The sequence below is a fragment of the Nicotiana attenuata genome, chromosome 7, assembly GCF_001879085.1.
Source record: "Nicotiana attenuata strain UT chromosome 7, NIATTr2, whole genome shotgun sequence".
Lineage (NCBI taxonomy): Eukaryota > Viridiplantae > Streptophyta > Magnoliopsida > Solanales > Solanaceae > Nicotiana > Nicotiana attenuata.
In genome coordinates this window covers 34,979,593-35,051,681 of record NC_031995.1, presented here as the reverse complement: position 1 = coordinate 35,051,681, position 72,089 = coordinate 34,979,593, and the positions used below count along the sequence as shown (strand labels likewise).

At 39.0% G+C, this 72,089-nt stretch overlaps 3 protein-coding genes and 1 long non-coding RNA gene across 4 annotated transcripts; 1 reads left to right on the top strand and 3 right to left on the bottom strand.

Moving 5' to 3' along the window:
- LOC109228926 (UDP-glycosyltransferase 73C5-like) lies at positions 4,921-7,225 on the bottom strand. Its single transcript, XM_019394189.1, has one exon. The coding sequence runs from the start codon at positions 6,554-6,556 to the stop codon at positions 5,093-5,095; it is 1,464 nt and encodes a 487-aa protein (XP_019249734.1). The 5' UTR covers positions 6,557-7,225; the 3' UTR covers positions 4,921-5,092.
- On the top strand, positions 22,656-24,206 carry LOC109229955 (protein SLOW GREEN 1, chloroplastic-like). Its single transcript, XM_019395497.1, has 2 exons — positions 22,656-22,659; positions 23,413-24,206. The coding sequence occupies exons 1-2, from the start codon at positions 22,656-22,658 to the stop codon at positions 24,204-24,206; spliced, it is 798 nt and encodes a 265-aa protein (XP_019251042.1).
- LOC109230443 lies at positions 33,531-34,087 on the bottom strand. Its single transcript, XR_002068639.1, has 2 exons — positions 33,974-34,087; positions 33,531-33,854 (listed from the first exon to the last, which is right to left on the bottom strand). It is a non-coding gene; the product is annotated as an uncharacterized LOC109230443 (long non-coding RNA).
- Positions 34,249-67,312, bottom strand: LOC109229954 (protein SODIUM POTASSIUM ROOT DEFECTIVE 1-like). The gene is made up of 3 exons (XM_019395496.1): positions 67,119-67,312; positions 34,916-35,072; positions 34,249-34,347 (listed from the first exon to the last, which is right to left on the bottom strand). The coding sequence occupies exons 1-3, from the start codon at positions 67,310-67,312 to the stop codon at positions 34,249-34,251; spliced, it is 450 nt and encodes a 149-aa protein (XP_019251041.1).

Genomic DNA, 72,089 nt, shown 5'->3' with positions numbered 1-72,089 from the left:
CACAGTGTTTGCTAATCCTAAACCTGTTCTGAACTTAGTATCCTTAGGATACCACTAGCATAAAATTAGTTCATCACTTTACAGACTTGTGTTGCAACCTAATTCATGTGCCCTGCTAAGAGGTCTTGTATCCCTCTGGATTCATGTGATAACATGTCTGTTTGCCTTAGCACTCTGCCTAAATGTTTCTGTGATTAGACAAGGTTGTCCTAAATATTAGCATGCACTTAGTGTAATTAGATCTTTTCTGACTTGACCTCTTTGAAACTGTGCACTTTGCCTTCCTTGCTTGTTTTCTTAATGCCATTATGCCTACATGTTCTGTGTTCTACAATTCTGTTATGGTAGTCTTCTTCTGAGAAATTCAAACTATTTTAAATCTATCCCTACCTCTTTTTATATGTTGTTACTTTAAAAAAACTTCCAATCTCGGTCCTTTAGGTTCAATCCTCAACCACCCCAGTGTAAGCACTACTCAGGGTCTATGTGAGACTCTTGTGAACTCTGACACACTGGGAACTGGTTCCTAATCTCCTTTGAATCATTTCTGAGTATGTGGTTCTGGTGTAAGCATTGCCCTGGGTCACTAAGGCCCTTGGGGACTTTGACACACTGAAAACCTAATTTTATATGTGCTATGGGTGAATTGCTCAATATCGGTTATGCTGTACCTGTGAAATAAGCCTCGAGATGGTAATGGTTTGAAGGCCTAGTTGCCCGGTGTATTGGGCCTATTAAAGGGCTTCCTATAGTTTATTTCATCACTCTTATGTAATTCATTTGCTAATCTGGTCTGTAATAAGTTTGTAATAAACAGATTTTGGGGTATTTAGTAAAATCGGGAGGGTTTCTTATTTTCTTTGTTAAACTGGGTACAAATCCTGCCTATAGGGCTTCATATACGCTGTTATTCTGCTCATTTTGTCCAAGTTGTTAAGTTTTACGTTGTTTAGAGATCCTGCCTATAAGATTTTCAGTGGTGATATTGATTCTACTAAAATCGTATGAGTTTTGCATTAGAAATCCTGCCTATAAGATTACAGCTTTTATTAGAAATCCTGCCTATAGGATACGTTAATTTGTCCAATAAAGTGTGTTAGCAATCATGCCTATAGGACCAATATTTGACTCGACTGTTTTCTGGCAATGTGTCTAAATTTCTGTCTGTATGCTATTTAACTAGAAATCATGCCTATAGGGTTAAAATCAGTTCAACATTAGATATCATTAAAATCAGTTCAACTTAGATATCCTGCTTATAGGGTAACAATCATCGCGCTCGTAGAAATCACGCATATAGGATTCTACTAATTGGCTCTGAATACAATCGCCGATGTCAATCACTTAAACAATATGACTATAGGACTAAAATAACAATTCTGGATTTGTGATTGTAATGCATTACTTTCTGAAATGCCCAGATACTGTACTAAATAAAAATCAGTAGGCAAATAATAGGTCTTAACACTCGCATTAATAAGACTGCTTCTGTGTATTACTGCTCGCCTGTTCCTTACATAGATATCCTGCCTATAGGACTTTGAGATTAATAAATCCTGTCAATCAATTGCGTGCTTTTGCTGTTTATGTGTGGAGGTCAATATGAGCCCGTATCTGCTTTTTATCTGAAAGTCCTAACTGTTTTTGCATGTCGCCTAGTATTTTACAATTTTGAACAACCTAGGCTCAGTCCAGAACCATCCCAAATAGAGGTCCTAATGCCTCCAGGACCATAGATAAGGGACGGGTAGTGCACGCATGGGAAACGAACTAGAATCAACTAGAGCGCTTTAAGTAACAACTTAAAGATAGTAATCGGGTAACAGGAGATGATAGTCCTGGCCCGGTGGATAATATGAGTAACACCTCCGTCCTCGAGGGAGTTACGAAGTATTATTTATGTTGCACGGGGTGATCCTTTAGGCTAAAAAATTTAGGACCCCCTGTCACGACCCAAACCGATGGGCCACGACAGGCACCCGGTACCTTACTCAATCGAGTACCAACATAACGTATCTTTCATATCATTCTATCATAGGTAAATGAACCACAGTAAAGCATGAGGGAATACAAACTTATATATATGAAGTACGGGCCTATAAGGCCGGCATGATTCTTTATATACTCGGAACATAGGTCGACAAGGCCATACAAGTATCCGTATACATGACATCTGTCCACAAGCCTCTAAGAGTACATACTTATCATAAAGGTCTGGACAGGGCCCCGCCATACCAAACAATACGTGTCTAAATCATACTGACGAAACAAGCAACTCCGGAGCAAATGGAGCGCACCAACATCTTCCGTTGAGCTGATAGCCTACTTGGAGGACTCTCGACCTGTCTATCAGGATCTGCGGGCATGAGATGCAGCGTCCCCAGGCAGAAGGGACGTCAGTACACATAATGTAGTGAGTATGTATGGCACATAAATAAGTACATAAAAGACATGGAAGAAATATAGAGTAAGTGACTCAACCTGTAAGTCTGGATAACTCTGTAAATCATGAAATACTTATAGTGTCATGCATATGCGTATGAATGTCATGTCGTGCATAGGTACATGTGTTCATAAAATCATCAAGCCTCTGAGGGCATCCCATCATATCATCTCTGCCACTGTGGGCAAAATCATCAACGTATACCAGCTGATCAGGTGGTGATGCGTATATAACGCCGTAACCTTTTCCCATATCCTATATACATATATATACATATATACGTGTATATAACGCCGTATGAGTCGTGGGTAAATGCACATGTATAAATGAATGCAATTCATAATGAAGTAAGACACTATGATCTCTTGGAATCTTATGAGACCCATGAACAGATGATAGAATAATAAGACATATAGGGAATTAAGAACATAGGCATCTCTAGTATTTCTATGAATATAGTCATTTATGGAATTTTTGCATTTGCTCGTTTCGTTCGTGTTTTGTAGATCATGCCAAAAAGAAAGAAGGGATAGCCTTAACATACCTGTATGATCTCTTCCTTATTACTCAACCAGGCTCAACACAACTTCTTGCATCTACAACAAGTGAAATGATATTGCCGTTAACATATAATGTCGTACCATCGTATTTGGCTAGTCGCATGACTTAAGGAAAATCGGGAAGTAACTCCCTTATTTTTAATACATCCCAAAGACCACTAAGGGTCATCAACAACCCAACAACAATAACTATAACCAACACCAGCAACAAGAACAATATAATCCAATATGAGTTTCTCCGATTATCTTAACAATCATATTGAGCGGCAAGCTCGTTTCTTTTACTCATAACAAGATATAAATTGAATCCAAATCTTATTCCATAAATTAGTTTACAACCTTTAGTTCATCATACTTATATGTACCATATTATTTCTAGTTTAAAACCTCCACAAATACCTTCCAAAACAGCCCCATACGTCTAGCACCTTAATTTTTATTGTCAATCACTTATTTTTCATCTTTTCTTCTTCAACCAACTTAATTAAAACCTAGGAAAGATTAACAACAGCATCCACAACATTATCAAATTATTTCTCACAATTTTCAGCCACCACAAACCATATTTTTAACCACAAAATAGTCCAACCAAAAAGATAACCGTATCCCATGTTCCTTCAAGTGCATCTTATGGTTTTTCACTCAAACAACACAACAAACACAAGATTAACCTTAGGAACAATCAAGAATATGTTATACATACCTTGGACAGAAGCTACAACTCGAACCCCCATCCCCACTTAGCTCACAATAGTCCTCAATCACACCACAACATCATAAAAGTATTCTCTTGTAGTCTTTAACACCTTTGATGAGGATTTGAGTTGATTCTCTTGAGTTTAGTTCTTGGAACCTTGGACAAGTTCTGTGAGAGTTTGAGAGTTTTTTGTAGTAATTGATATCTAGATATTGACGAAATATAATAGATAGAAACAACTTATAAGCCCACCGCCTCAATTCTCCAAGCAGGTGGGTAAGCAGCTTGAGCAGTACCAAATCATGGTGCACAAACACGTAAGAGGCCGGGGCGGAGTTAGAATTTTAATTACAGATTTGACAAGATTCAATATCTTTAACAAAAATTTTGTATGAAATATAATTTTGTTTACTTAATGTGTATAATAATTTATTCAAATCCTAGTTCCCTTTTTTAAAATCCAAAACGTTAATATTTAAGATGGTTCTTGCTTGTGCGCTTTCTTTATTTGTGGTCATTTTCTTGATATATATAAAATAATGGACACTTATAATTGCATGTTACAAAAGACAAATTGGCAAGACTTTGCAAATTTCTGCACGGAACATGTATAAAATTTGGATTACCATGCATATCTCAGAAGTTTTTGCCAAGTATAGCTCTTAATTTACAAAAATGTCGCCCTCAAAAAGTATTTCAGTTAATTATCACAGTTGTTTAATCAATATTTGATTATCATAGTCGAACAGTAGGACTTAAAGGTGTTTGATTCCTATTTATTTATATTTTATAAATTTCTCAAGACATACATAAGATTTGGATCAACACGATTGGGTGTGGCTGAGCCTATGTATTATACTCTACATACGCCCTTGAGTGACAGTGTAAAAGACATGTATTTATTAGTGCCATTATATTAACTGGTGAATATAATAATAAATCTGCAGGTATGAGTGAAAATCAATTATTTCCTCCATTTACTTTTACTTGTCTACTATTGACTTTGCACACCCCTTAAGAAATAGTAAATAAAGTGCATGATTTACCATGATAGCCATATCAATGCATATTAATTGGTGTATAGCCTTAATGGACTTAGAAAATTATTTGAAATGAGTAATTAATGCTAAGGGCAAAACAGAAAAAATAAATTATTTTTCTCTTGATATGCAAAAAGTGACAAGTAAAAATGAAAATCTATTTTTAGAATACTTGACAACTAAAAGTAAACGGAGGGAATATATGTGTAATTTTATCCACTATAACAATAATGTCACAAAAATATTCTTTTTTAACATTAAAGTAACTTAACTTCACTCACAACTTGATTTGAACTATATGGCATACATTGCACCTCTCCTAAGCCAACTTTTTGTAATCCTAGATGGATTTTCAAAATTTAGCTTGCTCAGTGACATCTTGAATCAATTGTGTCAAATTGAAGTAAGAGGAACCCCCTTCCTCCACAGCCTTCCTTGCCATTTCTCCTAGTTCTTTAGCTCTTTTTCTTCTCATTTCAGCTTCCTCTTCTTCACCAAATACTTCTTCAATTACCTTCTTAATATCATCTTTACTTACTTGTGCTCCCACTTTTTCTTCCTCACCAAACATCACAGGATTCTCAATCCCAGCCCTTACTCCTGTCTTTAATACATTCACTATTAGCCTCTCATTGCAAAATTGCTCAGCAAACAATGGCCAAGTGATCATCGGCACGCCAGCTGATATTCCTTCCAGACTCGAATTCCATCCACAATGCGTCAAAAATCCACCAACTGAAGCGTGAGACAATATTAGTACTTGTGGTGCCCAACCATGGATTAGAATTCCTTGTCCTTTAACTCTTTCCTCAAAATTTTCTTCAACTAACCATTTTTGGAACTCATCTGACATGTGTCTAACAACCCAAATAAAGGGTCGTTTCGACGATTCAAAACCAATCCCAAGCTCTATCATTTGTTGTGTTGGAAGCCGCGATAGGCTTCCGAGACAAACAAAGAGTACAGAGTTTTTTCCCCAAGAATCTAGCCATTTTAGGCATTGGTGTTCATCAATTGAAGCCTTGTTCCCTCTTTCAGCTTTGTCTTGTTTCTCTATATTGCATAACGAAACAGGGCCAATAGTCCAAATTTTCTTGTCATTGGCCTTTTCCAATCCCTTGACATATTCTTGTTCTAAATCCTCAAAACTATTCACTACTATCCCATAAGCTTCATCCTCTGCTTCCTTCATTTGATCCCCTAATTCTTTCCAATATGAATCTCTTGGCCAAACAATATTTGCAAGCTGAATTTTGCTTAGTTCAATTTTGTCATATAATCCAGGCACTTGAAAATACTCTTTATCAGACTCTATATTTTCCAACTCTTTCCAATCTCTCAAATTATGTAAACACAATAAAGAGAAACAACACATCCCATGAAAAACAATCCTAGGGATGTTAAATTTTTGCGCAACATTAGTAGTCCAAGGGAAACACATATCAGATATTAAACAATTTGGCAATGGATTCAATTCTTGCAACAAGTCTTCCACTTGGGGTTGAAGTTTTTTCGTGGCATCGAAAAAATTCAACCCCAAATCCATAGACGGAAGCATGTCGAAATTTTCACATCCTTCAGGTAGTCCTGACTCTAAGCTTGGAAAATAGAGCTGAATTATTTGAATCTTTAGTCCTGACTCTATAGCGCGATCAACAACTGTCTTGAATCTAGTGGCATTTAAGTGTGTAGTGAAGATTGTGATTATTACTCCGCGCTGTGCTAATAACCTCGCAATGTCAATCATAGGGATAGTGTGACCTTGTGCCATGAAAGGAAATAACACAAAATGTGGCTGAACTGTGAGAATACCCATTGTTTGATACCTTTGGTAGTAAAATATTAGTCAAAAGATCAGAGAATTTTTGGTATGTCTTAGGGGTTACTATATTGTTTCAACATTGCTTGTTTTATAGTACATGTTTTATTGTAAATTGATGACGTAAGAGCAGACATAAGCATATTCAACAGTATCTTAAGTGTGGTGTGTGGTTAAAGGGGCCACCGGATGCACAAAGCATCACGCATTTTATGTCGGGTCTGAGAAAGGGGTCATACTTCAAGAGGTGTGATGTAGACAGCCTACTAATGCAAGCATTATTGGCTTCTTCTATGTCTCGAACCAGTAATCTACAGGTCACAAACGAAGACAACTTTATTGTTGCTTCAAGGCTAGCTCCTTTAAAGCAGACATAAGCATATTCAGCATTATCTTAAGTGCGGTGTGTGGTTAAAGGGCAACTCCGGTGCACAAAGTATCCCGCATTTATGCCGGGTTTGAGGAAGGATCGTCCTCCAAGAGGTGTGATGTAGACAGCCTACCCTAATGCAAGCATTATAATTGGCTGCTTGTACGACTCGATCACGTAACCTACAGGTCACACACAAAGACATATTTACTGTTGCTCCAAGGCTCCGTTTAAAGCAGACATAAACTTAATGGACATTATCTTATGTGTAGTGTGTGGTTGGCAGTGTGAAACTGGATTTTTGAGGATGATGTTTACTCGTTAGTCATTTTTTTTAATGTTGTTAGGCATGGGATTTTCCAGCGTTTATAACGACAAAATGAAGCTTCTGATTCTTACAATGAACAAGCTTCTAGAGACATTGCTGCATTTTTTTTAAATAAAAAAAAATACTTGGAAATACACAAAATAAGATTAAATATACAAGATAGATAGTTCAGATGAATATGAATCGTTCATTTCTATGAGGCTGGTAAGAAACCAATGTTATAACAAACACGTATAGTAATTAAATACATTGAGGGCTTTGAAATTGTCTTTAATATATGCTTTGTAATTGAGAAGTTTGTGTCGTATTAACAAAGGCAATAACAAAAAGGCCTTCTAAATTGCCTATTCAAGAAGAATGTGGAAAGTATGTCAAGAAGTTTTAATTATATACAAAATTACTCAAAATGACATGAAATTAACATTATCGATACAAGGAATGAATATTCATTTGGCTAGGTCGATAATTAGCTTTTTAGATGTCATGATATACTATTTTATGTTGGTTGCTTTTGTTACAATCTTTATCTTTATTTGTCTTGCTTCTCAACCAATATGGGACTCTAATATCACCAGAAAAACTGGAGCATGAACAACATAAAACTGGTCAAAAGACTTGACCTCCTCTTTAATGTCTTCAATTTTCACAACTTTAAAACACACTTAAAAAAGAATATCATATATCATATAAAATGCGTATCTCTAAGTAATTTCTCAATAGGAGAGAGCTAGATTAGTATTTGGTATGGGTCCAATTAACCCAATAATTTTTGCTTAAACCCTGTATTGGTATTAGGAATTTTATTACATATATTATAAATATTTAATTGCAAACTTAGTAACTAAAATGAGCAACTAGTTCGATGGCAAATTCAGAACGCAGAAATTTTAAATCCTAGCTCTGCCTCTATTTCTTTTGGTATAGAGCTTGGTCACAGTCTAGCAGTGCAGTTCGTTATTAGAGCAAAGGCGGAGCCGTGATTTGAAGTTTACAGATTCGAAGTTCTAAAGTTATTGGATTCTAAATTAATAATTTATATAAATTCAGTAAAAAAAAAAATGACAAATACAAGATTTGACCAAATTGTAATTTTTATCAAATGATCCACGCACTGAGCTGTTTCGTTTTGTTGTCTATTAAATCTCCTTAACCCCTTGCTTCAGTTTTTAAAGTGAGTACTTTTTGAGTAGGACCTTGAAAAGACTATATTTTCTCAGAATGTGTATTTATTTAATAATAAATGCTAATAATGCAACCACTTCATTTGCATATTTCAGTGACAATATCTCCAGTTCCAGGCAACAGAATTAGAGATTTTACACTTGGGGATAAAAAGATAACAGCTGCCTAAAGAGAAGGGCTAAATGAGATTGTAAAATAACAAGGCTTATTATTGTTTAAAAATTATGGCTCTTAAGCTGACCCTAACCAAGTCAATCAAAGAGTACAGTGTTTTGTTCTCATGTGTCAAAGGCACTGATGTTACCAATTCACATGTTTGTCTCATTTTATTTTTAGTAACAATAGTGTGTGGACCAACTTGTGAGCACCTCAATTAATTTTACGACGTACATATATATTACCTTTCACTAGTATATGTACCGTGTAACTATGTCTATCAAGCTTGACAGATGGAAAGATATCACCTAATGTTTTTTGTCTCCTAAATTTAAACCTCAGACCTCTTGATTCTCAACTCATCACTTCATTGACTATTGGAGTATAAAATCCAAGGTGCCTAATGTCTTTTTGTTGCTTTGCAATTTTCAATTCCTAAACATTTTATTCACACACTATCTCATAAGATTCACTAAATTCAAAAACACTTTTTTCAAGTCTCAAAAATCACTAAAATTACAATAAATAGTAGATTGTAGTGAAGTTATGGATATGGTACGTGCAGGCAATTGGACAAATTTGAGTTGAAGTCAGAAAAAAAAAGAGTATTTTGAAGTTAAAATAATTTATGAAAAAAAAAAAAAAAAAGTTAATAGAAGTGTTTGGACGGGAGCTGCACTTGGAAAAAAGATTTAGTAAATGTAAAGAAATCTACACCTTTAACTAGTGTTTCAATATTTCACTTGAAGTCCACTATTTACAACCAAACTAATATTTGGAAATAATAAGTAGGCGTTTGGACGTAAATATTATATTTTTTTTTTAAAAAAAAATAATATTTGGAGTTAAGTTGAAAAGTGGTATTTGAAATTTGAAATTATGGTTGGACATGCATTTCACTTGAAAATGTTAGAGATTTTGTGCATGGGGAAACATAAATTTCTGAAAATTTTGAAGAAGTGGTAAAAACCACTTTTTGGTTTTAGAAAAACTAATTTTCGAAATATTTCTAAATACTTGCAAAATTTCATGGACAAATACGTTTTAAAAAAAAATCGAGAAAAGGAAAAAATATCTATGGACAAACGAGTCATTAAATTGGGCAAAATACAAAACACTGATCTGAAACTAATTGTATTCGCTAACCGAAAATTGTATAAACAATGTATATTTTATGTATATAATACACATATATTCAAAAAATATACATTTTGTTGGCTATTATTTCTGAAAACGGCTAAAAATATACATTTTTCTAATAAACTTCAGTATCTGAAATACTGAGTCATGGCAAAATTAAAGGGGATCGCCAAACTGATGATGTAAGGGCAAACATGAACTTGGATGTTAACAAGTAACACGTTAATATAGACATCTCAAAATAACACATGGGATGTTCCAGTATTTTGAGAATATGAAGCTTCTACTTCCTTTTTTCCACTTCTGTTTTGTTTCTTATTAAAGTGAAAAGATTTCTTCTAGTCTAAACGTCTAATTGCCAATCTATTTCTTTTATTAGTAATACATTTGTCATTTGAACATGTCCTACCAGTACAATGTATTTGAACATCCCCGGTAGAGTTCAAAGAAAAAAACACATAAAATTGCTTCAAGGAAATTTTATGAAGCCTTATTGCGACACAACTTTTGGAGCTCCAGGCTAAGCCTAATCCATGTAACAAAGACTCCTAGCAATTAACAGAATGGTACACTTAGGTCCCGTTTGGCAATGAGTTTTGCAAAAATAAATTTGAGATTTATTTTCAAAACTCATGTTTGGCCATAAATTTTGCCCATATTTTGGCCAAATCCCAAATCCCAAATCTCAAAATCAGCTATTGAGCTGATTTTGGGCCAAAATCCCAAAACTTGGGAAGTATATATACATGTTTTTACAAAATAAAGTTGGAAAATATGTTTGAAAACGTATGTCCAAACACATTTTCATCTTCAAACCAAACTTCACCCAAATCAGATTTTTCAAAATAAATTTGGGATCTACGGCCAAACGCTAGCTTAGACAATAACATCAAAGCAAAATGGAAACACTGATAAAAGTATATATGAGTAATCTTTTTAAAATAGTATATATAGGTCTATAGTGCTTGAGAAAAATTCTCCGCACACTATTACATGATGACGGTAGACAGCGGAATTTTAACAGATCAAGCTGAATCCTAAACTCAAGATACTACCCGTTTGACCATAGATTTTGCCAAAATAAACTTGGGTTTTATTTGGCAAATGCATGTTTGGCCATAGATTTTGCCTATATTTTGGCAAAATCCCAAATCCCAAAACCAGCTATTTAGCTGGTTTTGGGCCAAAATCTTTACAAACACTAATAATATACATGTTTTCCAAAATAAATTTGGGAAATATGTTTTGAAAACGTATGTCCAAATATATTTTCATCTTCAAACCGAACTTCACCCAAATCAGATTTTTCAAAACAAATTTGGGAATCTATGGCAAAACGCTAGCTACAAGACGACTCTTGAAACCCTAGGAGTCTATTAGAGTTGCTTGAAGGCTACTTTACCAAAACCCTAACTTGGAGGCTACTCTACCCTTACCCTAGGTTACTCCTATAGAAAAGGTTATATATTCCCTTAACAAAGGATCTAAAAAATGGAGATCATCTAGAAAATCCCACAAACTCTTGGGATATTCACAAAGAGATCAAAATATGGGTGGATACTCCTTGACAATCAAATTGTTCAAGAAGACCCACAACATCCTTTAATTGAGATATCCTTTCATGGAGATCAAATACATCCCAAGAAGATATCCATCATCCTAAGTTCGAGAAATATGCTGGTTTAGTCCTCGAATCAAGGGGATAATCGGGAGAGAATAAGCAAGGGAGAAACATAATTGTACTCACAATTGATTAGTAAAAATATTTTCTCTTATTTTGTGGTTGCAGTTTATCTTTTCCATATCTCGAAAATTTATTGCAAACAATGACCATTATCGCAATAGGAGCAACACGAGGTCGTAATAGAGTTTTGTGGGATGTCGTCTCAGATACAGGAAATTACACAAAATGACTTTAAAAATTGATGGTCTTAATTTTTTGACGACTTTAAAAATTGATGGTCTTAATTTTTTGACCCCTGCTTGCTCATGAGCAAACCTTTAAGATCAAAAGTCAAAATGTTGCCCATAGAATAAGCGATGGACAATACTTGTTAAACTTGAAGTTCTGCCTATAAAACAAGCGGGATCAATAGTCAAGAGTGACACCTAAAATGTCCTATTTATGCAAATCACTCTTTTCATCCGTTAATGCTAATGTAGATCACGCATTCTTAAAAATCCTGCCAGTGGATTCCGGGAATTTCTCTCTGTACACCCTGTAAGACCCCTACAGCTATGGATCCCCCACCGATTAAGCCACCACTCCCACCGGAACCCCCAGATAAACACAGCCAAATGGAGGTAGAACTACCTCATCACTCCTATAAGGAAATGCTCCTGGATAAACCAGTGAGCAACCAAACAAACTACTACGAGATAGACCACCAACAAATTCCAGAACTGGACAAAGGGAAGCACATTGAGGGTTCAATCCCACTCTCACAAGATGACAAGGAGCGTCTTTACTTCCCATGGCGCTACTCGGTGATTACCAAAATGTCCAAGCGTAAGATGTCTCACCACCTCCTTCGATCTAAGCTAAACGACCTATGGAAATTATCCGAACAGTTAATCTTGATTGACTTAGGGTGGGACTTCTACATAGTTAAATTTAGCCTAGAGGAAAGCATGGTTCAGGCTCTACACCTAGGACCTTGGTTCATTTCTGGAAACTTCCTATCCGTGCGTAAACGGGAACCAAAATTTGTTCCTCAAGAAGCCACCCCTACTTCTACTACCATTTGGATCCGGTTGCCTCAATTACAACAGAGTTCTATGACCAGGATATCTTGGAAAAAGTTGGGAGGAAACTGGGTAAATTACTCAAGATAGACCAATGTACATCCTCTACCCTAAGGGGAAGATATACTCGCATCTGTATCCAAGTTCCACTGGAAGCCCCAGTAGAAACATCAGTAATAACAGGAGACCATAAGCAGGCTGTGATCTATGAAGGAGAGGGAACCCTATGCACCATTTGTGGCAGAATAGGACACACGACACTTAGCTGCAACTATAGGGCACAAAAACCCACAGCAACACAAGAACCACAAGACGATCATCAAGGGAAAGCAGTCATTTCGGAGGAAAGCGAATGGAAAACTGTCACCTTCCCACGAAGACGTAAGCAGGGACAAGCAAATACAATGAACAAAAATGAAGGTAAAACGAACAAACCACAACATGCTCCACAGACGGACGAGATACAGGTAAACATGTTCAATGCCAATTCAGGTAAATTTCTACAAACTCAAACTCTTCGTTATAATTCAAAAAAATTATTAAATGACCAAAAAACCAAAAAAGGCCAAATGGCCCAAATGGCCCAAACAAAAAATTCACCAGTACACAAGATTTGCCCAAATACGGACAGAATACAGGCCCACCGATGCAGCCCAATACAGGCGCCAAATGAAAAGCGGGGCCAACAAATGACTACCCCACTAGCACCAATCATGAGCCCAGCTTCCAAGGGGACTCTAGCCAACTCCCAACACCTCAAACACCACGTCTGGTGAAACACCCAATGGGGCCGATCCCTCTTCCCCAAACGGGCACTCTACCAAGGGCACCACTGACAGCCCAATTCCCCACCCAAACATCCAAACCTACGCTTTCCCTACCAAATCTCCTGAAAAGATCTCTAATAGAGAAATTCCAACAGTTACCAACAGCAATCGAGTTCCCTATCTGCTATCCCTCCCATTTCCAGATAAAAAGACCACAACTGTCACCTCCATTACATCCCCAATTAATGAACACACCACACCCTAGTTTCGATACCTAGAAACCCTTCCACTGTCCAAGATGTGACACCAAAGGGTTTAATGATGGGACGACAGTCCCTTAACTTCATCCCCGTCGTTACCCAAAGTAGCAAGCCAAAGAAACACAAAAATGGCAAAAGAAACACTACCGACCACCATCACCACCCTACCACCACCACCGGACCACCAACCGGCCTCCTGGTTGGAGGTTGCCTTGCAAGGGCAGGGACTATCCTACAATTTCACCCTGGGAAATCAGAGGGTGACACTGATAGTGCAAAACCCAGCCCACCTAGCCAGGGTAACGGTAGAAGCACTGAACAAGGCATTGGCAGCCTTTGGACCTCTCATATGGCAATTGATGGTCAACATCGACAGCAACTCACCGCTAACGGACCCCCAAGCCCTCAACAACCATATCCTACAGAGCTTCCAATCCTTACCCTTATTCCCAGATCTGATGAAAGAGGACCCAGCAGCGGAGCCGATCTTCGTCATGATCGATCAACAAACCAACCCATCATCTTCTGCTCCAAAAAGGAAGAGCAACTCACCACCCCTCCAGAATATCCAAAAAGGAATCTCCAAAGCTCTGGAGATTCTCAAGAAGAAAGATGCCTCAGAAGAGTCGGAAATGCCTTATGCCACACCAAGGACGGACTCACTCCTCCTTGACTCAATGAGATCGATAGAGTTCAGCACGAAAACAAGCGAGATAGTAGTGGTGTTATGTCCCAGAACAATGACCAAGTGCGGAATGAGCCTAGTCTCAGGCCAAACACACGGTCCGTTGAAACCCCTTCTAAACCTAACTCCAATCCTGAGTTTGAAGAGGAAGTCACCCCCACTCCAAATGTCGGGCCTGCCAGGACCAAAGTGCCCTCACGAGGGAACTCACCAATCACCCACAACTCCAATGATGAACTACATCATATGGAATGTTAGGGGTGGAAACAATGTCGAGTTCACACGGCACTGTTTAGAAATGGTGAAAATGCACAAGCCTGCAATGCTAGTATTGCTCGAAACAAAGATGGCAGACCACCAGTCCTTAGCCCAGCAACTCCAGTTCGATATGATCATCCAGTCTCCAGTAGTAGGCCCATCTGGGGGTATCGTGTTTATGTGGAAAGAAGAGTTCGTGACTGTTGAAGAAGTGGCAACTATCCCCCAAGGTATCCACGCAATGGTAAAGGTAAGCCCAGACCACCCTCCATGGCTCTTTTCCGCTATTTATGCTAGCAATCTCTTAGCAAATAGGAAACTCCTTTGGGAGCAACTAATCACATTATTAGAAAACATAAAAACAAACTGGTTCATAGGAGGAGACTTCAATGAAGTCTTAAAGGCCAGGGACAAATTTGGGGGTAACCCTAAAAACCTGAGCCGCAGCAACCTGTTTTGGAATTGCATAAACAAGTGTAACCTAATAGACCTAGGCTATAAAGGAAGCAAATACACTTGGACAAATAAAAGGTACAGCAACAATCAAAACCTCCCTAATTCTGGAAAGAATAGATAGGTGCTTCGCCAATGAAGGTTGGATAGAACAGTACTCTGAAGCTATTGTACTTCACCTCCCTAGGACCCACTCAGATCACTGTCCGTTGCAAATTCACTTGGTAGGGCCTCCAAACAATAAACCATCAAGGCCCTTCAGGTTTGAATCAATGTGGGCTAGCCACCTCTCCTTCCCCAACATCATCAATAGGGCCTTCTCTGACCAATCCTCCCTCCTTCAATCCACAGAAAGCTTCAAGACTCTGGTAACCAAGTGGAACCAGGAAGTCTTTGGAAACATCTTCCATCAAAAGAAGAGACTCCTGGCTAGAATCTCTGTCATCCAAAAGTCTCCTAGCTACCAATTCAGTAGTTACCCGCTAAATCTTGAAGCTGAGCTAAATGTTGAACTCAACCAAATCCTCAAAAGTGAAGAAGACTTCTGGAAATTAAAGTTGAGGATCAACTGGCTAAATGAGGGTGATGCCAGCACTAGGTTCTTTCACACATCAACCCTCAACAGAAGAAGGAGGAACAGAATCCTCTCCCTTAAAGAAGAGAATGGTAATTGGCTTCATGACCAAAAAGACATCCATTTAGCTATTGTTGGCTTCTTTACTGATCTATACACAACTTCCCACACCGAAGCCCCTTGGGAAACCACTGATCACTCCTCCATAGAACCCATCCTGTCCCAGAGCCAAAGGGCTTTTATGGATAGACCCCTTCAAGTGAGTGAGATTATAAGGGCAGTCTTCTCAAATAAACCTTTAAAATCTCCTGGCCCAGATGGCCTTCACCCTTTCTTCTACCAAAAAATATTGGGATATAGTAGGGGACTCTATCACAAACTTCTGCCAAAAATACTTCACCACGAGCTCTATGGACAGCACCATGAACCAAACTCTTCTGTGTCTAATACCAAAATGCCCCAAAGCTTCAATGCTAAAAAACTTCAAACCCATTGGCCTCTACAATACCATCTACAAGGCAGTCACAAAAATCATTGTGAACAGGATAAAACCTATCCTCCCCCACATCATTGGGCCAAGCCAAGCAAGCTTCCTATCTAACAGAAGGGCCTGTGACAATGCCATCATTTTCAAGAATATATCACTAACTTTAGGAAAATGAAGGGGAAGAATGGCAACATGATCCTAAAAATAGACCTAGAGAAGGCCTTTGATAGGCTGGAATGGTCGTTTATTAGAGAAACTATGGATGCCTTCAACTTCCCCCAGGGCCTATCCAAACTCATCATGTCATGCATCAGTAGTTCCTCCATCTCCATTCTTGTCAATGGGGGAAAAACAGTCTTTCAATCCCTCAAGAGGCATTAGGCAGGGAGACCCTATGTCTCCCTACCTATTCATTATGTGCATGGAAAGACTATCTAGATCCATTGACAAGGCAGTACTTCAGAACAAATGGTACCCCATAAGTATAAGTAGGTCTGGACCAAAAATATTACACCTATTCTTTGCTGCTCACCCTCTTTGCCAAAGCCAATGACAGAAACTGCAATACCATTCTTTCTATATTGCAGAATTTCAATGAACAATCAGGACAAGAAATAAATCTCACCAAATCAAGGGTCCTGTTCTCTTCAAACACCTCTCAGGATACCCTCCAACACCTCTCCACCTATTTGTCCATCAGGCACACAACATCTTTTGGAAAATACCTGGGTTTTCCCATTATCCATAAAAAACAATCAGCTACAGACTTCCAATTCATCATTGACAACATGCAATCCAAGTTGGCTGGTTGGAAAACAAAATGCCTTAACATGGCTGGGAGAACAGTAATGGCCAAGACCTCCTTGAACAGCATCCCAATCCATGTCATCCAATACATAAATCTACCTACCAAAGTCACTAATCAGATTGATAGAATTCAGAGAAATTTCCTTTGGGGCACCACCCCTGAAAAGACAAAGTTGCATCTGATCAAGTGGGATGTAGTCACTAAGACCAAGGCTGAAGGAGGGATAGGGCTCCAAAAGGCTAGCATCAAGAACAAAGCTTTACTCACAAACCTGGCTTGGAGAGCTTATAAGACTACCAATAGTCTATGGGCTAGAGTCCTCATCCATAAACATTGCAACATGTCTAGACCAGTAAATGCATTGAGACACCCCAAGAACACAAAATCCCCAATCTGGAAAAGCATCCTAAAGGGCTGGGAGATTTGCAGCAAAGCAAGCAGATGGGTAGTCAACCGAGGGAATAAGGTCAGTTCTTGAATGACACTTGGATCCCTAATCAGCCAGCAATCAGGCAAATGATAGAAGGCCCTTTAACTCAAAATGACCTTCAAGCCAAGGTTGATTCAATCCACAACCTGGGCAATTGTGATACCTCAACCCTGTCCATCATCCTTCCCCCAAGTATTCTGAACCTACTGAATTCTGTATTCATTCCCAGTGACACAACTAAGGATGACAACCTTATATGGGATTTGACTCCTAATGGCCAGTTCTCACATAGCTCTGCTTACTCCTTCCTAAGTAGGACTATAGCAAGTCTCCCTTCTAGGGAATAAGTACACTTCAAATGGATCTGGAAGATTCAAGCCCCCAACAAAATCAAATACTTCATCTGGCTCCTAATCCATAAAAGACTCCCAACTAGGAGCTTTCTCCACTCCATTGGAATCAACTGTGTCCCTCAATGCCACTACTGTAACAATACCAGGAAGACATTACCCACATTTTCTTTGAATGTCCCAATGCTGTCCACTTCTGGAATGACATCCTATGCAAGTCCTCAGGAACTAGCTTAAATCACCCAGTCTTCAATAGCCACCAGTGGCAATCAACATGGAACTCTCTCAAAACTGTTCCTTACAATAACTACATAGGTTGGGACAACCTCATCCACTTTTGTCTTTGGCACATCTGGATCACAAGAAACAGCAATGTTTTCAATAACAAAAAGGAACAAATTAATTCCAATAACACTATCTCAAAGGCAACAGAGTACCTTATGCTTACAAAGAATGTATCAACAAAGGTAACTCACCAGATCATGCTAAAATGGGAACCCCCACCCAGAGGTTCCTTCAAACTGAATACAGATGGAGCAGCAAAGGGGAACCCAGGAATAGGAGGTTCAGGGGGAATATTCAGAAACCACAATGGAGACTGGATATTGGGCTACATGGACAATATACCCCAAACAAAAAATACAAGGGCAGAAGTTCAGGCCCTCATTCGGGGTCTACAACTAGCGGAGCAAAATAATATAGTTCCACTATAAACACTGATTCAGCGGAAACAATAAATATGCTCTTGAATGGAAATCTAATTTTTGACCCTCTAATTTGTGAATGCAGATCAATCATCCAAAGGATGGGCAGCGTGGTAGTGAGGCACATCTACCGGGAGCAGAACAGAGTAGCTGATCCATTGGCCAAGGAAGCAGCAAAGGAGATTTTTTTGAACAAGTCGTTGTCATTACCAGTTCCTCCGATGCTTGCCAATGATGTATTTTGGGCAGACATCCTAGGAACTGAATTACCTAGATCTTTTGTGGGTTCTAACTTAAATACAATTATGCAGAATATTGCAACTATGGGGTCTCTGAGATACCCCAGTAATGCTCCAAATGTAGCTTCTCCTGTTTAACTAGTATAAATATAATATCCTTTTAACAAAAAAAAAGGAATTGGGATCAACGTTGTCCGATGCTTGTAGTTCATCCATATGTGTTAAACGGGTAAAATGCACAAATAGGACATTTCGCGGCCAGTATTAATTTTTTGATATCTCTTGTTCCATGTAGAATTTCGCTGCCACCTCTTGTCCCATATGCAGAACTACAGGTTTAATAAGTGTTGCCCTTCGCTTATTTCATAGACAACAATATTGACTTTTGACCTTAAAGGTTTTCCCATAGGGCAACAACAACAATAACAACGACCCAATATAGTCCCACAAGTGGGGTCTGGGGAGGGTAGTGTGTACGCAGACCTTACCTCTAACCCATCGAGGTTGTTTTCGATAGACCCTCGGCTCAAGAAGACGAAAAGAGACACTATATCAGTAGCATCAATAAAGAGACACTATATCAGTGCCATCAATAAAGAGATACTAAAGGTTTTCCCATAGGGCAAGCGATGGTAAAAAAATCAAGACTATCCATTTTCAAAGTCATTGAATGTAATTTCCTGTGTTAAACAATCTAGTCATCATGGTCCTGCGACACGGGACCCAAGTAAAAATATTGGGCTTTTAGGGCGTCATTCTAGTAAAAATTGCAGGGGGCGCCCTATTTGGTCGCCCCCATTTAACCTATACCCATTTTTTTAAAGTTTTAACTTGTACCCACTTTTTAAACAACTTCAGCCCCCTTTCTCCTCCTTCTCCTTCATTTTCTTCTTCTTCTTCTTCTTCTTCTTCTTTCTTCTGCTGGTGTTGGTGCTGCTATGAAACTTCAGTTCATGGTATGATTGCCATAAATATGTTTATCAGATTATTTAAAAATAAATTATAAATAATTACGTAAGTTAGTAGACAATAATTTGTGAATATTTCCACGTACGGGAAGTTTAAGGTCACACTTAGCGATTCTTTTCATGATAATTCTGTTCTTTTCACGTTTATTTATTTCCAAAATTTTATGATTTTGATACTGTTGGCAATCTGATTATTTTATAGTAGTCTGATTATAACAAAACTAATGAATCCAGGACAAAAAAACTTCAGCTTATTTAGTGCTGAAGTTTTTACAAATGAACTAAATAACTTCAGCATCTTCTGCTGAAGTTTTTGAACAAGCTTTATGACAAAACTAATGAATTCAGGACAAAAAAACTTCAGCTTATTTAGTGCTGAAGTTTTTATAAATGAACTAAATAACTTCAGCATCTTCTGCTGAAGTTTTTGAAAAAGCTTAATGACAAAACTAATGAATCCAGGACAAAAAAATTCAGCTTATTTAGTGCAATTACAAATAAAAACTTCAGCAAATAGAGAATAAAACTTCAACTACTATGCTTAAGTTCAGCAATAACAAATAAAACTTTAGCAAATAGAGAACAAAACTTCAGCTACTATGCTTAAGTTCAGCAATTACAAACAAAAACTTCAGCATAGAGAACAAAACTTCAGCTACTATGCTTAAGTTCAGCAATTACAGACAAAGACTTCAGCACACTTGGTTCACCACACTTGCTACTTCAGGCCCGTCTACTAGAATGCTGAAGTTTTGCGTGGTTGCCTTTGCTACTTCAGCGCCGTATGCTGAAGTTACGCGAAAAAGTGGGTACGCTTGTAATTTTTTTTGTAAAGCGGACACAAATTAAAACGTGACCCAAAAAGCAAATATAGATGCAAATCCCCCGTCATTCTATGCATTGAATTTCATGTGTGCACAAGGCCTGTATGTAATTTGTAGGGTACGAAAGGATTGCCTTTAACTTGGTTGATGAACCCTTAACCACATAACAGTCACACAAAGTGCAAGTGCCTTTTATTTGGTTAGCAACTATATGATGTTGTAGGGATTAGCTGTGAGAGTTAGAGAATATCTAATTGTCAAGAAACCTATTTTGCCTTAAAAGACAAATTATGGAGTAAAGGGATGAAACCAAGTCCAAATTGAACCGATTTCAAATGCAATGAGAATGTATATTGAAGATTGGAAAAGATTCATATAACCAACCTAACTTGTTCAAAATTGAGGTATAGTTGTTATTAATGTTGTTGGGAAGTACAAGGACTTTTATTTCTAGTCCATTGTTATGCAAACCAAAAACTAGTTCCTAGACAGGCTTGAAGCGAAAAACCCAAATCCATTGAAGTTTTTCGCCTGAGCCCAAAAATATGGTAAAAATTGCACGGGGCGCCCTATTTGGTCGGCCCCATTTAACCTATACCCATTCTTTTTAAAACTTTTAACTTGTACCCACTTTTTAAATAACTTCAGCCCGCTTTCTCCTCCTCCTTCTCCTCCTTCGTTTTCTTCTTCTCTTCTTCTTCTTCTTCTTCTTCTTCTTCTTCTTCTTCTTTCTTCTGCTGCTTTTGGTGCTGCTATGGAACTTCAGTTCATGGGATGATTGCCATAAATATGTTAATCAGATTATATAAAAACAAATTATAAATAATTACAAATGAACTAAATAACTAGCTGTAACTATATTAGATGAGTAGATTCTTGGTGTATATGTTTGTTTGGGATCTTGGTCATCTATATTTTGACCCTTGTTAATTCATTCCCTTTTTTCTTCTTTCAAAGCTATGTAATAGTAAATTTAGACTACGTTACTTGTTGATGTAACCAATTATTTCAGAGGCACGTTAGTTTCAGTTGCAAGATTTTTGTTGAAATTGGTGACTTTACTGATCAGTGAATGATGATGAGTTATTAGATTTGTGCATACTCTCGTTTTCTTTTCTTGTTGCATAATTACAAACAAAATACAAATGACCAAGATCCCAAACAAACATAAATAGTGCTGATGTTTTTACAAATGAACTAAATAACTTCAGCTCTAGAGCTGAAGTTCGCCAGTTACAAAACAAAAACTTCAGCTCTAGAGCTGAAGTTCGCCAGTTACAAAAACAAAAACTTCAGCTCTTCGCGAGTTACTAAACAAGAACTTCAGCTCTAGAGCTGAAGTTTGCCAGTTACAAAACAAAAACTTCAGCTCTAGAGCTGAAGTTGCGTGATTGCCTTTGCTACTTCAACTCCGTATGCTGAAGTTATGCGAAAAAGTGGGTACGCTTGCAATTGTTTTTGCAAAACGGCACAAGTTAAAATGTGACACAAAAAGCGGGTATAGATGCAAATGCCCCCAAAAATATGCCTTTGTTGCTTTCTTGTAGAAATGACACCAAGTGGCCACTTTAAAAAGCTGCTATTTAGGAATTAGCCAATGCGTCCTGAATTTTAGTTTTTCAGTTTAATTTTTCAGGACAAAAATGCGTAAAATTGCAAGGGGCGCCCTATTTGGTCCCCCCCATTAACCTATACTCGCTTTTTAAAAAAGTCTTAACTTGTACCTACTGTTTAAACAACATCAGGCCTCTTTCTCCTTCTCCTTCTCCTTCTCCTCCGTCGTTTTCTGAATGCTGAAGCTTGAGATATTGTTATGCGTTCTAGCCTAATGGTTCATATATATTTGCTTGTCCCATTATGTTCAGTTTGGTCATATTCACAATAATTTAACCTCTTAGATATTTTAGCTTTAGATGCACATTGGTTTTTGGTTCTAATTTATCTGTAGTAACTTGTTTTCATGTCGAAAATATTTTTCGTTCTTTAATCTTTAAAATGAACAGCATCAATCGCTGCTAATCATGATTTATTAAATTCATTGTTGTTTAGAACTTCAGCTCTAAGAATGCTGAAGTTCATCACAAACAGAACAAAGCTTCAGCTAAAACATGCTGAAGTTCAGCAAATACAGAACAAAGCTTCAGCTGCTAGAATGCTGAAGTTCAGCAATTACAAACAAAAACTTCAGCAAAACATACTGTAGTTTTATTGAACTGAAGTTTGCCATTTGCACTATGAACTGAAGTTTGCGTGATTGCTTTTGCAAGTCAGGGCAAACTTCTACACTTCAGGCAAAACATTCTGAAGTTCAAACTTCAGACATAAATTTTTGCTACTTCAGGCCCGTATGTCTGAAGTTACCCGAAAAATGGGTACGGTTGCAAATTTTTTTGCAAAGCGGGTATAAGTTAAAAGGTGACCCAAAAAGGGGGCATAGATGCAAATGCCCTGAACTGTCTTGAAGTTAAGACTTTTAGTTTAAAATTTCATGACAAAATAAATACAGGATAATCTCTAAATAGTACTCGTGAGAATGGCTATCTGTGCACTTGCCCCCTGCTTTCTCCCTTTGCCAAAAATAATAGCCAAAAAGTATGTGTATATATATACATATATATATATATATATATATATATATATATATATATATATATATATATATATATATATATATATATATATTTGAATAACAAATATAATTATTTTTGGCTGGTCGGCAAAATGTGTAACTTGTCCAAAATTTTCCAAGAATTGGGATTCTGCAACTGACCTTCCATTATCATCAGGGTTTAAGAACTCTCACTCTTTCTTCTTCATCAAACCCCATAACACATCCCCCACCCCCAACACCATGAACACTTTAAACACTTTCGCTGCAAAAAAGAACAATTTTCACAACCAATTCATTCCTTCATTCGATCAACATTGCTCTGTGTTAACTAAACAACCCCTTAATAATTCTCTTTCCTATAGAACCCAATTACCACTATCTTTATCCTCCTCTTACTTACCCATCAAATCCTCCTTCTCAATTCCTAAAACCCTTAAATCACAACCCTTCAAACACTCTTTCCTTAAACCCACATTAATTTCCACCATTACCGCCACTACACTTTTCCTCACAGGATTCTATATCAACCCTAAACCAGCCATTTCTACTCCTCTTTCTCCTCCACCCACCGTTGACACAACAACTATAAATGAAGATAATACCAAAAATTCCCTCGAAGAGGACCTTGTCTCTAACCCCAATGATGTTGATACAACTGCAAATGAAGCAGTCTCAGAAAATAATACCAAAAACGCCCTCGAAGAGGAACTCCTCTCTAACTCCAATGATGTTGATATCTTGAGAAATTTGTTAGAAAATCACATTAAGAATAGAGAATTAGTGGATGCGCTTAGCATATTAAACAAGTTAATCGAGCTCGAGTCGAATGAGATTGAATGGTGTTTTTTGAAATCTCATTTGTATGTTCATAATGGGGAGCTTGAATTAGCCAAACTAGGATTTAGAGAAGTAATATCGAAGGATCCTTATCACGTTGAGGCTTATCGCGGGCTTGTTGTGGTGGCAGGATCAGAAGTCGACTCGTTAGAGGAAATGAAGGAAATAGAGAAAGAAGTTGAGGAGGGAATTAAAATGTGTGAGGAGGAGAATAGAAAGGATGAAATGAGGGATTTTAAGCTCTTGCTTGCGCAAATATGGGTAATTGAAGGTAAATATGAGGACGCTTTGAAGTTTTATCATGAGTTAGTCGATGAAGAGCCGAGTGATTTTAGGCCTTACTTGTGTCAAGGCATGATATATACAATGTTGAAGAAGAACGACGAGGCTGAGAAGTATTTTGAGAAGTATCGGGGACTAGTACCGCGTGAGAATCCTAATGCAAGGTTTGAATTTATGATGGCAACTTGATGGAAAAAAAGGTTTTTGTTGGAGGATTATATGATTGAGGTATGGTAGAAATCGAGTTGCATTATGTGTTTGTAGTTTGTTTATATTTTTCTTGTTAGATGTTTAGATTCTTTTAAAATCTCAGGTTTGAGAAGGTAGTCTTTTATATTTAGTTTTAGCAATAAGGTTGGAATTCAGACATCAAACAAAAATCTTTGTAAATTAGTGGAATAGAGCTCAAAACATCGTTAATGTAGATTCATATAGCCGATCCCTACTTGTTTGGAACAGAGGCAGAGCTGATGTTTGTTAGTGAATGGAACTTGAAGCTATTTAAACTCAAATGATATTTTGAATGACATGATAAACTATATTTAATTTTATCAAGAATGTGAAACAGATTGATACTTTGTGATATTAATCATTCCTGTGCAATATGCTCCGAGTCCTGTATGTTGTGACTTGTGAGTTGTGACTTCTGAGGCTGAAGACACAAGATTTCATGGGAAAAGTTAGCTGCTACAGATATGTGGGAGCAGTTAGCAATCACTCTGCTTCATTTTAAACAAGTCTAACCTTTGGTAAACATAATTTGAGCATCAGGCTACAACATTTCATGTTCCATATAGTTGCTTATCTGGTTTTTGGAATACAAGCTAGAAGTTCATTAGTACATATTATGTTGATCTTCTCCTACATGAGGTTTTCTGTTAATAGCTATGTTGCTCGGACTCTCAAAAAATATCGTCGGGTGCGTGTCGGATTGTAAGGCCCTGGAAATTTTCGCTAAGTAATTTAGGATTTCGTGGTGTCACGTAGGCTTATTATAATATTTTTATGTGCTATTAACATGGTGTACATCCATTGGATTTGGTAAATATGTGTATAAGTCTTATGGTAAGTAATTTGGGATCCAAGGAAATGCCTAAGTCTAAGAAAAATTGGAAAAGTCCATAATAGGCTAAAATTCCCAACGATCTTGCACTAGTCCATACTTTGAACGAGCATATCTAAATATCTGTAAGGTTTTAGGTGATGGATAACCTATCAAATTAAAGGTCTTCAAGTCTATTTTCCAACGCTTCAAACCGTTCGTCATTTGAACATTCCTACACAAAGTTATGATCAAATTACCAAAAGCTGAAAAAATACGATTCTGCGTGAAATCTGCTATCGCAGATTTAACTCTGCGGACCGCATAACCATTCTGCGATCGCAGAATGGTCGCAGAATGAGGCAGAACAGCCCAGTTTTGGGCAACGAGTTCTGCGATGAATCTGCGGCCCGCATACCCATTCTGCGGTGGATTCTGCGTAGCATACTTGATATCGGAGGGTTAATTTTTAAATTTTTATAACCCGACCCCATTTTAATATATAGGTTTTAGGGTTTATTTTGCGGTCATTTTCTACTGATTTTAGAGAGAGGTGAGAGCATTTTAGAGAGAGAAGGAGGAACCCAACATTTAAATCATCCAATCTTGCATCAATCTTCAAGAATCAAAGATCCCAATCACAAGTTCTTCATCTAAGAGGTAAGATTCTATACCCTAGGTTTTAGTTTCGAGTTTGGAGTATAAGATGGGTTATTAAGGTATGATTCTTGGGTGTATTAATATTGTGTATACATGCATGTTCAACTTAGGTTTATGGGAAGATTGTTTAACATAAATAAGTAAAGATTTGGTTGGGGAATGAAGGAAAACCTTGAAAAAGAGACTTGAGATTAAGATGCTCAACTAGTATTTGATAAAATGCTCAAATGAGCTGAAACCATGAATACCTTTCTAATTTGTGTTCAATTTTGTTATGTCTCAAACTAGATTGGAATTGCTAGAATTTCCGGAACGTTGTAGTAACTTAAGGAAAGCTTAAACGAGATATGTATGGCTAACTTTAACTCTTGTAGAATCCCCTTGTTGTGACGAGCATACGGTATGTGTACCTTGTATGAAAATATGTGAATTGATTGCCTTAATTGATTTCCATACCACCAAGTTATATGTGATTGTGAGAAGTGATTTGATGTGCCTATCTTGTTATGTGCAAAGTTTGTAAAAGCTTGAGGATGTCGACATGGAAGTATGTGTTTACTTATGTGAGTTATTTGTGAATTCTTGTGATTAATGTGCCTTGAATGTTGTTGGTTAAGTCTTACGATATGATGGTGCAAGTAAATGGAAACAAATCAAATGTGGGTGTGTGATTGTGAAAGTGTTATGTGGAAAGAACTGAGAAACAAATGATGGAAGGAAATCGTAAATGATGCACTTGGAACAGCTGTGGTAATAACATATTTGGCTTGTTGTGGGTAATTATTGTGGTGACTTAAATTGCATATGAATTGTTGAATATGATGAAATGGTATTGATGGCTACGGAAATTCTTGTGAATTGTTGTGGTTGTTCTTTGAGAATTGTTGTTGTTGTTCTTGTGAATTGTTGTTCTTGTGTGTTGTTTGTGAATTGTGATTGTTCGATGGGATCGGGTTGCGCGCCGCAACACGAAGTAATAAGGTGTGGGTTGTGGTGATAAGGGTGGCCGAGGTAATAAGGGTGGAAAAAGTGATCGAAATCACTATTGAAATCATTGATGTGACGGAAAAATGTTGAAAGGGGAAAAGGAGAGATTGTGAAACTTGTTTGGCTTTTGTTGTTTCTTTCACGTGCATTTGATTGTTGGTTCTATTACTGTTTGTTACTTGTGTATTGATTGATTCTACTTGGGGTAAAGTTTGTATTGTTTGATTCTACTTGGGGTAAAGTTTGTATTGTTTGATTCTATTTGGGGTAAAGTTTGTATTGTTTGATTCTACTTGGGGTAAAGTTTGTATTGTTTGATTTTACTTGGGGTAAAGTTTTTTCATACAGACCAGTACAATTCAAATGTACTGACGTCCCTTTTGCCGGGGGCGCTACATTCGTGTTATGATTGTAGGTGGATCTATAGCAGGTACTCCAGTCCACCGTCAATAGCACTCCTTCCCATCCCGTCAGCTGAATTGGTGAGCCCCTTTCCTCTGGGGGCCCTGCGTGGCTCAAGCCGCTTTTCTTCCCGGAGTCTTATTTTGGTATTTGTGTAAGGTATAGCCGGAGCCTTGTTGCCGGCATTTCGATATTATTCTTTAGTTGTAGTTAGAGGCTCCGTAGACAGGTTGTGGGTAGTGTCGGGCATGGGAATTTTAAATAGAAATGTTGATGTTTGGCAATGATGTATAAAACTTGTAATACCTTTAAAGTGGCGAATGAAGTTTCTAATGAAAATGAAATGGAAATTGTTATTGATATGTTTATAGAATTTGATTAATGGAGTCCATCTCCTATTTTTTCATGAATTAGTTTGGGTAGAATGAGACCTAACAGGCTTGCTCGGTCGGGTTTACTCGGTTGAGCGCCGGTCGCGCTCCTCGGATTTTGGGGCGTGACATTTCGGTCTTAAGAATGCAGGTGCAACGTATCAAAGGTTGGTCACACAAATGTTTCAAGAACATTTAGGTAAAACCATGGAAGTATATATAGATGATATACTAGTTATAACTCAACATTCAGAAGATCATATATCACACTTATCTGATACGTTTAAAACTTTACGAAAATATAATATGATGTTGAATCCAGAAAAATGTGCATTTGGAGTGGCGTCAGGAAATTTTTTAGGTTTTCTTGTTTCTAAACGTAGAATTGAAGTGAATCCTGCACAGATTAAGGCCATTGAAGAAATTCCAGATATACTTTCTAACAAGAAAGAGTTTCAAAGGTTAACCGGGAGAATTGCAGCTCTGGGAAGATTCATTTCCAAGTCTTCAGAAAAATGCTTCAAATTTTTCTCAGCTTTAAAGAAACAGGATCATTTTGAATGGAACGAATATTGTCAGCAAGCACTTAAGAATCTGAAAGTATATTTGTCAAATCTACCGTTGTTGGCGAAACCAAAGGTAGGAGAGAAGTTACTCATTTATCTTGCCATGTCAGAAGTTGCGGTAAGTGCTGTTTTAGCTCGGGAGGATCAAGGTAAACAATCTCCTATCTATTATGTAAGCAAGTCTTTGCTAGATGCAGAAACACGGTACCCGCAATTAGAAAAATTAGCGCTAGCCTTGATTATGGCATCTAGAAAATTAAGTCCTTACTTTCAATGTCATCCCATTGCTGTGGTTACTGCTTTTCCATTACGAAACATTATACATAAACATGAATTATCAGGTAGATTAGCGAAATGGGCTATAGAATTAAGTGAGTACGACATCACTTATCAACCTAGAACTGCTATAAAATCTTAGGTATTAGCTGATTTCGTAGCTGATTTCAGTCAGGGGATGCAATTAGAAGCTGAAAAAGAATTACAAGTTTTTAATGGTGCAAACCCGGGAACTTGGGTTTTATTCACTGAAGGTTCATCTAACATAAAAGGCGCAGGTTTAGGAATAGTTCTCGTACCACCCACGGGTGAAACTATTAGACAAGCTATAAAGTGTCATTCGATAACTAACAATGAAGCAGAGTATGAAGCTGTCATTGCAAGTTTGGAATTGGCTCGGGAACTTGGCATAACCCAGNCGAGCATACGGTATGTGTACCTTGTATGAAAATATGTGAATTGATTGCCTTAGTTGATTTCCATACCACCAAGTTATATGTGATTGTGAGAAGTGATTTGATGTGCCTATCTTGTTATGTGCAAAGTTTGTAAAAGCTTGAGGATGTCGACATGGAAGTATGTGTTTACTTATGTGAACTATTTGTGAATTCTTGTGATTAATGTGCCTTGAACGTTGTTGGTTAAGTCTTACGATATGATGGTGCAAGTAAATGGAAACAAATCAAATGTGGGTGTGTGATTGTGAAAGTGTTATGTGGAAAGAACTGAGAAACAAATGATGGAAGGAAATCGTAAATGATGCACTTGGAACAATTGTGGTAATAACATATTTGGCTTGTCGTGGGTAATTATTGTGGTGACTTAAATCGCATATGAATTGTTGAATATGATGAAATGGTATTGATGGCTACGGAAATTCTTGTGAATTGTTGTGGTTGATCTTTGAGAATTGTTGTTGTTGTTCTTGTGAATTATTGTTGTTGTGTGTTGTTTGTGAATTGTGATTGTTCGGTGGGATCGGGTTGCGCGCCGCAATACGAAGTAATAAGGTGTGGGTTGTGGTGATAAGGGTGGCCGAGGTAATAAGGGTGGAAAGTGATCGAAATCACTATTGAAATGAAAATATGAGAAAATTATGAAATCATTGATGTGATAATGTTGAAGGGGAAAAGGAAAGATTGTGAAACTTGTTTGGCTTTGATTGTTTCTTTCACGCGCATTTGATCGTTGATTTTATTGATGTCTGTTACTTGTGTGTTATTTGATTTTACTTAGGGTGAAGTTTGTTTATACATACCAGTACAATTCAAATGTACTGACGTCCCTTTTGCCGGGGGCGCTACATTTGTGTTATGATTGTAGGTGGTTCTATAGCAGGTACTCCAGTCCACCGACAGTAGCACTTTATCCATTTTCCGTCAGCTGTATTGGTGAGCCCCTTTCCTCTCGGGACCCTGTGTGGCTCATGCCGCTCTTCTTCCCGGAGTCTTATTTAGGTATTTGTGTAAGGTATAGCCGGAGCCTTGTTGCCGGCATTTCCATATTATTCTTTAGTTGTAGTTAGAGGCTCCGTAAATAGGTTGTGGGTAGTGTCGGGCATGGGAATTTAAAACAGAAATATTGATGTTTGGCAATGATGTATAAAACTTCTAATACCTTTAATATTGCGAATGAAGTTGCTAATGAAAATAAAATGGAAATCGTTAATGATATGTTTATAGAATTTGATTAATGGAGTCCATCTCCTGGTTATTCATGAGTTAGATTGGGTAGAATGAGATCTAACAGGCTTGCTCGGTCGGGTTTACTCGGTTGAGCGCCGGTCGCGCTCCTCGGATTTTGAGGCGTGAAACGGATCCTCCAAAAGTAGTTTTTCTTTTAAGAATCTGATACGGATGCGGCAACTTTTTGGACTCAACATAGGACTGAATAGCCCACTAGAAATTCATTTCTCTTTGCCTCCTGGGCTTTGGTCTAATCGTAAGAGCGCAACAAATGACGTGTGAGTTAGGCACACGTCACGGTGTCAAATCTCAAAGTAAACAAAAAGCATGAAATTTAAGTGGAGAAGAGTTGAGGTGCGCATTATTCACTGGTTTCAAACGGTGTGCCATTGACCATTGGGGATATCTCACTTATGAAAAGAAAGAAAAAATTATTGGAGTCCAAAGATGCTCTTTTCTCTTCATGTCTTGAAGTTTTCTGTTTATACTGAATCTACTAATTTAACCCCAATATAAAGGTGGAAAGAAAATCTTAGTAATAACCTCAGCATTTTCTTTTGAACCATTTTCAATGAATTGGAAAATCTCTTGATTCAAGTGTCATGACTCATGTGATATGCTTTATACGAAGTTGTATGGCAACAATATATGCATCCTTTTCATTGGAAAGTTTTCAATATACAGGCTATAGTAGGGGTCTTCATAAAAATCAGAAAAACCGAACCAAACCGTAAACCGAACCAAACCGACCAAAAAATCGATATTTTTTAGGTTTGGTTTTGGTTTTGAATTTTAAAATCCGATCAAATTTGGTTTGGTTTTGGTTTTAATCAAAAAATAACCGGAAAAAACCGAACTAAACCGACTATAAAAGTACTTATTTAAATTTATTATTACACCTATAAATATGTATATTTTTATATAAACTTTCTAAAATTTTATGGTACATATTAGTCATTTGATTTTTAGTCTAGTTCTTTTCTATTATAATAATAATCTAATTCTTTGCATTTACATTCTAGTTTGATTGGTAGTTTTCTTTTGTTAAGTAACAGAATTTATTTCATGTTATAAATAATCGATTTTTAATTGAGTACTTGAATTATTCATCACTATTCGATTCAATTATCATCAATACAAGTTGGTAAATGATAGATTTCTCAAAGAGCAATTGATTTGATAGTGTTACATTAAAAATGTAGTTGCCGGAATATGCGTTTGGTAGTGTATGTCTCATATTTAAGGAAAAAATCGATAAATAACCGAAAAAACCGAAAAACCGACAAAAACCAAATCAATAAAAAATCGACTTAATTGGTTTGGTTTGGTTCCAATATTTAAAAAATCGAGTTACTTGATTTGCTTTCTTTAAGGAAAAACCGACCCAAACCGAACCATGAACGCCCCTAGGCTATAGTGTAAATAATTCTACATATTCTAATCAACAGTAGAATGGCCCTGCGCTGACATTAGCCTAGTCTTCATATTACTCACATACCTAAATAGGTGGATTTTTTTTTCTTGGGTTTATGAGATTCATCAAAATAGAACCTTTGGAGAAATGTTTGGAGATTTGACTATGTATGTATGGATTAACTGACACAGAGGAAGGGAGCTTGCTAACTAATACTCCGTTGGTTTCATTTAACATCCTGTTCGACTGGACACGAAATGTACGGAAGATTTTTGAAATTTGCGGTCTTTAAATATACCATAACATTTTTCGAGAAGAGAAGTGGTTCGTTTCATTTCTAGACGCAATTCAAGATTTCTTTTGTATTCATGTTGGCGATTTTTTATGTGAATTTGGTGTTGTCCCCCCTTCCTACGGGTTCCCCCACCGACCTAGTGACACACCAACCACGCCCCTTATCTTTCTCCCCCACCAATAACTAAGATTGCTCGGTGTTGGATAATCTATCAAATGCTGATTAAGTGTGGAGGATATAAGTTGTTTAAGAAGAGAGTCCGATCATAAAGCCCCATGATCCCTTTATTTGTCTTTNTTGTCTTTCATCCCCCCTGAATAAGTAAGACCCCGCTCTTTCTAATTCAAAAAAAAAGAGAGGGGCAAAGCACCCGTTTGAAGTGGCGAAGGCCTATGATACAGTAAGAAGAAAAAAAGTATGTTGAGGTTACAAAGTCACTTAGTTGAACTAGAAAACTATAAAGAAAGGTAAGCTAATGTTAGGAAGTAAGGTCAGTTGGTTAAGGGCTATGAAAGCTTCTCATTTTCAGATAAAATGGGAAGTTTAAGTTAAATTATTTTCAAATTTAGAAATGAGTTATTCGTTTTGGAACATATTAAAAAAATAAGATCACATAAGTTGAAACGGAGTGAGTAACAATTGAAATTGTAAACTTGGCTCCACCCTCTCACCTTCCCCATTGCTCAGAGTAAAACAAAAGAGAATGAATATGAAAGAGGAGGCTTCCTTGAAAATTATTGCCAGATTCCTTTTCCTTTCCGGGCAGCTGAGGATACAATCTTTCAGCTTTATCTGCAGCAAGAAAACTTTGGAACAATGCTAAATTTACTGAAAAGATCTACTTATAACTGGTGTTTGCACAAGATAATAAATGTAATTATATTGCATCTCTTGCATATAAAATTTTGGTTATGTGATATGTATTCTCACTTTAGCCTACGAATCTTATGGGTAAATTGCTTGGTTTGTGTACAAGTATTTTCTTTGTTTTTTTCGACGAGTTTATCCTGTGACATGTGGTAAAGTAACAGTTAATTTTACCCATGGTCATGAACTTTTGTGTTTGTTACCCAAAAGTAAATTTTCTTGTTTTTGTTACGTAAAAATTACCCATGGTCATGAACTTTTGTGTTTGTTACCCAAAAGTAAATTTTCTTGTTTTTGTTACGTAAAAATCATTCAACTTTGTGTTCATTACACAAAAGTCACTTCTCTTTCTTTTGTTACACAAAAATCATTTTACTTTGCTCTAGTTTATTACAAAAGTCACATTTTTACTTGAAAAGTCTATTATGCCCTTGATATTATATAAACCTTCATATTTATGGAATACCTTCTATATTATATACTATATAATGTATTTTTAACTATGTATTTTATTTATAAATAAAATAACTAAATATTACTTTTATAATATATTCGTATATTTAACTTTTTCTTAACGTTGATTAATAAAATATATAGTTAAAAATATATTATATAGTATATAATATAGAAGGTATTACGTAAATATGAAGGTTTATATAATATCAAGGGCATAATAGACTTTTCAAGTAAAAATGTGACTTTTGTGATAACTAGAGCAAAGTAAAATGATTTTTGTGTACCAAAAGAAAGAAAAGCGACTTTTGTGTAATGAACACAAAATTGAATGATTTTTACGTAGCAAACAAAAAGTGACTTTTGGGTAACAAACACAAAAGATCAATGATACTGGATAATATTATCTCGGTGAAGTAAGTAGGCAGCAAAAAAATTTCCATGAAAATCAAAAAGTTCACCAGCACCACAATGTAGAATCCATCAGGAAGATGATTAAAAAAAGATCCCAGGCTATAATTTCCTTTTTCTAAAGCACATAAACTTCAAAAATTTACATAAGGTGAATAGTTGTTGGAGTTGGAGGAACATTATTATCTATTTTGTCATGAGACAGTACCAACTGCTGCTTGACATCTTTCATGAACTAAGAATAACTCAAATTAACTTTGGCTGAAGAAGGGACTGAAGAAGCCAGTGTTGGTGTCATAAGCTGTGCATTCTTCACCTTTGAAATGCTTGCAAGAACCCCTAATGGTGTCACATCCCCGATAACCGTTACCTTCTTCGCAGCAAAATCTATGTTGAAAGATGTCGCACCTGCACGGTGCAAAATCAGATTGTTTATAAGGTAATTACAGGTAAAAGAACTATAGGTTACATGTCGCGCTAACACTGAGTTTGACGTGCGCTATTGAAAGCATTAGTTCCCATCTCACCAAAATATCAGTGCCACGCAAAATTGGGTGTCCATCTTGAACAATCCTAACAGAGGAGACGTATATCTGAACCATTTGGGTAACGACGGGGGTACTTTTGTGTGGATAGTATAACGAAAGGTAAATTGATCCTTTTTTATAGTAGAGGAGCAAATTTGGTCATTTTCCCTAAATTTATACTGACAGTGTATGCAAGTTAAGAAAATGACGCATCGAGAAAATGTCAAAGGGGGCATGTCAATGGTCCCCAACAAAGGAGAAAAAAGTTACTCCTATCACAAAGTGCAGAGGTACACACCTTGCATTCTGGATATATGTTTCCTCATCTTCCTTTCACATCCTTTACAGTGCAGTGAAACTCTAAGAACAACCACCTGCAACAAATATTCATTATTCTGTCATATATTGTCTCTTTTGTCCTTTTTTTGGACCACTTTCTACAACTAATCCTCCTACTTTATGATGCTAACAAACAAGAGAAATGTTTTCTATATCTTTCTAAAAAGGAAATTTCTTACTATTAAATTAGGTTATGCTAGACATACCTTTTGCTTTTGATCTAGTGTTATAGTTGAAAGGTCTTGTAGAAGCCAAGAAAGTATTAACTTTCTTGGCTTCTACTAGAGTCGTCGCCAAAATTATCACTTTAAAGGCCGCCATAAAGCCCTTACTTTTGCGGCGACTAAAGGGATAGCCACGTAAAATTGTCTTTGGGAACGGGATCTTTACACAAATAGTCAGTCAGATTCACTGTTTACTTTTCCTAGCCGGCATACATATATTATATACTTGTATATCATATACTGTGTATATACATATATGAATTATACATATATTATACATCAGCCGGCTATTGTTAGTTTAAACAGTTGGGTGGGCGGTTATTTAGGTTAATTCTTCGAAAACACTTTATGATTTGAAAGGAGAAGAGCAAGAAAAAACCTGATTAGCAGAGGCAGAAGATGGTGGTGGTTTTGTAGGACAAGATTCATCTGTTTCTGTTTTCACAGCTTCCACAGAATTACTAGGAACCAACTTGAGAACAGGCTCAAAATCTGATAAAGCATCTAAAAAATTACTTTTCTCACCCAAAAGATACCTAGAAAAACCAGGTGGTGTTATAAATTCACTAGGTTTTGTACAACTCCAGCTAATACTAGTTGTAATCTTAATAATAATATTCAACCAGATATGATAAATGACATGCTAAATTGTAGGCATGTGCACGGTGTGCTATCGTAGCTCAAATCTGAAATTTTTCATCATTGAGAAGCATTTAGCAAGTTTGTTCAGGGATTTAAAACCCTATGTAGCCTCAAACACGGCTAAAATAGCACACGCAATGTTACAGATATGAGAACATCATAGCATAAAGCTTAACATTCAAATTCTAGGCTTATCATAGCCTAAACGTAACCCGAGCATGGATGAATAACCCTCCAAAAAGTCCTCAATGATCAAACATAACACGTACTACTATCTAGTTAACTTTCGCCACATCTTCATAATCCGCGACCCTGAAAAAATCTGCTCCTGAGAACTCTCAGTCCCCAAATTCATAGAACATATGAATCACCGTGACTGATCCTAACTCCAGCACTCGAATGACTAACACATCTTTCATGCACGATCATCCCACTAGGAATACTTCCAAAAATTCTTTTGTGCCATATAGCAACAATTTGAATATCAGCATTCTATCAACCAGGTGAGTACCACAATACCAATGAAGCATTCGTAAGTCACCACACAGAGCGCCTTCTTATATGTGCACCCTTCTTAGGGATTGCCGAGCAGTTATAACATTCATCTAAATATCAGAAACTGGGCATGATGTCCAAAATTCATGACATTCCCTTCAAAATTAAATATTTCTAACTCAACAAAGCCACGCATGTCGCCAAATCTGAGAATATTGCCCAAAACACCCGTCAGGCCTCACCTCATCATTAGAACCAAAAGAACCGAGCATACCACTATCATATCGATCCAACCTACCGCTAAGTTGTCTTATTTCCTCCGAGTTTCTCCTGAATTATCCTCAAGTTGACACTCCTCCTTGTCAGAACATCATGATCCTTACCCAAAGCTCACCACCTGAGATCCTAGCATAAAACTACATCGCCCTAAGGCCCATAAGCCGCCTTATTCCCTCTTAATCACCCCAAAAGTAACACAACCGTGACACCCACTCTGAAGATACTTTCTGTGAATTTAAAATTGTTCCTTTTTCCTTTCTTATACTAAAATGTAGAATCCATAGTCATTTGGAATTACCACAAGTCCCGGCACCATCCAGTATAAATAATCGATTCTAGCGATATACAAATCCGAAATTTTTCAATTGCCACATGTTGGTTCCCCAAGTACACGCAAGTATACGTGGCCATCAAGTAATAAAGTGACTCGAAAGTCGGATGTCGAACCCACAGAGGCTTAGATTAACCATTAACTAAGCAAACTAAAATCAATATACTATCCCAGAAGATCAAGAGTTTAACTTTTCTATTACAACTACTATAGCGAAATATAAACACGTAACCAAGGGAGATATAGATTCCAGGGTCATGGTCGATTTATCAATCCTATTGAGGTCTTAATTACACCCGTTAATCCAAATTATCTATGATTGCTAGTTGACCAGATCATTTATATAAATAGCATGTTCCCACAATACTATCCGTCTATCCATAATATATCAACCCTGTATTCCTACTGTCCTGAATCTATCATGAATGAATATGATACGGTATTCAACTAACCAAGACTGTTAGGTATATTCCTATCCTAACCGCGAAATCTTTCTCCGAGCCATGGGTTCAGAAACAAGCTCTCTCTAATTCTACTCTAATCTAAATACGACTTTCCCAAGCATAGCATGGAAGTAAATAGAACTCAGTTGCCAGCCAAACAATTAAGCAATTATGCACAAAATTAGAGAAACAACCAAAGATGATAACTCGAATTAACAATAATATAATTAAAAAACTTCAATATTGATGATAACCACAACCCTAGAACGTGATGTTTAGCTCTACATAGACATGGTAGTAAAACAACAAATCATCAAGAAAAATTAAAGATTACTAAGTTTGATAGAAGAACGATGGAATCTGATGAATTCCGGCCTCCACGGCGGCTCCGTGCTCTCCCTTGGTCTAATCTCAGGTCCCTCTTCTAGAAGTGGTGTGTAATGACTATTTATATGTGTACGGAAAATACTTAGACAAAATAACAAAGTCAAAAACCAAAAAGGAAACAAAATAGGCTTGAAACTAGAACACACGTCGCCTCGCTGTAGACCTTGCGCCACGACCTCTATAGCGTGTCTCACCTCGCTCCAACCCTGGCAAAGCGAGCTCTGTTGCGCAAAAATTCCCTTGCCTCGCATGCTCTAACGCGAGCAATGAACCTCGCGTCGCATGACTTCCTTGCTGCTTCGTTTTTGCGTTGCTTCAGTCTTCATTCTGTTGCTTATCTTTCCATTTCACGTGTTTGTCTTCTTTTTCTTACTTTTCCATTCTGTGCATTCTCTCTTTTTGTCTTCCTATGTAATGTGCACTTTACTCATTGTTGTAGTGTATATCCAATAATTAAGTAACCATAACTCCATTCTTGTAGTGTATAAAATACACATAAAATCTCTACTTTGCTACCAATTTTGTTTCAACGTACTTACACATGAAATAAACTCAATTAAGCACAAATATAGTGTAGTTTAACATGAAATCACCTAAATATAAGATAAGTAATGCACTAAAAATACGGAATTATAGCCAAACATCACCACATATACATTTTGAATCCATTAGAACTCTCTCAAGACTCATCCACTCTGCTCAAATCTAAATTGCACCGCCCAAATGGGCCGAAAGACACGTGCCCCATTAGCACAACAACACTCGAAGAAGTGACCCCTACCTTATCGCAACCGAGCAAATTCATACTCCATGCGCACTGCGTCCTTCACAAACAACAACTTAACCATTCCATGAATTTCCATATACTTACAAATTGCAATATAACCCGCATCCCGAAATTTCCCTACTCGATTCATCCTCAAAACCAGCCTCTGCAAGTCATAACTGGTGCACAAGTATGCCTCAAACCAAAACTAATATTTAACACATAACCATGCAATTAAATTGTCAATAGCGGGCTCCTCCACTTGGTTAAAGCTATAGAATAAAACCTTTGATAACTCACCGTACCCATACTCTATTACTGCCAAAAATCCCGCACTGAAATTCAACCAAGTCCTTCATAAACTCATGTAACACTTACCATATAATACCTCAATCATCCGCTAATCTCGCATTCATCTTCGTGTCAGTCCAGTCAACTTTCACAACAAAACTACTTAAAGATCAACACATATACCCCGTTGGTAGAAAAGAAACCCTCCACACAACATTATAGGGATTACACATCCTAAAATTACCCCGCATGTAATAACCCACCTGCTTAGCCTCAAAATGACATCTTTGTACACCCTTTCACAACCACAACTACTATGCAATCACTTAAGCTTCCAGAGTTTGAACTCATCAACAAGGCCTGAAAATCTACTTCGTCGCACCAATGAAACAACATGAAAGAATCCCTAAAAAATCCTCCTAACTTCAGACCGTATATACACCCACAAAAATCAAGCATCCAATAACCCTTTTTTACATCCAAAGTGAACTTTCCTTGTCACCTTCCAACTATCTGAACACATCCCGCAGTCACATCATACTCATCATACCGCCATCCAACCACTCACCGCGCCACCAATCCTACTCATAGGGACACCACTGGACATAGAAGTCCAAAAGTAAAGGCTTACATAACTGAAACTACTAAGCTTATGTTGTGCCCTAAACCTGGCCTCAAGTCCTCCAGACTAGCCCATCACTAAAACACATAAAACATATCTCGTGCTTCGTTTGTAGAATCATAAGCCGTCGATGTACAGCTGATGCCGAGCGTTCACATACGCATACGAGTGAGTGGAAGAAATTTCAAAGCGATACGCTTCAAGTTGAATCAATGTCACACGATAAAGAAAGAAAGATGAGAAGTTTATCCTAAATGCCCTATAGCCTCTCGAAGATAAATATGGACATCATCATACCGAATCACAAGACTCTAATAGACACTTGCTCATGACTCATATAACCTATGAACCTAGTGATTTGATACTTATTTGTCACGACCCAAAATCCGACTAGTCATGATGGAACCTAATGTAACCCGCTAGGTAAGCCACTTTAACAAGTTCCAATTCAAATGTGATTTACTGAGGAAATAAATTATGAAATAAATGAACTTTTATACACCTCCCAAGGACTAGTAGTACAAATCATGAGCATCTAAGACTAGAATTTACAAAGCTAGTGTGAAATAAAAATACATCATCTGTTTGAAATATACATGAACATATTAATAATTCTAAAGCTACTAAGAACAAGAGGCAATTGTGACTGGATCACAGGTACATCTTCAATATCAGCTCTCGCCATGCACAGCATTATCAGAATCCAAAATTTGCACGTAAGGTGCAGATGTGTAGTATGAGTACAATCGACCCCATGTACTCAATAAGTAACAAACCTGATCTTAGGTTGAAAGTAGTGACGAGCTTGTAGCAAGGTCAGAGTCTACAACAATAGACAGTAACATCTCATAACAATACAATTAAAGCAACACAAGTAATAACTCAACAATAAAATGCTCAACTCATTCACAATTTTGGAAAGATAGGCATTTGCTTTTCAAGTATAACAGTAAAACCCAAATCTTTTGCTGATATCTCAAAAATATGAGTGAATTTAAGAACTATGATTTTTCCCAAAAACTTTCATCATCAAATAAGAAATTTCATTATCAGATAGCAAGAGAAAAGAAATACTTCTTTATGCCTACATGTCAAGTATGTATGTGAATGCAATGCAATACAATGATGAACTCATATAGTCACACTCTCAGAGTTCTCAATCTCGTTGTCTCACAATTCCACTCATCACACTCAATATTTAGCACACTCAGTCACTCAGCACTGTACAGGGCAAATCCACCCCAAACATAAATAAATCCTCACACTCAGTCACTCAATACTGTATGGGCAGATCCAGCCCAAATATAAATAATAACTGACAGTCAGTCACGCAGTACTGTATAGGGCAAATCCAGCTCAAATATAAATGTTTAGGGCAAATCCAGCCCAAATATAAATGTTTAGGACAAATCCAGCCCAAATATAAATGTTTAAGGAAAATCTAGCCCAGGACAGATCCACGCATAATCGATAAAACATGCTGCGGCGTGCAACCTGATCCCATAAATATCAAAAACATGCTGCGGCATACAGCCCGATCCCATAAATATCAAAAACATGCTCCGGCGTGCAGCCTGATCCCATAAATATCACTTACACTCAGGCCCTCGGCGTCAATCTCTCCAGTCTCTTGGGCTAACAATGTCATGAAAATCAACCCCACATGATGATATGATGTATCAATAAATAGCAACAGAGACTGAGATATAATATGAAATGAATGAATATGACTGAGTACGAAATTACAATTTAAACATATAATTCAACTGCAGAGATGAACTCAGTGGGTACCAATAATATCAGCATATGCCTAAGCATGATTTCTAACATGAGTCACAACTCAGTTTCTCTAATACGTGGAAAATACATGGAAGTAACAAGTTAATTGACTACACAACTCTACGGAAATCAATTGAGTCACAATTTCTACGGTGCACGCTCACACGCTCGTCACTTAGCATGTGCGTCACCTCTAAACCAATCACATAATACGTATAATTAGGGGTACATACCCTCAGCTCCATGTTTAGAAATGTTACTTACCTCGAACAAGCCGAATCCAATACCGAGCAAGCTAAACAATGCTCCAGAAATTCCATTATGCGCGTCTCAACCCTCGAACGGCTCAAAACAAGCCAAAATAAATTAAAATTTATCAATTAATGCCTAAGAAATTAATTCCAAACAATACAGGTCGAATTTATAACTACAACTCCAAAGTCAACCAAAAGTCAATAGTGGGGCCTATGTCTTGGAACCTGACAAAACTCACAAAATCTGACAACACATTCAATTACGAGTCCAGCCATACTAATTTTACTCAAATTCGACTCCAAATCGATATTCAAAACTCGAAAATTCATTTTATGGAATTATAGAAGATTCCACCAATTTCTCTTGAAAAATCAAGAATCATACACCGAATATGAAGAATTATTCATGAAATATAATCACAAGTGAGTCAAAAATGCTTACCCCAAGTCGTGCGGTGAAATTCCTCTCCAACGTCGTCAGACCCGAGCTCCGAAATTCGAAAATGGGTGAAAATATCGAACCCTCAAACTTAAAGCATTCGATCCACCGTCGTTTGCATTTGCGGACAAGTGGTCGCATCTATGACCTCTGCTTCTACGGAAAAGGCTCGCATCTGTGAGACAGCCTCGACCAAGCAGTGGTTGCTTCTGCGATGCTCAGAGCCACATCTGCAGTCGCTCTTCTACGCAAAATACTCCGCATTTGCGGACTCCGGCCGAGAAGTGCATTCTCGCTTCTGCGACCATCGCACCTGCGCAATTCTAATCGCAGGTGCGGAATATCAGAACCAGCAGCCCTGCAAAATTCAACTTAGTCCAAAACTAATCTGAACCTTGTCCGAAACTTACCCGAGCCCCTTGGGACCGCGTCCGATATACCAACAAGTCCCATAACATAATACGAACTTACTCGAGGCCTCAAATCACACATAATAAAATCGAAATGATGAATCATACCATGATTCAAACTTAGCAAATTTCAATCTTTCGATATGCAAAACTCGTGTCGAACCATATCAATTCAACTTGGAATGAAGTCAAATTATGCGTACAATTTCCAAATGACATAACGAAGTTTATGAAATTTTCAGAACCAAAATCCGAACTCGATATCATTAAAGTCAACTCCCGGTCAAACCTACTAATATTCAAAACTTTCAAATTTCCAACTTTCGCCAATTAGCACAGAAACCTTATAGGAATATCCAAATAAAATTCCGGGCATACGCCCGAGTCCAAAATCATCATTCAGACCTAACACAATCATCAAAACTCCAATCCGAGGTCGAATACAAAAAATTCAAATTCGGTCAACTCTTTCAACTTAAGGCTTCCAACATGAAATTCATTCTTCCGAACATATTTCAAACACCTGAAAAACAAAAACCGATGATTCACACACACCATGATCATCATATGAAGCTAATCAAGACTTCAAATAGTTTAACAGAATGTTAACGCTCAAAATGATCGATCGGGTCGTTACATTCTCCCCCACTTAAACAAATGTTCGTCCTCGAACGTGCCATCAGTTGTTCCTAAACCTTCAAATCACTACTCCACCTTATCACGCATATACCCAAGGATGATCCCACGTCACCCTATTCCATATCGGCTTGACAATACAACATAAATGAAGGTCATTAATTTAACCTTAGCCTGTAAACCTTAGAACCCCATTTCCAACATCCAGAATTTTCCGCAAGACCCGAATCTCGCATCTACACACTGTATAAGTCTGAACAAGCTATATTAAGCCTTAACCGTAACCCCAGATATAATCACATAACATACTACACAACTCATATACTCGCAGCACCATTCCTAACCACACTAACTACTCAAAACCAACTCGGTACTAGTATTAAACCCCATATCAAACAAAACCTTATTCCAATACCTTTTTACACTGTCAATAATGAAAGAAGCACGCGGAATCTCATAACCACTTATCAGATCAACAAGTCAGGGAGCTTTCCCTCGTTCAACAAGTACCATAGCCAATTATCTAAGCCGACTTCTACAATTATTCTTCCAAACACGCCGTAATCAAACCTGATAGTACCCAGTCCAGGTCCAATGACCTTATATCCTTAAACATGACTATTCTACAGGCATGCCACACCGATACAACTCAAGACACAAATCGTGCAATCCGTGCACTAACAGGCAACAATTCAAATGTACTTAAACGTGGAATATGACTCAAATGAAAGAGCCATCCCGCAAGTTCAACAACCACCACCACATCCGAAATGCTACGAACCCATCTTACATAGTAGAACCAAGACACACGAATCTAACGCAATGATAATATCCCAACACAACTCAGCTGCAATGCGTGACCCCTCCAAGCACCAATCTAGTAACGGTAACCAGCTCTCCTAGAGCTCCCATGAATATCAACTGCACAAACAACTCACTTGCCAATAATATAGTCTTCCCGGTATAGTCCCAGGCCTCCAGTCCCAACATATCATATGAGAGCATTTAAACAGGCTCATGTATATGATGAATGAAATAAGGTTCTCATGCTCCTGGACTGGTATAAATGACATGCCAAATTGTAGGCATGTTCACGGTGTCGCGCCCCTTTTACTCGCGAAAGCGGGTTTCGACATTTTGACAACTCCTTTTGAGAAAGTAGGGAAAAGGAATTGGTTGTTAGAGTCGCTACCTAATGGATTAAGGTGCATTATGGCACCTATAGCAAATAACTCAGATTATATTAGTTTGCATCACCAGAGATCGGGTAAGGGCTTCTCGCGAAAGTGGTTTTCGACATTTTGACAACTCCTTTTGAGAGAGTAGGGAAAAGGAATTGGTTGTTAGAGTCACCACCTAACGATTAAGGTGCATTAGGGCACCTATAGCAAATAACACAGATTATACCAGTTTTCATCACCAGAGATCGGGTAAGGACTCAAATTACCTTGAGGGGAAGGTGTTAGGCACTCCCCGAGGTCCACAACAGTGGGTCCTGGCAGAACATATATTATGCGTAGGAAGTGAATAAACAATTTAATAAGGATGGAGGGTCCTAAATTTTTTGCCTATAGGATCACCCCGTGCAACATAAATAATACTTCGTAACTCCCACAAGACGGGGGTGTTACTCATATTATCCAGCGGGCACAGAATATCATCTCCTGCTACCCGATTACTATCTTTAAGTTGTTACCTAAAGCGCACTAGTTGATTCTAAACAATACCCTATGCGTGCACTACCCGTCCCATGCCTATGGTCCAGTAGGCGTTGGACCTCTATTTAGGTAGTACTAGACTTTAACTTAGGCTGCTCAAAATGATAAAACTAATCGAGATGCAAAACAAGTTGGACTTCATATAAAAGTAGTTAAGGGCTTAAGCTAGCCTCCACACATTGACAACGAATGCACGCGAACACATTCAGCATTTTGACAGTTGCATATTTTGGACTAATTAAAGTTATTGAATCCTATAGGCATGATTTCTATGTGATTATGGATTCTAATCATACTGGCAGTTATGCAAAGTAATTTCTAAGTGATTATATAGTTGCATACTGATTATTATTATAAGCGGTTAAACCTATAAGCGTGCTATCTAGGTGATTTACTCAGTGTTAGGCAGTGACAAGCGACAAAAGATATTCAGAATTACTCAGTTATTCCTATAAGCATGCTTTCTAATGGTGTTCAATGAGGCAGTGTTTAAAGCCTAGTTTTAGCACTTAACGCAGATGGTAATTTCCCTATAGACATGATTCTTACCTTTAGTGATTGAAACTGGTTTTAACTCTTATAGGCATGTATACTAAATGAGCAAGTATGACATTAGTATATCCATCTATTAAGAACCCTATATGCATGATTTCTAAAGAGGCAGATTTGAATGTAATGCAATGCGAATTAAACTTTGGTTATTTTATTTCTTATAGGTATGTTGTCTACTCATGTAAAGCAAAATAGGCAGGATATTCACAGAACATTTTTGAGCCAAAGTAAACCCCCTATAGGCAGGTTGTCTAACATACAATAGCAGAATGTGTTTGAATAAATAAACACCTATAGGCAGGTTATCTAACATACAATACCAGAATGTGTTTGAATAAATAAACACCTATAGGCAGGTTATCTAACACAATAGCAGAATGAGCAAAGTAAACACCTATAGGTAGGATTTCTACCCATTCCAATGCAAGCGTTAAAAAACAAACCCAGTTTCCCAATTCACTATTGCCCCAATTGTTATTACAAATAATTATTACAGACCACAATCGAATGAATGAATTACACAGTATATAAACTATAGGAAGCCTGCAGCAGGCCCAAATACACCTGGACAAACCAGGCCTTCAACTCACAGCATCTCCAAAGCCCATGTTCATAGGTACAACAAGACAAGTGGTGAGTGACTCACCCATATTTCAAAGATAAGCATACAAAACTCAAATCTCTAGTGTGTCAGAGTTCTCAAGGGTTTCAAGAACCCAGGGCAGTGCTCACACTAGAGAAACTGATCTGAAATAGTTCGAGGAAACTAGAGACCCAAATCCTAGTGTGTCAGAGTTCACAAGGGTCTCATATGAACCCTGAGCAGTGATCACACTAGGAAGGCCGGCGGACAGAACCTAAATTGCTTTGGCTTTCAGCCAGCAAAGAGTGTGAATTCAAGAGAGAGCAGGATGTGATTAGGAGGGTACATAATCACACAAAGAACACAAACAGATAGCAACATATTTAAGCATAACTAAACTTAATCCACCTTTTGGGAATACAGAGTCACATAGTGAGAATAGAATCAAAAAGATCACATGGTGACAGGTTCAATAAACATCTGATGAATATGTTAAGGCACACATAATTAAGCAGTCATTATGTAACGACCCGACTGGTCATTTTGCTTTTCAGAATCCCATTCCCCTAAATAAGACCTCCCGTACTTGCTTTAACTAGTTTATGACTTGCGAGGATGGTTGGTCCGATATTTGAAAGAGTTTGGGTTGAAATCGGAACACATGGTTCCTTAAGGTTGGCCTAAAAGGCCAAGTTTGACTTCGGTCAACATTTTTAGTAAACGGACCCGGACTCGTATTTTGACGATACCGGAGGGTCCATAGTAAAATATGGGACTTGGGCGTATGCCCGAAATCGAATTCCGAGGTCCCTAGCCCGAGTAATGAATTTTTGTTAAAAATTGTTAAACTAAAAATCTAAGGATTTAAAGAAATTGAATAATGCTTGATCATGTTGGTATCGGGCCCGTATGTTGGTTCTGGAGCCTAGTACAGGTCCAATATAATATTTAAGTCATGTCTGTGAAATTTGGTGAAAAACGGGACTGATTTGACGTGATTCGGACGTCGAGTTGTAAAATTAGAAATTTCAAATGTTCTTAAGAATTTCATGAATTTTGGTGTCAAATCCGAGGTTTTAGATGTTATTTTGGCGATTTGATCACACGAGAAAGTTTGTATGATGTTGATAGACTTGTGTGAGTATTCGGAGTGGAGCCCCGAGGGCTCGGGTGAGTTTCGGACGTGGGTTGAGAGTGAAAAACACCCCAGTTTTCTGGTCTTTCTGGGCAAAGTTGCAGGTCTCGCAAATGCGAGGAAATGTTCGCATTTGCGAACCTCGCATTTGCGAGGAAAGCACCGCATATGCGATGAAGCCTGGCTGGGCAGTGGTCGTATTTGCGACATTTTTGTTTGCATTTGCGACCCTTCTATCACAATTGCGATCATTGCAGAGGGAGGCCCAGTTCGCATTTGCGATCGTTTTGTCGCAATTGCGACTTTGCATTTCCGAGCCTGATGTCGCAAATGCGACATCAGAGGCCTGGACACAGCTTTTAAAAACGGGACTAGAGCAGATCTCATTTTGCTTGATATGACCAATTTAGAGGTCATCCTGGGCATGGATTGGTTATCCCCATACCACGCCGTCCTAGATTTCCATGCCAAGACAGTTACTTTAGCGATGCCAAAGTTGCCAAGGTTGGAGTGGAAGGGTTCCTCAATTAGTACTTCTAGTCTGGTGATCTCTTTTTGAAGGCTCGACATATGGTCGAGAAGGGTTATTTGGCTTATCTAGCCTATGTTCGGGACACCACCACAGAGTCTCCGACGATTAATTCAGTTCCAGTAGTCCGGGAGTTCGCCGATGTGTTTCCTTCTAACCTTCCTGGCATGCTACCGGATCGTGATATGGATTTCTATATTGAATTGGCTCCAGGCACCCAGCCTATATCTATCCCACCATACCATATGGCTTCGAAAGAGTTGAAGGAGTTGAAGGAGAAGCTTGAGGAGTTGTTAGCAAAGGGGTTTGTTAGACCGTGTGTGTCACCTTGGGGTGCACCAGTGTTGTTTGTGAAGAAGAAGGAAGGGACCATGCGGATGTGCATTGATTACCGCCAGTTGAACAAGGCTACCATCAAGAACAAATACCCGTTGCCGCACATTGATGACCTATTTGACCAGTTGCAGGGTGCAAGGGTGTTCTCTAAGATCGACTTGAGATCAGGGTACCATCAGTTGAAGATTCGAGACTCAGATGTTCTGAAGACTTCTTTCCATACTAGATATGGCCATTATGAGTTTCTGGTGATGTCCTTTGGCTTGACTAATTCCCCATTGGCGTTTATGGACTTGATGAATAGAGTGTTCACGCCTTACATTGATTCCTTTGTAATCATCTTCATTGACAACATCTTGATATACTCACATAGCCTGGGGAGCACGAGCAGCATTTGAGGGTAGTGCTTCAGACCTTGCGAGAGTAGAAGCTATATGCTAAGTTCTCCAAGTGTAAGTTTTGGCTAGAGTCAGTGGCATTCTTGGGGAATATTGTGTCAGGAGAGGGTATTAAGGTGGATCCCAAGAAGATTGAGGCAGTTCAGAGTTGGCCACGTCCTACTTCAGTGAACGACATCAGGAGTTTCCCGGGGTTACAGATTATTACCGTCGAGTCGTGCAGGGTTTTTCATCTATTGCATTACCTCTGACTAGATTGACCCAGAAGGGTGCTCCTTTCCGTTGGTCCGATGATTGTGAGACGAGCTTCCAGAAGCTCAAGACAGCTTTGACTACAGCACCGATTCTAGTGTTGCATTCCAGTTCGGGGATGTATAATATATATTGCGACGCCTCACGCGTTGGCTTGGGATGTGTATTGATGCAGGAGGGACAAGTTATTGCATATGCTTCTCGTCAGCTGAAGATTCATGAGAAGAATTACCCTGTGCATGACTTGGAGTTAGCAACGATTGTTCACGCTCTTAAGATATGGAGGCATTATCTGTATGGGGTGTCATGTAAGGTTTACGCCGATCATCGCAGCTTGTACACTTGTTCAAACACAGGGATCTTAATTTGAGGTATCGTAGTTCGCTAGAGTTACTAAAGTATTATGACATCACTATTCTTTATCATCCGGGCAAGGCAAATGTGGTCGCAGATGCCTTGAGTACGAAAGCAGAGAGTATGGGTAGCTTGGCATTCATTTTAGCGGAGGAGAAGCTACTAGCCTTGGACATTCAGTCCTTGGCTAACAGACTTGTGAGGTTGGACATTTCAGAGCCCAGTCGAGTCCTTGCGTGTGTTGTTGCTCAGTCTTCATTATTGGGGAAAATCAAGGCTCGACAGTTCGATGATCCGCATTTGGCAGTTCTCAGAGAGAAGGTGCTACAGGGTAGTGCCAAAGAGGTTTCTATTGGTGAGGATGGTGTTCTACAACTCCAGGGTCGCCTATCTGTTCCTAATGTCGATGGCTTGAGAGAGAGGATTCTGGAGAAGGCACACAATTGGCGGTATTCTATTCATCTAGGTGCCACGAAGATGTATCGTGACTTGAGGCAACATTATTGGTGGCGGCGGATGAAGAAAGACATAGTTGAGTATGTGGCTAGGTGCTTGAATTGCCAGCAGGTTAAGTATGAGCACTAGAGGCCAGGTGGTCTACTTCAGTAAATGCCTATACCTGAGTGGAAATAGGAGCGCATTACTATGGACTTCATAGTTGGGTTACGTTGCGGATGTTTGATTAAGTTTGTGTTATTGTTGACAGGTAGACCAAGTCGGCACACTTCATTCCAGTGGTGACTACTTACACTTCGGAGAGGTTGGCCTAGATGTACATTCGGGAGATAGTTCGGTTGCACGGTGTACCGGTTTCCATCATATCAGATAGAGCTCCTCAGTTCACTTCCCATTTCTGGAGAGCTGTTCAGAGTGAGTTGGGGACCCGTGTAGAGCTCAGTACAACATTTCATCCTTAGACCGACGGACAGTCGGAGCGAACAATTCAGATTTTGGAGGACATTCTTAGAGCATGTGTGATTGACTTTGGAGGACATTGTGACCAGTTTTTGCCTTTGGCAGTGTTTGCTTACAACAATAGTTATCAGTCCAGCATCGAGATGGCCCTATTTGAGGCTTTATATGGTCGGCGATGTCGTTCTCCTATCGGGTGGTTTGAGCTCGGAGAGGCTAAGTTGTATGGTACGGATTTGGTGAAAGATGCCTTAGAGAAGTTAAAGTTGATCCAGGAAAGACTTCACACAGCACAATCCAGACAGAAGAGTTACGCGGATCAAAAGGCGCGTGATGTATCATTCATGGTCGGCGAGAAGGTCCTCTTGAAAGTTTCGCCAATGAAGGGTATTATGAGATTCGGGAGGAAGGGCAAGTTGAGCCCAAGGTTTATTGGCCCATTTGAGGTGTTGAGGCGAGTTGGGGAGGTTGCTTAGGAGCTTGCTTTACCTCCCAACCTATCAGGAGTTCATCCAGTTTTTCACGTATCTATGCTTCGGAGGTATCACGCCGACTTGTCCCATGTGCTAAACTTCAGTACTATCCAGCTTGATGAGAGCTTGGGTTATGAGGTGGAGCCAGCTACCATTGTTGATAGACAGGATCGCCAGTTGATATCCAAGAGGATTTCTGCGGTGAAGGTCAGTGGAGGGGCCAACCAATCGAGGAGGCAACCTGGGAGTCCGAGGAGGACATGTGGAGCAGATACCCACATCTTTTTCCTAGCTCAGGTACTTTTCTATGTCCGTTCGAGGAGGAACGTTTGTTTAAGAGGTGGAGAATGTAACGACCTGACTGGTCGTTTTGCTTTCTAGAATCCCGTTCCCCAAAATAAGACCTCCCGTACTTGCTTTAACTGGTTTATGACTTGCGAGGATAGTTGGTTCGGGGTTTGGAAGAGTTTGGGTTGAAATTGGAACACTTGGTTCCTTAAGGTTGGCCTAAAAGGCCAAGTTTGACTTCGGTCAACATTTTAGTAAACGGATCCGGACTCATGTTTTGACGGTCCCGGAGGGTCCGTAGTAAAATATGGGACTTGGGCGTATGCCCGGAATCAAATTTCGAGGTCCCTAGCCCGAGTAATGAATTTTTGTTAAAAATTGTTAAACTGAAAATCTAAGGATTTAAAGAAATTCAATAATGCTTGATCTTGTTGGTATCGGGCCCGTATGTTGGTTCTGGAGCCTAGTACAGGTCCAATATAATATTTAAGTCATGTCTGTGAAATTTGGTGAAAAAACGGGACTGATTTGACGTGATTCGGACGTCCGGTTGTAAAAATAGGAATTTCAAACGTTCTTTAGGATTTCATGCGTTTTGGAGTTAAATCTGAGGTTTTAGATGTTATTTCGGCGATTTGATCGCACGAGCAAGTTTGTATGATGTTGTTAGACTTGTGTAAGTATTCGGAGTGGAGCCCCGAGGGCTCGGGTGAGTTTCGGACGTAGGTTGGGAGTGAAAAACACCCCAGTTTTCTGGTGTTTCTGGGCAAAGTTGCAAGTCTCGCAAATGCGAGGAAATGTCCGCATTTGCGAACCTCGCATTTGCGAGGAAAGCACCGCATTTGCGATGAAGCCTGGCTGGGGCAGTGGTCGCATTTGCGACATTTTGGTACGCATTTGCGAGCCCAGCAGGGTCCGCATTTGCGACCCTTCTATCGCATTTGCGATCATTGCAGAGGGAGGCCTAGTTCACATTTGTGATCGTTTTGTCGCAATTATGACTTTGTATTTGCGAGCCTGATGTCGTAAATGCGACATCAGAGGCCTGGACACAGCTTTTAAAAACGGGACTTAGGCCATTTATTTTATTTCACTTCTACACTTGGGCGATTTGGGAGCTTCCAAAGAGGGGATTTCAACCTAGCATTTTGAGGTAAGTTATTTCTACTTAATGTGAGTTTAACACATGGGTTTTGGGTAAATTAACACACGAAAATTAGTTAAAATTATGGGATTATAGAAAAACCCAGGGTTTTGATAAAAATAAGATTTAACCACGAAATTTTGTTATGGAATGGAGTAAAAATCATATATTCTTAATCCTTAGGTTATGTGTAACAACTTTTTCAAAAAAATTCCGGAATCCGGGCACGTGGGCCCGGGGATGAATTTCAGGAACTTTGCATTTAGGGTTGGGAAATTACTCTAATAGCTAGACTATGAACTCTTGAGCTTGTATTGACTAGTTCTTACCCCGTTTGATTAGTTTTGGATTGTTCGGCTCCGAATTGAGGGTTTTGGGCATGTTCTTGAGTTTGGAAGTAAGCTAGGTGAATCAAACAAATGCATGTGATTGTCTGTGGGGGCTACGTACGTACGTGATGACGAGAGTCTGTGCGTAACTACTATTATGCTAATTGTCCGTGTTGTTTAGGACCCGTATCATGCCATATTTGTAAATGCTTTTGTTCTTACTTGCTAATGGGATCACTTAGGAAATGTTAGAGATTTAAAAATAAATATAAACGGATGTATGCACTTACTTCAGTATTTGTATGAATTTATTTGACTATAAATGCACCTTTATGTGCCTTCTTGATAATAACTGCTATTTGGGGATCGGGCCGATCGCCTCGGTAGAAATAGATGCATCTATGGTTCGTGCCATTCGACCCTCTGGCAGTGCACAGTTATTATTATGTTGGACCGGGCCATACGACCTCGGGATAATGTGCGCATGATATTTATGTGGAAATAAATCCATTATATACTCTGTTTAACTGCTTTGAAGTGTAAATTATTATATGACATGACTGAGATTGATATATCGTTTTTCCTAAATTCTGAGATTGTTATTATATTCATGCTAATCATGCTTAGAGTAAGCCTTATATATTATTATTGATATTGACCTTAGTAAGTGTCAAGTCGACAACTCGTCATTACTTCTTCGAGGTTAGACTGGATACCTGCTGGGTACATGTTGTTTATGTTCTCATACTACGCTTATGTACTTAACTGTACAGTATCTAAGGCAGGTACATCTGGTTACCCCTCCAGTGCGCGTTCCTGATTCCTGTTCGAGATCCCACGGTGAGCTTCCCCTTCTGAGCTGTTCTGCAGCATACCGGAGTTCTCTTCTTCTATCGTTGATTATGACTGTCTATTCTGTTTCAGGCAGTAGGATCGTAGTATTTATATATTCTACTAGTTGCCCTAGTACTTATGACACTAGTTCCTGGCACACACTGTAGACTATCATTTTGGGTTGCAATTCCATTGTTATGAAAAATTGTTGATTTTCGATCGGTTAAAATATAATCTAAGTAAATGTTGGAAATCTTTTGGTAACCTAAATGGAATTCACTAGTTTATTAGGATTGGCTTGCCTGACAACGGTGTTGTGTTCCATCACGACCTATAATGGAATTTGAGTCATGACACATTAGGAAAGGTATGAAAGCCTGTTTAATGCTAGAAATAGGCCTAAATTACACAGAGTGATGCATATTTCATTAATCGATTTAAACTAAGTTCAAGATGTCTCAAATGCAGGTAATAGCATTTAGTAATACATTAAGAAAGTAATCATAATAGAATAACAAAGGAATCAGTAACTCGCCAGTTAAGATGAAACAGGGAAGAAAGGAATCCAACATTATAGAAAATATCACCAAACAGAAGCAACGACTTGAAGATTTCTGGCCTTGGCTTTCAGCTGGCCGGGAATCAAAACACATAATAAGATTGCTCAAGAGAGTAAGAGTTCACAACTTTTGTTTAGAGAAGTGAAAAGATTTTCGAATTCATAATCTCTCTTTTTTCAAAGGAGAGTGGGGAAGGGTTTATATAGTGATAGAAATCAGCATATAAATATGGAAACAAATCAGTAACATTCAAGGAAATATTTGAAGAATCGGTAATAGGCAATTTAGGGCATAAATTAAGGGATTCAGCGAGTTGAAAGAAAATTACGCACAGCATAATAAAATCGTTCAGAATATTAGGGCAAGCATTAAAGGAAAATAGCTAATACCCAAACAAGGAAATTATTCGGAATATCTAAGCAAATAATACCAGACAAACTTATTCAGCATATCAGGGAAAATATAAAGAGAAGGTAATCGAATAATACCAGCATATGAATGAATATGACTGAGTACGAAATTACAATTTAAACATATAATTCAACTGCAGAGATGAACTCAGTAGGTACCAATAATACCAGCATATACCTAAACATGATTTCTAACATGAGTCACATCTCAGTTTCTCTAACTCATAAAAAATACATGGAAGTAACAAGTTAATTGACTACACAACTCTACGGAAATCGATTGAGTCACAATTTCTACGGTGCACGCTCACACGCCCGTCACTTAGCATGTGCGTCACCTCTAAACCAATCACATAATACGTATAATCAGGGGTACATACCCTCAGCTCCATGTTTAGAAATGTTACTTACCTTGAACAAGCCGAATCCAATACCGAGCAAGCTAAACAATGCTCCATAAATTCCATTATGCACGTATCAACCCTCGAACGGCTCAAAACAAGCCAAAATAAATTAAAATTTATCAATTAATGCCTAAGAAATTAATTCCAAATAATACAGGTCGAATTTATAACTACAACTCCAAAGTCAACCAAAAGTCAATAGTGGGGCCTATGTCTTGGAACCCGACAAAACTCACAAAATCTGATAACTCATTCAATTACGAGTCCAACCATACTAATTTTACTCAAATCCGACTCCGAATCGATATTCAAAACTCGAAAATTCATTTTATGGAATTATTGAAGATTCCACCGATTTCTCTTGAAAAATCAAGAATCATACACCGAATATGAAGAATTATTCATGAAATATAATCACAAGTGAGTCAAAAATGCTTACCCCATGTCGTGCGCTGAAATTCCTCTCCAACATCGTCAGAATCGAGCTCCGAAATTCGAAAAAGGGTGAAAATATCGAACCCTCGAACTTAAAGCATTCGGCCCAGCGTCGTTTGCATTTGCGGACAAGTGGTCGCATCTACGACCTCTGCTTCTGCGGAAAAGGCTCGCATCTGTGAGACAGTCTCGACCAAGCAATGGTTGCTTCTGCGATGCTCAGAGCCACATCTGCGGTCGCACTTCTGCGCAAAATACTCCGCATTTGCGGACTCCAGCCGAGAGGTGCATTCTCACTTCTGCGACCACCGCACCTACGCAATTCCAATCGCAGGTGCGGAATATCAAAACCAGTAGCCTTGAAAAATTCAACTTAGTCCAAAACTAATCCGAACCTTGTCTGAAACTTACCCGAGCCCCTTGGGACCGCATCCGATATACCAACAAGTCCCATAACATAATACAAACTTACTCGAGGCCTCAAATCACACATAATAAATCGAAGTGATGAATCGTACCATGATTCAAACTTAGCAAATTTCAATCTTTCGATATGCAAAACTCGTGTCGAACCATATCAATTCAACTTGGAATGAACTCAAATTATGCGTACAATTTCCAAATGACATAACGAAGTTTATGAAATTTTCAGAACCAAAATTCGAACTCGATATCATTAAAGTCAACTCCCGGTCAAGCCTACTAATATTCAAAACTTTCAAATTTCCAACTTTCGCCAATAGGCGCAGAAACCTTCTAGGAATATCCAAATGAAATTCTGGGCATACGCCCGAGTCCAAAATCATCATTCGGACCTAACACAATCATCAAAACTCCAATCCGAGGTCGAATACAAAAAAGTCAAATTCGGTCAACTCTTTCAACTTAAGGCTTCCAACATGAAATTCATTCTTTCGAACATATTTCGAACACCTGAAAAACAAAAGCCGATGATTCACACACACCATGATCATCATATGAAGCAAATCAAGACTTCAAATAGTTTAACAGAATGTTAACGCTCAAAACGATCGATCGGGTTGTTACATTCTCCCCCACTTAAATAAATGTTCGTCCTCGAACGTGCCATAAGTTGTTCCTAAACCTTCAAATCACAACTCCACCTTGTCATGCATATACCCGAGGATGATCCCACGTTACCCTATTCCAAACCGACTTGACAATACAACATAAATGAAGGTCATTAATTTAACCTTAGCCTGTAAACCTTAGAACCCCATTTCCAACATCCAGAATTTTCCGCAAGACCCGAATCTCACATCTACACACTGTATAAGTCTGAACAAGCTATATTAAGCCTTAATCGTAACCCCAGATATAATCACATAACATACTACACAACTCACATACTCGCAGCACCATTCCCAACCACAGTAACTACTCAAAACCAACTCGGTACTAGTATTAAACCCCATATCAAACAAAACCTTATTCCAATACCTTTATACACTGTCAATAATGAAAGAAACACGCGGAATCTCATAACCACTTATCAGATCAACAAGTCAGGGAGCTTTCCCTCGTTCAACAAGTACCATAGCCAATTATCTAAGCCGACATCTACAATTATTCTTCCAAACACGCCGTAATCAAACCTGATAGTACCCAGTCTAGGTCCAATGACCTTATATCCTTAAACATGACTATTCTACAGGCATGCCACACCGATACAACTCAAGACACAAATCGTGCAATTTGTGCACTAATAGGCAACAATTCAAATGTACTTAAACGTGGAAAATGACTCAAATGAAAGAGCCATCCCGCAAGTTCAACAAGCACCACCACATCTGAAATGCTACGAACCCATCTTACATAGTAGAACCCAGACACACGAATCTAACGCAATGATAATATCCCAACACAACTCAGCTGCAATGGGTGACCCCTCTAAGCACCGATCTAGTAACGGTAACCAGCTCTCCTAGAGCTCCCATAAATATCAACTGCACAAACAACTCACTTGCCAATAATATAGTCTTCCCGATATAGTCCCAGGCCTCCAGTCCCAACATATCATATGAGAGCATTTAAACATGCTCATGTATATGATGAATTAAATAAGGTTCTCATGCTCCTGGACTGGTATAAATGACATGCTAAATTGTAGGCATGTTCACGGTGTCGCGCCCCTTTTTCTCGCGAAAGCGGGTTTCGACATTTTGACAACTCCTTTTGAGAGAGTAGGGAAAAGGAATTGGTTGTTAGAGTCGCCACCTAACGGATTAAGGTGCATTAGGGCACCTATAGCAAATAACTCAGATTATACCAGTTTGCATCACCAGAGATCGGGTAAGGCCTTCTTGCGAAAGCGGGTTTCGACATTTTGACAACTCCTATTGAGAGAATAGGGAAAAGGAATTGGTTGTTAGATTCACCACCTAACGGATTAAGGTGCATTAGGGCACCTATAGCAAATAACACAGATTATACCAGTTTGCATCACCAGAGATCGGGTAAGGGCTCAAATTACCTTGAGGGGAAGGTGTTAGGCACTCCCCGAGGTCCACAACGGTGGGTCCTGGCCGAACATAAATTATGCGCAGGAAGCGAATAAACAATTTAATAAGGATGGGGGTCCTAGATTTTTTAGCCTATAGGATCACCCCGTGCAACATAAATAATACTTCGTAACTCCCCCAAGACGGGGGTGTTACTCATATTATCCAACGGGCACAGACTATCATCTCCTGCTACCCGATTACTATCTTTAAGTTGTTACCTAAAGCGCACTAGTTGATTCTAAACAATACCCTATGCGTGTACTACCCGTCCCATGCCTATGGTCCAGTAGGCGTTGGACCTCTATTTAGGTAGTACTAGACTTTAACTTAGGTTGCTCAAAATGATAAAACTAATCGAGATGCAAAACAAGTTGGACTTCATATAAAAGCAGTTAAGGGCTTAAGCTATCCTCCACACATTGACAATGAATGCACGCAAACACATTCAGCATTTTGACAGTTGCATAGTTTGGACTAATTAAAGTTATTGAATCCTATAGGCATGATTTCTATGTGATTATGGATTCTAATCATACTGGCAGTTATGCAAAGTAATTTCTAAGTGATTATATAGTTGCATACTGATTATTATTATAAGCGGTTAAACCTATAAGCGTGCTATCTAGGTGATTTACTCAGTGTTAGGCAGTGACAAGTGACAAAAGATATTCAGAATTACTCAGTTATTCCTATAGGCATGCTTTCTAACGGTGTTCAATGAGGCAGTGTTTAAAGCCTAGTTTTAGCACTTAACGCAGATGGTAATTTCCCTATAGACATGATTCTTACCTTTAGTGATTGAAACTGGTTTTAACTCTTATAGGCATGTATACTAAATGAGCAAGTATGACACTAGTATATCCATCTATTAAGAACCCTATATGCATGATTTCTAAAGAGGCAGATTTGAATATACTGCAATGCGAATTAAACTTTGGTTATTTTATTTCTTATAGGTATGTTGTCTACTCATGTAAAGAAAAATAGGCAGGATATTCACAGAACATTTTTGAGCCAAAGTAAACCCCCTATAGGCAGGTTGTCTAACATACAATAGCAGAATGTGTTTGAATAAATAAACACCTATAGGCAGGTTATCTAACATACAATAGCAGAATGTGTTTGAATAAATAAACACCTATAGGTAGGATTTCTACCCATTCCAATGCAAGCGTTAAAAAATAAACCCAGTTTCCCAATTCACTATTGCCCCAATTGTTATTACAAATAATTATTACAGACCACAATTGAATGAATGAATTACACAGTATATAAACTATAGGAAGCCTGCAACAGGCCCAAATACACCTGGACAAACCAGGCCTTCAACTCACAGCATCTCCAAAGCCCATGTTCATAGGTACAACATGACAAGTGGTGAGTGACTCACCCATATTTCAAAGATAAGCATACAGAACTCAAATCTCTAGTGTGTCAGAGTTCTCAAGGGTTTCAAGAACCCAGGGCAGTGCTCACACTAGGAAACTGATCCGAAATAGTTCAAGGAAACTAGAGACCCAAATCCTAGTGTGTCGGAATTCTCAAGGATCTCATATGAACCCTAAGCAGTGATCACACTAGGAAGGCCAGGGGACAGAACCTAAATTGCTTTGGCTTTCAGCCAGCAAAGAGTGTAAATTCAAGAGAGAGCAGGATGGGATTAGGAGGGTACATAATCACACAAAGAACACAAACAGATAGCAACATTTTTAAGCATAACTAAACTTAATCCATCCTTTGGGAATACAACGTCACATGCTAATAAGACCAGTTCATAAGGATGTTCACAATGATAGCAAAGACTCTAAATCAGACTAAGTGACAAAGATAAAGCTCATTGATTAAAAGTAGGTCAAGAGCTGATTAAGACAATTTAATATAGGCATTATAGCACAGTGAGAATAGAATCAAAAAGATCACATGGTGACAGGTTCAATAAACAAACTGATGAATATGTTAAGGCACACATAATTAAGCAGTCATTATGTAACGACCCGACTGGTCATTTTGCTTTCTAGAATCCCGTTCCCCTAAATAAGACCTCCCGTACTTGCTTTAACTGGTTTATGACTTGCGAGGATGGTTGGTCCGGGATTTGGAAGAGTTTGGGTTGAAATCGGAACACATGGTTCCTTAAGGTTGGCCTAAAAGGCCAAGTTTGACTTCGGTCAACATTTTTAGTAAGCGGACCCGGACTCGTATTTTGACGGTACCGAAGGTTCTGTAGTAAAATATGGGACTTGGGCGTATGCCTGAAATCGAATTCCGAGGTCCCTAGCCCGAGTAATAAATTTTTGTTAAAAATTGTTAAACTCAAAATCTAAGGATTTAAAGAAATTAAATAATGCTTGATCATGTTGGTATCAGGCCCGTATGTTGGTTCTGGAGCCCAGTACATGTCCAATATAACATTTAAGTCATGTCTGTGAAATTTGGTGAGAAACGGAACTGATTTGACGTGATTCGGACGTCGAGTTGTAAATTTACGAATTTCAAATGTTCTTAAGGATTTCATGCGTTTTGGTGTCAAATCCGAGGTTTAGATGTTATTTCGGCTATTTGATCACACGAGAAAGTTTGTATGATGTTGATAGACTTGTGTGAGTATTCGGAGTGGAGCCCCGAGGGCTCGGTAGAGTTTCAGACGTGGTTTGGGAGTGAAAAACACACCAGTTTTTTGGTGTTTCTGGGCAAAGTTGCAGGTCTCGCAAATGCGAGGAAATGTTCGCATTTGCAAGGAAAGCACCGCATGTGCGATGAAGCCTGGCTGGGGAAGTGGTCGCATTTGCGACATTTTTGATTGCATTTGCGACCCTTCTATCGCATTTGCGATCATTGCAGAGGGAGGCCCAGTTCGCATTTGCGATCGTTTTGTCGCAATTGCGACTTCGCATTTGCGAGCCTGATGTCGCAAATGCGACATCAGAGGCCTGGACACAGCTTTTTAAAAATGGGACTTACGCCATTTATTGGAGCTTCCAAAGAGGGGATTTCAACCTAGCATTTTGAGGTAAGTTATTTCTACTTAATGTGAGTTTAATACTTGGGTTTTGGGTAGATTAACACATGAAAATTAGTGAAAATTATGGGATTAGAGAAAAACCTAGGGTTTTGATAAAAAACAAGATTTAACCATGAAATCTGTTATGGAATGGAGTAAAAATCATGTATTCTTGATCCTTAGGTTATGGGTAACAATTTTCTTCAAATATTTCCGGAATCCGGGCACGTGGGCCTACAGATGAATTTTAGGAACTTTGCATATAGGGTTGGGAAATTACTCTAATAGCTAGACTATGAACTCTTGAGATTGTATTGACGAGTTCTTACCCCGTTTGATTAGTTTTGGATCGTTCGGCTTCGGATTAAGGGTTTTGCGCATGTTCTTGAGTTTAGAAGTATGCTTATGAGCAAGATGAGTCTCCTTTCTAACCTCGTAAGAGGGCAATAAACCCCTAGGCGAATCAAACAAATGCACGTGATTATCTGTGGGGGCTACGTACGTTTGTGGTGACGAGAGTCCGTGCGTTGCTACTATTATGCTAATTGTCCGGGTAGTTTAGGACCCGTATCAAGCCATATTTGCAAACACTTTTGTTCTTACCTGGTAATGGGGTCACTTAGGACATGTTAGGAATTTAAAAATAAATTTAAACGGATCTACGCACTTACTTGAGGATTTGTATGAATTTATTTGACTATAAATGCACCTTTATGTGCCTTCTTGATAATAATTGCTATTTGTGGATCGCGCCGATTGCCTCGGTAGAAATAGATACATCTATGGTTCGCGTTGTTCGACCCTCTGGCAGTGCACAGTTATTATAGTGGACCGGGCAGTACGACCTCGCCATAATGTGCGCATGATATTTATGTGAAATAAATCCATTATATACTCTGCTTTACTGCTTTGAAGTGTAAATTATTATATGACATGACTGAGATTGATATGTCATTTTTCCTAAATTTTGAGATTGTTATTATATTCATGCTAATCGTGCTTAGAGTAAGCCTTATATATTATTATTATTGATATTGACCTTAGTAAGTGTCAAGTCGACCCCTTGTCACTACTTCTTCGAGGTTAGACTAGATACTTGTTGGGTACATGTTGTTTATGTAACTACGCTTTTGTACTTAACTGTACAGGATCTGAGGCAGGTACATCTGGTTACCCCTCCGACGCACGTTCCTGATTCTTGTTCGAGATCCCACGGTGAGCTGCCCCTTCTGAGATGTTCTGTAGCATACCGGAGTTCTCTTCTTTTGTCGTTGATTATGTACTGTCTATTCTGTTTCAGGCAGTAGGATAGTAGTATTTTGTATATTCTACTAGTTGCCCTGGTGCTTGTGACACTAGTTCCTGGCACACACTATAGATTATCATTTTGAGTTGCATTTCTATTGTTATGAAAAATTGTTGATTTTCGATCCGTTAAAATATAATCAAGTAAATGTTGGAAATGTTTTGGTAACATAAATGGAATTCACTAGTTGATAAGGATTGGCTTGCCTGACAATGCTGTTGGGCGCATCACGACCTATAATGGAATTTAGGTCATGACAACATGGTATCAGAGCACTAGGTTCTGGTAGGTCTCAATAGTCATGGGAAAACCTAATAGAGTCTTGCGGATCGTTGCGAAGACGTCTGTACTTATCTTCGGGAGGCTATAGGGTGTTAGGAAACTACTCTTTTATTCATCTTCTATCATGCAGTCGACGGTATACTAAATTTCCTTCATCTATTCTCTCATAGATGGTGAGGACGCGCATGGCAGACGTTCCAGACCCGGGAGGAGCTGCTCCCCCTATTGTTAGAGGCCGAGGTAGAGGCCGGTGGAGGGCACCGGCTCGAGGTAGGGGGCGAGGGCGTCCCTAAGCTGCCCCAGTTACACCACCGGCAGATTTTATGGGGGATCCCGTCATTGAGGAACAGGGCAAGGTGCCCGCAGCTGAGCCCACCCCGGAGGACTTTATGATGGCAACGGGTTTCCAGGAGGTCATGGGCCGTATGTTGCGGTTCATGGATACCACGACTCAGGCTGGTTTATTCCCAGCAGATCTAGCTACATCTCAGGCAGAAGGGGGAGCACAGACCCCTACTACTCAGGCTCCGGGTCATGCAGCTGCAGTATATCAAACTCCGGGTGCACTACCCGCAGATGGGCTCAGCCAGTTGTTGTAGTGGTACCCGAGCCTAGACCAGCTGTGGATGGTAATTCGCAAAAGTTATTGGACAGATAGACTAGGTTACACCCTCCTATCTTTGGATGGCAATTCGCAGAAGTTATTGGACAGATAGACTAGGTTACACCCTCCTATCTTTGAGGATGCCCAGGATTTAATTGATAGGTACAGGGATAGACTGCACAACATGAGGATATTGGAGTCTCATGGGGTTGACTTCACTACTTTCTAGCTAGAGGGCAGGGCCCTTAGATGGTGGCAGTCTTATGTTCTTTGCAGGCCAGCAGGTTCTCCTCCCATCACTTGGGGTCAGTTCACACAGCTATCCCTGGATAGGTACATTCCACCCTCTGAGAGGGAAGAGCTATGGTATCAGTTTGAGCAGCTTGAGCAGGGTTAGATGTCGGTGACCGACTATGAGGCAAGGTTTCCTGAGTTATTCCACCATGCATTGATGATACTTCCTACTGAAGCAGAGAGGGTGCGGAGGTTCATTGCAGGGTTGCATTCTGGCATTAGGGCCAACATGGCCCGAGAGGTGGAGATGTGGACTCCTTATCAGTTAGTGGTGGAGATTGCTCGGAGGATTGAGGGCTACCGTCTGAGAGGTAGGGAGAAGATCCAGCAGGACAAGAGGGCTAGATTCTATAGAGAGTTCAGAGGCGCCCCGACTAGGGGCAGAGGTCAGTTTGAGAGGGGCTCAGCCTAGGAGGCCCCCATATTCAGCACGAACACCTCCTCGAGGTGCTCCAGCGTGCCCCTATTTTAGCGCTATACCAGAGAGTTCTTATTGCCCGCCAGCTATTCACGGTTCCTCCAGTGGGTATTCAGGTCCCTAGGGTTCTTCTGGTTCCTATCTCAGTGCTATACCGGAGAGTTCATACCGTCCACCGGCTATTCAGGCTTCTTTCAGTGGGTCTAAAGGCCATCAGGGCCAGACAGTAGGGCAGCAGGTCGCTACACCGCGGGGTTATTTTGAGTGCGGAGATCTTGGTCATATGAGAAGATATTGCCCCAGGCTTCTGGGCAAGGTAGTACAGCAGGGTCAGCAGCCCATGATTACAGCACCGGTTGCCCAGCTGCCAAGAGGCGAAGGACAGACTGGTAGGGGTCGTCCTAGAGGTGGAGGCTAGGCAGGGAGAGGTCAGCCAGCTACTGCTCAGTTAGGTGGAGGCCACCCAACCGGTGCTCCAGCCAGATTCTATGCTTTTCCAGCTAGGCCAGATGCATTGGCCTCAGATGCCATTATCACAGGTATTATTTCCGTCTGCGATAGGGATGCTTTAGTGCTATTTGATCCAGGGTCTACCTATTCATATGTGCCATCTATGTTTGCTCATTTCCTGGATATTCCTCGTGAGTCCTTGAGTGCTCCCGTTCATGTGTCCACTCCTGTGGGCAATTCTATGGTTGTGGATTGGATTTACCGGTCCTGTTTGGTCACTTTCTATGGTTTCGAGACTAGAGCAGATCTCATGTTGCTTGATATGACCGATTTTGAGGTCATCCTGGACATGGATTGGTTATCCCCATACCATGCCATCCTAGATTGCCATGCCAAGACCGTTACTTTAGCGATGTCAGAGTTTCCAAGGTTGGAGTAGAAGGGTTCCTCAATTAGTACTTCTAGTCTGGTGATCTCTTTTTTGAAGGCTCGACATATGGTCGAGAAGGGTTGTTTGTCTTATCTAGCCTATGTTTGGGACACCACCGCAGAGTCTCCGACGATTAATTCAGTTCCAATAGTCTGGGAGTTCGTCGATGTGTTTCTTTCTGACCTTCCTGGCATGCCACTGGATCGTGATATTGATTACTGTATTGACTTGGCTCCAGGCACCCAGCCTATATCTATCCCACCATACCGTATAGCTTCGAAAGAGTTGAAGGAGTTGAAGGAGAAGCTTGAGGAGTTGTTAGCAAAGGGGTTTGTTAGACCGTGTGTGTCACCTTGGGGTGCACCAGTGTTGTTTGTGAAGAAGAAGGAAGGAACCATGCGGATGTGCATTGATTACCGCCAGTTGAACAAGGCTACCATCAAGAACAAATACCCGTTGCTGCACATTGATGACCTGTTCGACCAGTTGCAGGGTGCAAGGGTGTTCTCTAAGATCGACTTGAGATCAGGGTACCATCAGTTGAAGATTCGAGACTCAGATGTTCCGAAGACTTCTTTCAGTACTAGATATGGCCATTATAAGTTTCTGGTGATGTCCTTTGGCTTGACTAATGCCCCAGTGGCATTTATGGACTTGATGAATAGAGTGTCCAGGCCTTACATTGATTCCTTTGTTATCGTCTTTATTGACGACATCTTGATATACTCACATAGCTTGGGGAGCACGAGCAGCATTTGAGGGTAGTGCTTCAGACCTTGCGAGAGCAGAAGCTATATGCTAAGTTCTCCAAGTGTGAGTTTTTGCTAGAGTCAGTGGCATTCTTGGGGAATATTGTGTCAGGAGAGGGTATTAAGGTGGATCCCAAGAAGATTGAGGCAGTTCAGAGTTGGCCACATCCTACTTCAGTGAACGAGATCAGGAGTTTCTCGGGATTACAGATTATTATCGTCGATTCGTGCAGGGTTTTTCATCTATTGCATTACCTTTGACTAGATTGACCTAGAAGGGTGCTCCTTTCCGTTGGTCCGATGATTGTGAGACGAGCTTCCAGAAGCTCAAGACAGCTTTGACTACAACACCGATTCTAGTGTTGCTTTCCAGTTCGGGGATGTATAATATATATTGCGACGCCTCACGTGTTGGCTTGGGATGTGTATTGATGCAGGAGGGACGAGTTATTGCATATGCTTCTCGTCAGCTGAAGATTCATGAGAAGAATTACCCTGTGCATGACTTGGAGTTAGCAGCGATTGTTCACGCTCTTAAGATATGGAGGCATTATCTGTATGGGGTGTCATGTGAGGTTTACACCGATCATCGCAGCTTGTAGCGCTTGTTCAAATAGAGGGATCTTAATTTGAGGCATCGTAGGTGGCTGGAGTTACTAAAGGATTATGACATCACTATTCTTTATCATCCTGGCAAGTCAAATGTGGTCGCAGATGCCTTGAGTAGGAAAGCAGAGAGTATGGGTATCTTGGCATTCATTTCAGCGGAGGAGAAGCCACTAGCCTTGGACATTCAGTTCTTGGCTAACAGACTTGTGAGGTTGGACATTTCAGAGCCCAGCCGAGTCCTTGCGTGTGTTGTTGCTCAGTCTTCATCATTGGGGCAAATCAAGGCTCGACAGTTCGATGATCCGCATTTGGAAGTTCTTAGAGAGACGGTGCTACAGGGTAGTGCCAAGGAGGTTTCTATTGGCGAGGATGGTGTTCTGCAACTCCAGGGTCGCCTATGTGTTCCTAATGTCGATGGCTTGAGAGAGAGGATTCCAGAGGAGGTACATAGTTGGCGGTATTCTATTCATCTTGGTGCCACGAAGATGTATCGTGACTTGAGGCAACATTATTGGTGGCGGCGGATGAAGAAAGACATAGTTGAGTATGTGGCTAGGTGCTTGAATTGCCAGCACGTTAAGTATGAGCACTAGAGGCCAGGTGGTTTACTTCAGCAAATACCTATACCTGAGTGCAAATAGGAGCGCATTACTATGGACTTCATAGTTGGGTTACGTTGCGGAAGTTTGATTCAGTTTGGGTTATTATTGACAGGTAGACCAAGTCGGCACACTTCATTCTAGTGGTGACTACTTACACTTCGGAGAGGTTGGCCCAGATCTACATTCGGGAGATAGTTCGGTTGCACGGTGTACCGGTTTCCATCATATCAGATAGAGCTCCTCAGTTCACTTCCCATTTCTGGAGAGCTGTTCAGAGTGAGTTGGGGACCCGTGTGGAGCTCAGTACAACATTTCATCCTTAGACCGACGGACAATCGGAGCGGACAATTCAAACTTTGGAGGACATTCTTAGAGCATGTGTGATTGACTTTGGAGGACAATGGGACCAGTTCTTGCCTTTGGCAGTGTTTGCTTACAACAATAGTTATCAGTACAGCATCGAGATAGCCCTATTTGAGGCTTTATACGGTCGGCGATGTCGTTCTCCTATCGAGTGGTTTGAGCCCGGAGAGGCTAAGTTGTATGGTACGGATTTGGTGAAAGATGCCTTAGAGAAGTTAAAGTTGATCAAGGAAAGACTTCGCACAGCACAATCTAGACAGAAGAGTTACGCGGATCAAAAGGCGTGTGATGTATCATTCATGGTCGGCGAGAAGGTCCTCTTGAAAGTTTCGCTAATGAAGGGTATTATGAGATTTGGGAAGAAGGGCAAGTTGAGCCCAAGGTTTATTGGCCCATTTGAGGTTTGAGGCGAGTTGGGGAGGTTGCTTATGAGCTTGCTTTACCTCCCAGACTATCAAGAGTTCATCTAGTTTTTCACGTATCTATGCTTCGGAGGTATCACGCTGACTTGTCCCATGTGCTAGACTTCAGTACTATCCAGCTTGATGAGAGCTTGGGTTATGAGGAGGAGCCAACTACCATTGTTGATAGACAGGATCGCCAGTTGATATCCAAGAGGATTTCTGCGGTGAAGGTCAGTGGAGAGGTCAACCAATCGATGAGGCAACCTGGGAGTCCGAGGAGGACATGTGGAGCAGATACCCACATCGTTTTCCTAGCTCAGGTACTTTTCTATGTCCGTTCGAGGAGGAATGTTTGTTTAAGAGGTGGAGAATGTAACGACCTGATTGGTCGTTTTGCTTTCGAGAATCCCGTTCCCCTAAATAAGACCTCCCGTACTTGCTTTAACTGGGTTATGACTTGTGAGGATGGTTGGTCCGGGGTTTGGAAGAGTTTGGGTTGAAATTGGAACACTTGGTTCCTTAAGGTTGGCCTAAAAGGCCAAGTTTGACTTCGGTCAACATTTTATTAAACGGATTCGGACTCATGTTTTGACGGTCCCAGAGGGTCCGTAGTAAAATATGGGACTTGGGCGTATGCCCGGAATCGAATTTCGAGGTCCCTAGCCCGAGTAATGAATTTTTGTTAAAAATTGTTAAACTGAAAATCTAAGGATTTAAAGAAATTAAATAATGCTTGATCATGTTGGTATCGGGCCCGTATGTTGGTTCCGGCGCCCGGTACAGGTCCTATATAACATTTAAGTCATGTCTGTGAAATTTGGTGAGAAACAAGATTGATTTGACGTGATTCCGACGTCCGGTTGTAAAAATAGGAATTTCAAATGTTCTTAAGGATTTCATGCATTTTGGAGTTAAATCTGAGGTTTTAGATGTTATTTCGGTGATTTGATCGCACGAGGAAGTTTGTATGATGTTGTTAGACTTATGTAAGTATTCAGAGTGGAGCCCCGAGGGCTCGGGTGAGTTTCGGACGTAGGTTGGGAGTGAAAAACACCCCGGTATTCTGGTGTTTCTGGGCAAAGTTGCAGGTCTCGCAAATGCGAGGAAATGTCCGCATTTGCGAACCTCGCATTTGTGAGGAAACCACCGCATTTGTGATGATGCCTGGCTGGGGCAGTGGTCGCATTTGCCACATTTTTGTTCGCATTTGCGAGCCCAGCAGGGTCCGCATTTTCGGCCCTTCTGTCCCATTTGCGATCATTGCAGAGGGAGGCCCAGTTCGCATTTGTGATCGTTTTGTCGCAATTATGACTTCGCATTTGCGAGCCTGATGTCGCAAATGCGACATCCGAGGCCTGGACACAGCTTTTAACAACGGGACTTAGACCATTTATTTCATTTCACTTCTACACTTGAGCGATTTGGGAGCTTCCAAAGAGGGGATTTCAACCTAGCATTTTGAGGTAAGTTATTTCTACTTAATGTGAGTTTAATACATGGGTTTTGGGTAGATTAACACATGAAAATTAGTTAAAATTATGGGATAAGAGAAAAGCCTAGGGTTTTGATAAAAATAAGATTTAACCACGAAATTTGTTATGGAATGGAGTAAAAATCATATATTCTTGATCCTTAGGTTATGGGTAACAACTTTCTTAAAAAATTTCCAGAATCTGGGCATGTGATCCCGGGGATGAATTTTAGGTACTTTGCATTTAGGGTTGGGAAATTACTCTAATAGCTAGACTATGAACTCTTGAGCTTGTATTGACTAGTTCTTACCCCGTTTGATTAGTTTTGGATCGTTCGGCTCCGAATTGAGGGTTTTGGGCACATTTTTGAGTTTGGAAGTAAGCTAGGTGAATAAAACAAATGCATGTGATTGTCTGTGGGGGCTACGTACGTACGTGGTGACGAGAGTCTGTGCGTAGCTACTATTATGCTAATTGTCCGGGTAGTTTAGGACCCGTATCATGCCATATTTGAAAATGTTTTTGTTCTTACATGCTAATGGGATCACTTAGTAAATGTTAGGGATTTAAAAACCAATATAAACGGATGTACGCACTTACTTGAGTATTTGTATGAATTTATTTGAATATAAACGCACCTTTATGTGCCTTCTTGACAATAACTGCTATTTGGGGATCGGGCCGATCGCTCGGTAGAAATAGATGCATCTATGGTTCGCACCATTCGACCCTCTGGCAGTGCACAATTATTATTATGTTGGACCGGGTCGTACGACCTCGGGATAATGTGCGCATGATATTTATGTGGAAATAAATCCATTATGTACTCTGTTTAACTGCTTTGAAGTGTAAATTATTATATGACATGACTGAGATTGATATATCGTTTTTCCTAAATTCTGAGATTGTTATTATATTCATGCTAATCATGCTTAGAGTAAGCTTTATATATTATTATTGATATTGACCTTAGTAAGTGTCAAGTCGACAACTCGTCATTACTTCTTCGAGGTTAGACTGGATACCTGTTGGGTACATGTTGTTTATGTACTCATACTACGCTTATGTACTTAACTGTACATTATCCAAGGCAGGTACATCTGGTTACCCCTCCAGCGCGCGTTCCTGATTCCTGTTCGAGATCCCACGATGAGCTTCCCCTTCTAAGCTGTTCTGCAGCATACAAGAGTTCTCTTCTTTTGTCGTTGATTATGTACTGTCTATTTTGTTTCAGGCAGTAGGATCGTAGTATTTATATATTCTACTAGTTGCCCTAGTACTTGTGACACTAGTTCCTAGCACACACTGTAGACTATCATTTTGGGTTGCATTTCCATTGTTATGAAAAATTGTTGATTTTCGGTCGGTTAAAATATAATCTAAGTAAATGTTGGAAATCTTTTGGTAACCTAAATGGAATTCACTAGTTTATTAGAATTGGCTTGCCTGACAACGATGTTGGGCACCATCACGACCTATAATGGAATTTGAGTCATGACACATTATGAAAGGTATGAAAGCCTGTTTAATGCTAAAAAATAGGTCTAAATTACACAGAGTGATGCAGATTTCATTAATCGATTTAAATTAAGTTCAACGTGTCTCAAATGCAGGTAATAGCATTTAGTAATACATTAAGCAAGTAATCATAATAGAATAACAAAGGAATCAGTAACTCGCCAATTAAGATGAAACAGGGAAGAAAGGAATCCAACATTATAGAAAATATCACCAAACAGAAGCAAAGACTTGAAGATTTCTGGCCTTGGCTTTTAGCTGGCCGGGAATCAAAACACATAATAAGATTGCTCAAGAGAGTAAGAGTTCACAACTTTTGTTAAGAGAAGTGAAAAGATTTTCGAATTCATAATCTCTCTTTTTTCAAAGGAGAGTGGGAAGGGGTTTATATAGTGATAGAAATCAGCATATAAATATGGAAACAAATCAGTAACATTCAAGGAAATATTTGAGGAATTAGTAATAGGCAATTTAGGGCATAAATTAAGGGATTCAGCGAGTTGACAGAAAATTAGTCAGAACATAATAAAATCGTTCAGAATATTAGGGCAAGTATTAAAGGAAACATAGCTAATACCCAAACAAGGAAATTATTCGGAATATCTAAGCAAATAATACCAGACAAACTTATTCAGCATATCAGGGAAAATATAAAGAGCAGGTAATCAAACACATAAATAAAAGATTCACTTGAATCAGCAAGAAAAGGGAAAGAAAATTCAAACCCTAGTTTTTAAGGGAAGTATAAAATCAGAAAAAAGAAAATACAAAATAAAATAAGGTAAAAATCACACGAGATGAGACGAATAGGAGCAGAATAGTGTTAGAAATCAGAAAATCGGACCTATTTAGGTTCGATTGAAAAAGTTTGAAAACCCTAATTTGGGGTAAGTAATAATCAAAGAAGATATTAACATGCTCGTTACTCATAAAGACTTAGAGATGAATATAGACGGAATAGCCACAGAAATCAGAGAGTTGAATTGATTTAGTTTGATTTTGGCAAGATTTGCTTGCCATGTTAGGCAAGCAACTAAATAGGGTCATAGACGAGTAGCCAGTGGTGAGGAGAGACGAATAAGGTAAGGGAATCCAGGGTGGATTCTGATTTGGGGTCGGATTTGGGGGGTGGGAGGATTTGATACAACGGCGGCTAGGGTTTCGTTGAAGAGAAAGAGGGACGAGAGCATATGAGGGCGGCGGGTTGAGTGAAATGGCTAGGGTTTTGGGGGGCTTGACTAACTAAAAAAGGGAGAAAGGATGTGGGCCGTTGATCTTGAAAGATCAACGGCTGAGATTTAAAAGTGACTGGGGCGGGTCAAAATAGACGGGAATCGACCGGGTTGTGGGTATTGGGTTAATTGATTTGGGCTGGGGTTATTGGGCTGATGTATGGGGTATTGGGCTAATGTATAGGGTCCGAAATCAATTAAAATTGGGGCCAGATTTTAAATATCCAAATTTAACCAATAAACAATTTATAAAAATAATAGATAAATAACAAAAATATCATATGTGCATAAAAGCATAAATAAAAAATTATAAGTACATATAGGCTATCATTGCAAATTGTGCAATTTTAGCCTTAAAAATACAAATGTAATTATAAAAATGCACTGAAAAAAATTTAAACATTATGTTGGTAGAAATGATAAATTTAGATGATTAGATCATCATAAAATAATATGAAGGATATTTATCGGGTATTTATATAATAAAATACAGAAATAAATTGGTCTAAAGCCTTTAAAAATTAAAGAAAATTATGAAAAATACTTGTGCATGCTTGTAAATCAAATGCTGATGCATGTGCACTATTTGGAAAGTGTGTGTGTGTGTATATATATATATATATATATATATATATATATATATATNATATGAGGGCGGCGGGTTGAGTGAAATGGCTAGGGTTTTGGGGGGCTTGACTAACTAAAAAAGGGAGAAAGGATGTGGGCCGTTGATCTTGAAAGATCAACGGCTGAGATTTAAAAGTGACTGGGGCGGGTCAAAATAGACGGGAATCGACCGGGTTGTGGGTATTGGGTTAATTGATTTGGGCTGGGGTTATTGGGCTGATGTATGGGGTATTGGGCTAATGTATAGGGTCCGAAATCAATTAAAATTGGGGCCAGATTTTAAATATCCAAATTTAACCAATAAATAATTTGTAAAAAAATAATAGATAAATAACAAAAATATTATTTGTGCATAAAAATAAATAAAAATAATTATTTAACATTATAAACACATAAAAGGTTAGTTTTACATAAATAAATAATTATAAGTGCATATGGGCTATTATTGCAAAATGTGCAATTTAGCTTTAAAAAATGCAAATGTAATTATATAAATGCACTAAAAATATTTAAAACCTCATATTGACATAAACAATATATTTAGATGGTTGAATCATCAAAAAAAATAATTTGGAGGCTCATTATTGAATATCTATATAATAAAATGCAGAAATAAATTGATTTAAACTCTTTTAAAAATTATGAAAAATTATGAAAAATACTTGTGCATCCTTGTAAATCCAATGATAACCCATGTGCAATATTTTGAAAGTATATATGTATAATTAAAAAATATGAGGGAAAAATTGGGTATCAACAACTACCCCTCCTTACCCGGGAAGGATGAAAGAGTTGTCGGGTAAAGAAATGATGACCGATTTTGATCCAATAGGGTGTTTTGGAAAAAATATAGGCTGAACCCTGGTCTCTGAGCTGCCTACATATCCCTGGTTTTACAGGAATTAGGGCATGTCTAGTTCTGGATCCAACGGTGAACGAAACCGATGTAATTGTTATAGGAATGGTCGTGTGTTTCGGCAGGGTTCTTTTGAGTAGGATGGTATCGGATGAATTTATGTGAAGTCACGAATGTGAATTTGAGATGTTATAGATTTATCACACGGCAGATATCTGAACGGTCATAGGGTAAAAGCGAGTAATTGATGGGAGTCGATTACGTTTGAAATAATGGCTGGGCGTGAATGGTATGAGCGGAAACCGGAGCGAAGGTTGCTCCTATTCGAAGAACGGTTAACTCCTGAATTACCTGCAAAAACTTAAAAACACGGTGCGCGCAAATATATATG

Coding starts and splice junctions, on each gene's coding strand:
- LOC109228926 (XM_019394189.1), bottom strand. CDS start 6,556: ATGGGTATTCTCACAGTTCAGCCACATTTTGTGTTATTTCCTTTCATG.
- LOC109229954 (XM_019395496.1), bottom strand. CDS start 67,312: ATGCGAAGTCATAATTGCGACAAAACGATCACAAATGCGAACTGGGCC. Junction 35,073..67,118: donor GGTTTCCTCACAAATGCGAG/GTTCGCAAATGC, acceptor TGGTTTTTCTAG/GTATCTTTTGGGTGAGAAAA. Junction 34,348..34,915: donor CTTCTGCCTCTGCTAATCAG/GTTTTTTCTTGC, acceptor TATTTGTTGCAG/GTGGTTGTTCTTAGAGTTTC.